Raw genomic sequence first — 72089 nt, 5'->3', positions numbered from 1 at the left:
TTTTTGGTAGACTGAGGAGAAGGGAGTTCAGACATTAGAACTGACGAGTTTGAGGTCATTCCAAAGAAAAGTGGAAGATTCATGCATTCAGTTGGGGCAACAGGAGTCACGGTTACTGAATATTATTCAGTGCTGTCAAAATGCCATTTGCAAGGCTTTGAGCCTTTCAAATTTTCCTTTCTAATGTCAGATCATTGTCCAGTGAATTTACTGGGGCGAGATCTGATGTGAAAAATTAGGTATTACCCTGATCAGTGAAACTGACAGGCTAAAAATCCAAATTACCCAACATAACTCCTTTCAGGGTGTAATGATGAACATTAAACCCTTACTTTATGTTTATTCCTGGCAACTCTGCAACCACAGCATGAATGGAGTGAATCTGAAGCTCACAGAACACGCTTACTTGCTTACTAACCAAGTGAAAAAATGAAGATTTGCATTGCACTGCACAGATCCAAGAGGGGGAGTCAGATGACCGGTGTGAAAAGGAGTGTTTTAGAAACTTAGATAAGACTAAGGTTGTTTTGGAGTAGAAGTAGGCACGAAGTTGAAGTTGACTTGTTTAGAATTGATGAAAGGGAAGGCTAACCACACCTGATTGACATAAAAGGCTGCACCCCAAACGTGTCACTGTATAATGTTCTGCAATTTCCTTCGGGATCAATAAAGTGTTATCTTATCTTATCTTATCTTATAAAGGTTGTAATGATCACTGGAGTGATTTGGGTCCTTGAGGGTTGGAACTGTTGTCATGTGATGGTTAAACAGACATTGTGGATACTTTGGTGATTGAGAATAAGCGAAATGTCTGATTTCTGTATTAAGTTGATCTATGTCTCTCATGAGGAGAGGACAGTTGAGTTGTGTACAAATGTGTACAAAGGACCTGATTGGTTGTGTCCAAAAGGTCAACAGTGAATGATTGTTTGTTGGCTGCTCCAATGAAGAAGCAATGTGAAAATGACACAGTGAAACTATTATGCCACCTAGCAAAGATAAAGACAGCCTTTCAAAATTACAATTAGTAAAACATGAAGTTAAATTCCTAGGTTAACTGATCTCTGTTGAAGGTAAAAGATTAGAAAATGGCAGAATAGAAGCCATTCGGGGACAAAAGAAAAGAAAATCCATGTCAATCACAAAAAAGCAACTAATGTCTTTCTAAGGTATGTGATTTTATTGCAGAACTTTCATCCCTAAGTATGAAGTCCTCGAGGCTCCCTTAAGCGAAATTGCTGATGGGAAGGGCCTACAGGCCCAAAGTGCACTTAGCTGGAACATCGAAGCAGACAAGGCCTTTGAAACATCGAAAAGAGCTCTGAAGACAACACCAACAATGGGGAATCCCGGATCCAAACAGACCATTTACTCAGACATTGAATGAAAAAGGAGGGTGTATGACGTCAGTATTACTCCAGAGTCATGGAGGTAAACTAAGATAAATACATTATAATTTTTTTTTTAGCTAAATTAGACCTTATAGAAGCAGGTCTCCAATGTGTTTGAAAGCTGTGCCAGCTGAATAAAAAAAGTGGTAAATTATTTAATAAACTTAGTAAGTTACTGAAATTTGACCTTGTTGGTTATAAATGTTGTTTCTCAACTGAAGAGTATATGATATGATATGATATGATGACAGCTAGATGGCTGAGGTATAACAATGTATTACTTGAAATGCCTAACATCACACTGAAATATATAATGTATTTAATCCTGATACTTTTCTTCCTACAGAAAATGAAGGTGAACCAAATGATTGTATTAATGTTGTTAATGAAGTTTGCTTTCCTAGACCAGATTTACAGGAAACTACAAAACTACAAAATCCAGATGTGGAGCTGTTTGTTGATGAATCTTCATACAGAACCACAGAAACAGGAAGAAGCTGTATGGGGTATGATGGAATGACAAAAAATGAAACCATTAAAGCAGAACATCTCATCTATCAGCTCAAGCTGATGAATTAGTAGCATTGTAAATTGGCTAAAGGAAAAAACTGTTAGCATTTTCACTGACTGTAGATATGAATCTGAAGTAGTACATGAGGCCTTTTGACCTATTTAGGTAAATCCATCACACATCACAACCTTATTTCTGCACTTCTGGATGGAATCCTATTTCCAAAAGCTATTGATGTATGTAAATGTGAAGCTCACACCTCACGTTCTGATCCCATTTCACAGGGCAACAACAGAGCAGGCATGGCCAGAAAAAGACAGCAGTGAAACGTAAAGTAGATAAATATTGTGTTGTGCAAAAATGATTTCTGTTACAGCCGACCTAACAGCCATCCAGTCCATTGCCATGGCAGAAGAGAAGGCTGTGTGGCAGCAAGCTGGGTGTAACAAAAGGACGAGGTTTGGTATGGTCCAACTGGTAAGCCACGTCTTCCCAAAAAATTGTTTGTAGATTACGATAATTTGACACATGGTCGAGACCATGTGTTCAAAAAGGAGGGATGCAGGTAGTATCTTAAGACATTGGTACTAAGGGCTTAAGGGCTTAACTAGCTTAACTAATTACTCCCAAACATTTTGTGAACGCTGCATGATTTGCAAAATAAATAAGGATAGTAGGGGTATTAAAACTCCTTAAAGTGCCCAACCAACAGCTGATTGACCATTTCAGCATCTCCAGATTGATTTCATTGATATGTTCTCCAAATGGATTGAAGCATTCCCAACTGAGGTTGGGACATTAAAAACAGGATGCAAGTGCAGTAGCAAAGGCACTTATAACTGACATAATCCAAAGGTGGAGGATCCCTGAAAGAATTGGCAATGACAATGGTAATGCATTTGTCAACAAAGCATTACAGCAGGTCGTGAGTATTTGATTTATGGATTTAAAACAACAAATTGATTTAAAACATCATTGTGCCCATCACCCAGCCTGTGGGGCTGTGGAGCGAGAAAATGGCACACTCAAAAACAAATTGGCCAAATGTCATGCAGATTGTGGTCTGACATGAGTTAAGGCTTAGCCAGTGATAATAATGCATATGTGAACCAGAATAAGGGAAAAACAAACCTAAGCCCTTTTAAGATCCTATTTGGCAGACCTCCAAAAAACAGGAATTGGGCCCAGAGAAACTCCAAGGCCACTCACGGATGAGTGTGAGTGAAATGTTAAGTTATTGCGAAACCTGTCCTGAGTTGTGTGAAGTTCACAGGCAGGTGAAAGACCAACGAGTACCTATCTACATGATCTGAAACCAGGTGACTGAGTGAGAGTTCAGGAGAAAAAGCTGGAAAGCCAAGAGGTGGCTAGATCCGTTCCAAGTGCTCCTAACGACACACACCATCGTCAAGGTTGCTGAAAGAGCCACGTGGATCAACGCTAGCCATTGCAGAAGTGTATCTGAATCAACGGAAACCAGCCCTGAGACACACACAGAGCAAGATTAAGGGGGCAATGTCAGCTTGACCTTTTGCTGATAATCACACAAAAACAAGAGTTTTTGCACAAAAGTCACCTAAATGTGTTGAGCCCAGGAGAGGGGTACCTGATAAAAGAAGAGGACATCATCGAGCCAGCTGACGTTGCAGCGTGTGAAATAGCTGATTGGTCGAACTGAAAAAACCCTTGAACACTGTGTAATAAAGTACATCTTGAATCAAAATCCAGAACATTTAATGAAACAGATTTTCACCTAAGTAGCTAGTGAAAGAGTCAACTGTGAGCTTGTGTGTGATTTTTATCTGATTAAACAGGATCACCGAAGTGACATTTGGAACATGTGGAAGATCCAGAGACTGAGAGTGACACCTGGGGATAACACCTGTGTTGCAGAAAATTGTTGTAGATTAGATAATCTATAGAGGAAGGGTGTTTCTAAGTCTCTGTGAGGTGGGACGAGTGCTGATTGGGCGTGCCCGCACTCCGAGCACCAACATACGTCAAAAATGGCAAAGGCTCACCTAACCTAGAAATTTTAAAGTCTGACAAAAATGAAAGGCCATTATTGACACATGGTGTATTGCATGTTAGCATGTCTAAGATTTGATGTGGCTTAGATAAGTTAAATTGGGTAAAAGTAAGCTCAATTCTTAAACAGGTGTTCGAGAATTAGGTATCAGTATTACTGTTTATGAAAAGAACTAAAGTGTTAAATAATTGATGTAAATAGTTTTTATTTACCTATTGAGTTTCTTTTGACTCAGAATTTTTGTTTTGATCATCTTATCACCCAAGCTGATACAATTTTTTGATGATTTAATGTTTTTTGAGTAGTTGGTTTTTATATTTACTTAAGTATTTGATAATCATTTACACAATTATTTACTCACATTTATCTTACTCGTATACTGATATTTACTGGTGATATTCAAATGTATTGTTTTGGTTTTTTTTCCTTTATGAAAAATTTTGAAGGTAAGGTCTGTAAAGTTCTAGTAAAGTCTAGTAGGGTCTGATAAGGTCTAGTAGGGTCTGTTAAGGTCTAATAATGGGGGCCTGTGGTAGCCTAGTGGGTAGGGCTTTGGGCTATCAACCGGAAGATTGGCGGTTTAAATCCTGGCTCTGCTATGTAGCCACTGTTGGGTCCTTGAGCAAGGCCCTTAACCCTGTCTGCTCCAGGGGCGCCGTAAGTTGGCTGACCCTGCGCTCTGACCCCAGCTTCCAACACCAGCTGGGATATGCGAAGAAAGAATTTCATTGTACTGTACATCTGTATATGTATATATGACAAATAAAGGATATCTCTATCTCTAATAAGGGTCTGTTAAGGTCTAATAGGGTCTGTTAAGGTCTAGTATGGTCTGTTAAGGTATTGTAGGGTCTGTTAAGATCTATTAATTTCTAGTAGTGTCTGTTAAGGTCTAGTAGGGTCTGTTAAGGTCTAGTAAGGTCTGTAAAGTTCTAGTAAAGTCTAGTCTAGTCTAGTCTAGTCTGTTAAGGTCTAGTAGGGTCTGTTAAGGTCTGGTATGGTCTGTTAAGGTATTGTAGGGTCTGTTAAGGTCTATTAATTTCTAGTAGGGTCTGTTAAGGTCTAGTAGGGTCTGTAAGGTCTAGTAAGGTCTGTAAAGTTCTAGTAAGGTCTAGTAGGGTCTGTTAAGGTCTAGTAGGGTCTGTTAAGGTCTGTTAAGGTCTAGTAGGGTCTGTTAAGGTCTAGTATGGTCTGTTAAGGTATTGTAGGGTCTGTTAAGGTCTATTAATTTTTAGTAGGGTCTGTTAAGGTCTAGTAGGGTCTGTTAAGGTCTATTAAGGTCTGTAAAGTTCTAGTAGGGTCTGTTAACGTCTAGTAGGGTCTGTTAAGGTCTAGTAAGGTCTGTAAAGTTCTATTAAGGTCTTGTAGGGTCTGTTAAGGTCTACTATGGTCTGTTAAGGTCTAGTAGGGTCTGTTAAGGTCTAATAAGGTCTATTAGGGTTTGTTTAGGTCTAGTAGGTTCTGTTAAGGTCTAGTAGGGTCTAGTAGGGTCTGTTAAGGTCTACTAAGGTCTTGTAGGGTCTGTTAAGGTGTAGTAAGGTCTAGTAGGGTCTGTTAAGGTCTAGTAGGGTCTGTTAAGGTCTAATAAGAGTCTGTTAAGGTCTAATAGGGTCTGTTAAGGTCTAGTAAGGTCTAGTATGGTCTGTTAAGGTATTGTAGGGTCTGTTAAGATCTATTAATTTCTAGTAGGGTCTGTTAAGGTCTAGTAGGGTCTGTTAAGGTCTAGTAAGGTCTGTAAAGTTCTAGTAAAGTCTAGTAGGGTCTGTTAAGGTCTAGTAGGGTCTGTTAAGGTCTAATAAGGGTCTGTTAAGGTCTAATAGGGTCTGTTAAGGTCTAGTAAGGTCTAGTGTGGTCTGTTAAGGTATTGTAGGGTCTGTTAAGATCTATTAATTTCTAGTAGTGTCTGTTAAGGTCTAGTAGGGTCTGTTAAGGTCTAGTAAGGTCTGTAAAGTTCTAGTAAAGTCTAGTAGGGTCTGTTAAAGTCTAGTAGGGTCTGTTAAGGTCTGGAATGGTCTGTTAAGGTATTGTAGGGTCTGTTAAGGTCTATTAATTTCTAGTAGGGTCTGTTAAGGTCTAGTAGGGTCTGTAAGGTCTAGTAAGGTCTGTAAAGTTCTAGTAAGGTCTAGTAGGGTCTGTTAAGGTCTAGTAGGTTCTGTTAAGGTCTGTTAAGGTCTAGTAGGGTCTGTTAAGGTCTAGTATGGTCTGTTAAGGTCTATTAATTTGTAGTTGGGTCTGTTAAGGTCTATTAAGGTCTGTAAAGTTCTAGTAGGGTCTGGTAACGTCTAGTAGGGTCTGTTAAGGTCTAGTAAGGTCTGTACAGTTCTAGTAAGGTCTTGTAGGGTCTGTTAAGGTCTACTATGGTCTGTTAAGGTCTAGTAGGGTCTGTTAAGGTCTAATAAGGTCTAGTAGGGTTTGTTTAGGTCTAGTAGGTTCTGTTAAGGTCTAGTAGGGTCTAGTAGGGTCTAGTAGGGTCTGTTAAGATCTACTAAGGTCTTGTAGGGTCTTTTAAGGTCTAGTAAGGTCTAGTATTGTCTGTTAAGGTCTACTAAGGTCTTGTAGGGTCTGTTAAGGTCTACTAGGGTCTGTTAAGGTCTAGTAAGTTCTATTAGGGTCTGTTAAAGTCTAGTAAGGTCTAGTGGGGTTTGTTAAGGTGTTGTAAGGTCTAGTCGGGTCTTAATGTCTAGTAAGGTCTAGTAGTGTCTGTTAAGGTCTAGTAGGGTCTGATAAGTTCTAGTTAGGTCTGGTATGGTCTAGTAGGGTCTGTTAAGGTCTTTTAGCTTCTTTTAAGGTCTGATAAGTTCTAGCAAGGTATGTTAAGGTCTAGTAGGGTCTGTTAAGGTCTCGTAAGGTCTAGTAGGGTCTGTTAAGGTCTGTTAAGGTCTTGTAAGGTCTATTAGAATCTGTTTAGGTCTAGTAGGGTCTGTTAAGGTCTAGTAAGGGCTAATAGGGTCTGTTAAGGTCTAATAATTTCTAGTAGGGTCTATTAAGGTCTAGTAGGGTCTAGTAGGGCCTGTTGAGATGTAGTAGGGTCTGTTAAGGTCTAGTAGGGTCTGTTAAGGTCTAGGATGGCGCCGCAGATGGCTGCCTCGGTGAGAGCTCTTTATGTTTTGTGTTGGATTTATTGTGCGTCAAACTTGGTCAGCTGGAGCAAAGAACAGTTACTGACCTTCAGAGACAATGTTTCACCAACTTTTATTTTGGAGTTTTCTCAAAATCCTTCAGAGTTTTTGGAAATTCTTACAACGGGTGCACTGGCTCTACTCAATCTGGCAAGACAGCGGCGGAGAGGTTGACGAGCCGTAACGCTCGTAAAGATGAGACGACGTGGAGTCTGAACACCTTTACCATCTTTTTTCCTCTCCAATCTGCGATCTCTGCACAACAAATTGGAAGAACTACTCCTGCTCAACCAAACTAACAGGGACTTTTCAAACACATCTGCACTGTGCTTTATGGCGACCTGGAGCTGACCCCGGATAGCTCGCTGCATCTTCCCAGCTTTCAGCTGCACTGAGCGGACAGAGACACGGAGCTTAACGGCAAAACAAGAGGAGGAGGACTGTGCTTTTACATCAATGAACGCTGGTGTAAAGACGCAACGGTACTGTTAAAATCATGCACTCCTAATCTAGAATCACTTTTTATTAACTGTAGACCGTACTACTCTCCCAGAGAGTTTTCTTCATTCATTCTGGTCGCTGTTTACATTCCGCCGGATGCGCGCACGAGAGATGCACAGAAACTGCTGGCCGATCAGATAATGAAAGTAGAAAGGGAGAACCCGGACTCACTGCTCATCATCCTGGGAGACTTTACAGCGCAAATCTTACGAAAGAAATGCCGAAATACAAACAACATGTCATCTGTGCCACGAGAGAAGGGAACATTTTGGATCATTGCTACACCTCTGTTAAAAATGCCTATCGCTCCGTCACGCGTGCGGCTCTCGGACATTCCGACCACAATCTTGTTCACCTCATTCCCACATACAGGCAGAGACTCAAAACTAATAAACCTGTCATTACAACAGTGAAGAAGTGGACCAGTGAAGACACTGAAAACTACAGGACTGCTTTGAATCCACAAACTGGTCTATCTTTGAGGAGGCGACGGACAGCTTGGATGAATATACAGACACGGTAGCATCATACATCACTTTCTGTGAGGACAGCTGTATTTCTACTACAACACTGGTAAAATACAGCCACAATAAAGCATGGTTCTCGGCTGAACTCAGACAGCTTCGGAGGGAAAAGGAGGCAGCATTCAGGAGTGAAGATAGAGTTCTCTACAAAGAGGCCAAATACAAGCTGGAGAAAGGTATCCGATCAGCAAAAAAGGAATACTCAGAAAAGCTGAAAAGCCAGATTGCTGCTAACAACCCAACTTCAGTCTGGAGGGGCCTCGAAGAGATCACTAACTACAAGGTGCGAATGGCTGGCACACAGAGGCTTGGTGTGAAAATCACCAAAGCAAATTCCTCTAATGTGTAACATACCTGGCGAAATAAAGTGAATCTGATTCTGATATATATATATATATATATATATATATATATATATATATATATATATATATATATATATATATATACATACATACATATACATATATATACATATACTGTATATATACTGCACATATACAGTGTATCACAAAAGTGAGTACACCCCTTACATTTCTGCAAATATTTGATTATATCTTTTCATGGGACAACACTATAGAAATAAAACTTGGATATAACTTAGAGTAGTCAGTGTACAACTTGTATAGCAGTGTAGATTTACTGTCTTCTGAAAATAACTCAACACACAGCCATTAATGTCTAAATGGCTGGCAACATAAGTGAGTACACCCCACAGTGAACATGTCCAAATTGTGCCCAAAGTGTCAATATTTTGTGTGACCACCATTATTATCCAGCACTGCCTTAACCCTCCTGGGCATGGAATTCACCAGAGCTGCACAGGTTGCTACTGGAATCCTCTTCCACTCCTCCATGATGACATCACGGAGCTGGTGGATGTTAGACAGCTTGTTCTTCTCCACCTTCCACTTGAGGATGCGCCACAGGTGCTCAATTGGGTTTAGTCCATCACCTTTACCTTCAGCTTCCTCAGCAAGGCAGTTGTCATCTTGGAGGTTGTGTTTGGGGTCGTTATCCTGTTGGAAAACTGCCATGAGGCCCAGTTTTCGAAGGGAGGGGATCATGCTCTGTTTCAGAATGTCACAGTACATGTTGGAATTCATGTTTCCCTCAATAAACTGCAGCTCCCCAGTGCCAGCAACACTCATGCAGCCCAAGACCATGATGCTACCACCACCATGCTTGACTGTAGGCAAGATACAGTTGTCTTGGTACTTCTCACCAGGGCGCCGCCACACATGCTGGACACCATCTGAGCCAAACAAGTTTATCTTGGTCTCGTCAGACCACAGGGAATTCCAGTAATCCATGTTCTTGGACTGCTTGTCTTCAGCAAACTGTTTGCGGGCTTTCTTGTGCGTCAGCTTCCTTCTGGGATGACGACCATGCAGACCGAGTTGATGCAGTGTGCGGCGTATGGTCTGAGCACTGACAGGCTGACCTCCCACGTCTTCAACCTCTGCAGCAATGCTGGCAGCACTCATGTGTCTGTTTTTTAAAGCCAACCTCTGGATATGACGCCGAACACGTGGACTCAACTTCTTTGGTCGACCCTGGCGAAGCCTGTTCCGAGTGGAACCTGTCCTGGAAAACCGCTGTATGACCTTGGCCACCATGCTGTAGCTCAGTTTCAGGATGTTAGCAATCTTCTTATAGCCCAGGCCATCTTTGTGGAGAGCAACAATTCTATTTCTCACATCCTCAGAGAGTTCTTTGCCATGAGGTGCCATGTTGAATATCCAGTGGCCAGTATGAGAGAATTGTACCCAAAACACCAAATTTAACAGCCCTGCTCCCCATTTACACCTGGGACCTTGACACATGACACCAGGGAGGGACAACGACACATTTGGGCACAATTTGGACATGTTCACTGTGGGGTGTACTCACTTATGTTGCCAGATATTTAGACATTAATGGCTGTGTGTTGAGTTATTTTCAGAAGACAGTAAATCTACACTGCTATACAAGTTGTACACTGACTACTCTAAGTTATATCCAAGTTTCATGTCTATAGTGTTGTCCCATGAAAAGATATAATGAAATATTTGCAGAAATGTGAGGGGTGTACTCACTTTTGTGATACACTGTATACATACATACACTGCCTGGAAAAAAAAAGGTCACCACCTGGATTTAACTAAGCAAATAGTTAAGAGCCTCCCATTGGATAATTACTGCATGGGTGATTATGTTTTAGCTGGCAACAAGTTATTTAACCCTAACCGATGCAGTGAGTAGCTTCTCATTTGTTAAACAACCATGTTGAAAGACACATCCTGTGGTCGTGGAAAATATGTTAATCTGTTTCAGAAGCAGAGAAAACATCTAAGGAGATAGCTGAAACTACTAAAATCGGGTTAAGAACTGTCCAACGCATTATTAAAAAGTGGAAGGACAGTGGGGAAACATCATCTTCAAGGAAGGAATGTGGTCGGAAAAAAATCCTGAATGATCGTGATCGGTGATCACTTAAACGTTTGGTTAAATCAAATGGTAGAAAAACTACAGTAGAACTCGGGGATATGTTTAATAATGAAAGTAAGAGCATTTATATACAGAGTGAGTCAAAAATCACAGGACACAAAAGAATCAGAATCAGAATCACTTTATTTCACCAGGTATGTTACACATTAGAGGAATTTGCTTTGGTGATACACACAATAATACATATAATAGTCCACATAGTAGTACACACAATACACATAATAGTACAGATAATTACACATGTAACATATAACATATTTAACAGACCCGACAGCACACGGACTGTTAACCAGTATTTACCAACATTTGCCCAAGAGAACAACTTTGGTTAAAAAGTGTTACAGCTCTGGGGAAAAAGCTGTTAGCGTGTCTGGATGTGTTTGTTTTTACTGTCCTGAGTCTTCTGCCAGATGGAAGAGTTTGAAAAAGGTGATGTCCAGGTTGAGAGGGGTCTGCTGTAATTTTGCCGACACGCTTCAGCACTCTGCTGTTGTAGATGTCCTGAAGCGTTGGCAGACTACATCCAATGATCCTCTCCGCTGTCTTGATTATACGCTGGAGTTTGGCTCGTTCATGAGATGTTGAGGAACCAAACCAAATGGTGATGGATGATGTAAGGATGGACTCTATTATTGCTGTGTAGAACTGGATCAGCAGACTCTGTGGCAGGTTGAATTTCCTCAGCTGTCTCAGAAAGAACATTCTCCGCTGAGCCCTCTAGGCGATGGAGAGTGTGTTCTTTTCCCACTTTAGGTCCCTGGATAAGGTGGTGCCCAGGAACTTAAGTGACTCCACCACTAAGACCATAGAGCCATTAATTGTGAGGGGAGGTAAGGAGGGTGCGTTGCGCCTGAAATCCACCACCATCTCTACAGTCTCTACATCTCTACAGTCTCTCAAAAGTCTCAGGACACTCTTTTATTTCAGAAACAAAAGGGAAAATGATATTATATGATATGAAATAAAAGAGTGTCCTGCAACTTTTTACTCATATATATATATATATATATATATATATATATATATATATATATATATATATATATACTGTATATATATATATATAATTGTCACACGTAAATTATGTTAACACATGCTGACTTTTGTTGTCCACAAGTCATTTTTTGCGAGTCACGAGTCGAGTCCGAGTCATTTGGAACGAGTCCGAGTCAAGTCTGAAGTCGCTGTGTGTGCTCGAGTCTGCGCCCATCTCTGCATTTTATCTATTGTTGGTTCACATACTCTACTACGGAAGCGTATTGCTGCCACACAGATAAAATAAAAAGCCGTCAGTATGTCGTTTTGACGAGAAAATATGTCGTTATAACGAGAAAGGATGTCGTTTTAACGAGAAAGGATGTCGTTTTAACGAGAAAAGATGTCGTTATAACGAGAAAAGGATGTCGTTAAAACGAGAAAAGGATGTCGTTAAAACGAGAAAAGTTCATTACCTCAGATGCTGCATAGCTGATGGAAGCGTATCTGCTGATGGAGAGACAGTTTGCACACATGCAAGATGCTGTAGTTTGTGTAACCCTGCAGCTTGTTGTACCGATCAAGATTCTCCTTTAGGAGCAACAATGTCTAAACTTAGTTTATTATTCAACATTTGTCTGACATTCGGCATTCCGATCTAAATAAGTGCTTTAAAAAACACATAAGACTTATTTTATAATTTCTTACACGAATAAAAATAGTCAACATACTACAAAAACAATTTTATGTTAATTTTAAGATTACGTCTATTTATCTAAAGAAAGGTTATAATGAAACCGTTTATCAAGCTCCCACTTCATCTAATGAGTTAGGGACCGTCATCAAACTAACTGAGAAACGTAGGAGACATTTGCTCTGCACTTATCCAGACTAATAAATCCATTTAAATCTTGTATATAATTTGTATATTTGAAATATAAATTTATTACAGATTTATTGATCTTTATTTAAATGTAATGTAAAAGAAATACTATGTTATTTAAAAAAAATAAGGTGTGTGTAGTAGGTGAGAAACATTGATGTGTTTGTGTAAAAATTGTTTGACATTAATTCATCAAATCATACAAGATTTAAATGGATTTATTAGTCTGGATAAGTGCAGAGTAAATGTCTCCTACGTTTCTCAGTTAGTTTGATGACGGTCCCTAACTCATTAGATGAAGTGGGAGCTTGATAAACGGTTTCATTATAACCTTTCTTTAGATAAATAGACGTAATCTTAAAATTAACATAAAATTGTTTTTGTAGTATGTTGACTATTTTTATTCGTGTAAGAAATTATAAAATAAGTCTTATGTGTTTTTTAAAGCACTTATTTAGATCGGAATGCCGAATGTCAGACAAATGTTGAATAATAAACTAAGTTTAGACATTGTTGCTCCTAAAGAAGAATCTTGATCGGTACAACAAGCTGCAGGGTTACACAAACTACAGCATCATGCATGTGTGCAAACTGTCTCTCCATCAGCAGATACGCTTCCATCAGCTATGCAGCATCTGAGGTAATGAACTTTTCTCGTTTTAACGACATCCTTTTCTCGTTTTAACGACATCCTTTCTCGTTATAACGACATACTGACGGTATTTTTTATTTTATCTGTGTGGCAGTAGTACGCTTCCGTACTCTACACATGTGGAAGATGGAGAGTTAATAAATTCATAAATACTTCTTTTCAAAACGTAAAGATGAGATGCAAGTTTGTGTTTAAAACAACGTGGAACCCAAACGGTGCGATTTGGTTCCACACACCTGAAAAGAACTTCCGGTAGTTGAACATCAGAGGGCGCCATACTCAATGTAATGCATTCTGGTTCACTGCAAACAAAAACTAAGTACATGGTGTCTTTATGAGCAGCAACCAAATGCTTCTGATAACTGGAATTCGGAGGTCATATTGGAGGACGTTCAAGTATGAAGTAGGACTTTTAGATCCTACCACCTGTTTGGAAGTCTGGATTTTGATTAAATCAGTGCAAAGAACATATAAAGATGGGCTTGCTTTTGTGCTGTATATTGTTGTCTTCTTCTTGTTGTTGAAGACACACCTTACTGAGGGGTTTCTACTGATGGAAGCAAGAAAAGTAAATTTAATCAAAGTTAGAAACACTCAGTACAAGTCAGCTGATGTGATTGCACAATACATCAAAGAAACTACATCAAAGAATCAAATACATTTTTATTTATAGATGACAAACACTGGGGCCTGTGTTCGATCCACAGGTGGGGCGGTCCGGGTCCTTTGTGTGTGGAGTTTGCATGTTCTCCCCGTGTCTGCGTGGGTTTCCTCCGGGTGCTCCGCTTTCCTCCCACAGTCCAAAGACATGCAGTGGAGAAACTAAATTGTCCATGACTTGTGAACTGATGAACCTTGTGTAATGAGTAACTACCGTTTCTGTCATGAATGTAATCAAAGTGTAAAACATGACGTTAAAATCCTAATAAACAAACAGAGACAAACACTGAATAGAGGGGAATAAGATTATCTGACCATAAAGGCATGGACAGTTTTGCTGAGGTTTAAAAGAAACCACAAACTGTTATAATGCTAAGAGAATACACCAATCAGCCATAACATTAAAACCATCTCCTTGTTTCTACACTCGCTGTCCATTTTATCAGCTCCTCTTACAGTACCATATAGAAGCACTTTGTAGTTTTACAATTACTGACTGTAGTCCATCTGTTTCTCTGCATGCTTTGTTAGCCCCCCTTCACCCTGTTCTTCAATATTCAGGACTCTCCCAGGACCACTACAGAGCAGGTATTATTTGGGTGGTGGGTCATTCTCAGCACTGCAGTGACACTGACATGGTGGTGGTGTGTTAGTGTGTGTTGTGCTAGTATGAGTGGATAAGACACAGCAATGCTGCTGGAGTTTTTAAACACCTCACTGTCACTGCTGGACTGAGAATAGTCCACCGATCAAAAATATCCAGCCAACAGCACCCCGTGGGCAGCGTCCTGTGACCACTGATAAAGGTCTAGAAGATGGCCAACTCAAACAGCAGCAATAGATGAGCGATCATCTCTGACTTTACATCTGCAAGGTGGACCAACTAGGAGTGTCTAATAGAGTGGACTCCAGCAGCGCTGCTGTGTCTGATCCACTCATACCAGCACAACACACACTAACACACCACCACCATGTCAGTGTCACTGCAGTGCTGAGAATAATCCACCACCCAAATAATACCTGCTCTGTGGTGGTCCTGTGGGGGTCCAGACCATTAAAGAACAGCATGAAAGCAGGCTAACAAAGCACGCAGAGAAACAGGTGGACTACAGTCAGTAATTGTAGAACTACAAAGTGCTTCTATATGGTAAGTGGAGCTGATAAAATGGACAGTGAGTGTAGAAACTAGGAGGTGGTTTTAATTCAAATGTAATCCATAAACCACCGAAAAAAAACTTATCTGCCATTTATTACAAACAGTGTTCAGTCAAGAAAACATGACTTATAGAGGTAAATAAAAACCGTATGTATATTTTTGCCCAGCAGAGTTTGTCATAATTATGTGGACAGATTTGTTTTCAGGTAGAAAGTATGTGTGTGTAAGCTTCTGACTTCAGCTGTAAAAAGAGTTCAGGTTTTTTTGTTCTTTAAGTAAGTGTCTGATTTAGAAACATTAACCAGGGACATTTGTGATAAACGGTCAGAGACCTTGTAAGGCAATAAAATACAACCCCAAATCATTAAAAAGTTGGGACAGTATGGAAAATGCAAATACAATAAAAACACAGAGTTTCTTACATTTACTTTGACTTTTATTTGATTGCAGACAATTTGAACCCAAGATATTTCATGTTTGATCTGCTTCATTTTATTTGTTAAAATACATCCATTCCTGCATTTTAGGCCTGCAACACATTCCAAAAAAGGTTGGGATGGGGGCAATTTAGGGCTAGTAATGAGATGAAAAAACTAAATAATGATGTGATTCCAAACAGGTGATGTCTACAGGTGATTGTAATCATGGTTTGGTACAAAAGCAGCATCCAGTAAAGGCTGAGTCTTTGATGAGTAAAGCTGATCAGAGGATCTCCAGTTTGTCAACAAATGTGTGAGAAAATGATTTAAATGTTTAAAAACAATGAACCTCAAAGAAAGATTGGAAGGGATTTGCATATTTCTCCCTCTACAGTGCATAATATCATTAAACCAAAAAAACAGAAGGTAATTTAGTGCATAAAGGCCAAGGGTGCAAGCTTAAGCTGAACGCCCGTGATCTTCGATCCCTCAGACGGCACTGCATCAAGAACCGCCACTCAACAATAGCTGATATAACCACATGGGTGAGGGATTACTATAGCAAACCTTTGTCAAGCACTACAATACGGAGTTACATGCACAAATGCCACTTAAAAATTTACTGTGCAAAAAAGAAACCTTATGTTAACCATGTCCAGAAGCGGCGGTGACTTCTCTGGGCTCTGAGGCATCTAGGACGGACCAACATACAGTGGAAACGTGTATTGTGGTCAGATAAATCAGCATTCCAGGTCTTTTTTGGAAAAAATGGACACCATGAGCTCTGGAACCAAAGACGTAAAGGACCATCCAGACTGTTATCAGCAACAAGTCCAAAAGCCAGGGTCTGTCATGGTATGGGTTTGTGTCAGTGCCCTTGGCTAAGGTCATTGACACTTCTGTGATGGCAGCATTAATGCAGAAAAGTACATTGAGATCTTAGAGCAACATGTGCTGCCTTCAAGACGTCATCTTTTCCAGGGACGTCCATGCATTTTTCAACAAGACAATGCAAAACCACATGCTGCACACATTAATGCTGCACATCTTAAGACGTGTTTGCAGGAAGAATGGGACAAAATAAAAGCTGAAACACTAAATCACTTGGTCTCCTCGGTGCCAAAACGTCTTTTAAGTGTGGTGAAAAGAAATGGCAGCATTACAAAGTGTTAAATGCTTTACCGTCCCAACTTTTTTTGGAATGTGTTGCAGGCCTGAAATGTAGGAATGGATGTTTATTAATAAATGAAATGAAGTTGACCAGACAAAACATAAAATATACAGTGGTGTTCAAAAAAATAGCAGTCCTACACCATTAACCTGATAAATCACTGTTTTTAGTAAAAGTGATATTTCTACATAGCAAAAAATTTACTTAAAAGTGTAGTAGAGTAAAAAAAAAAAAAAAAAACCCAGCAATTAGGACATGCATGCCACCCATTCTGAGTAATCGAAGCATTGATTGAAAGGGGGTTGATTAAAATAATAGCAGTGAGGAGTTCAATTGGTGAACTCATTCATTCTGCAGAAAAACGGGTGTCAATTTTGGCCCTTATTTAAGGTAGGAGGGTGGCAAATGTTGCACAGGTTGGTCATAGCACATTTCCTTCTGAAATACTGGGTAAAATGGGTTGTTCCAGACATTGTTCTGATGAACAGCGTACTTTGATTAAAAAGTTGATTGTAGAGGGAAAAACATACAGAGAAGTGCAGCAAATTATTGGCTGCTCATCTAAAATGATCTCAAATGCCTTGAAGTGAAAACCAAAACCTGAAAGATGCGGAAGGAAGCGTGGAACTACTGTTCGAATAGATAAAAAATAGCCAAAATGGCAAAGGTTCAGCCAGTGATCACCTCCAGAAAGATCAAGGAACATCTGAAGTTAGCAGTGAGTACAGAAGATGATTAAGTGAAGCCAATTTACCAGCAAGAACTCCTTGCAAAGTCCCGTTGTTAAGAAAAAGACGTGTCCTGAATGGGTTCTAATTTGCCAAGGAACACATTGACTGGTCCAATGAGAAATGGCTCAACATTTTGTGGACTGGTGGAAGCAAAATTTTTCTTTTTGGGTCTAGTGGCCGTAGACAGTATGTCAGACGACCCCCGAGCACTGAATTCAAGCCACAGTACACTGTGAAGACAGTAAAGCATGTTAGTACAAAATGATGATATGGGGATGTTTTTCATACCATGGTGTTACGTCTATTTATGGCATACGAGGGATCATGGATCAATTTAAATATATCAGAATACTTGAGGAGATCATGTTGCTCTGAGAAATGTCCTTAAAATGGGTGTTTCAACATGACAATGACCCAAAACATCTTGGTTACAGACAAACAAGATTGAGGTAATAGAGTGGCCAGCACAATCCCCTGACTTCAATCCCAGAGAGAACTTATGTTCTGATATGTGAAACACGTTTTTTTGAGGCAAAACCCAAAATTGCAGAAGAACTGTGGAATGTAGTCTAATCATCCTGGACTGGATACCTGTTCAGAGGTGCCAGAAGTTGGTCGACTACATGCAACACAGATCTCGGAAACAATTGTTATGCCACTAAATATTAGTTCAGTAATTTAAGGTAAAGAGAAACCTCAAAAAAAAATTTCAGTTTATAGATACATTTTTTGAGTTTTTAAGAGAAAAATACTGGCACTGCTATTTTTTTTAACAGCCTAATATTCATTTTTCTTAACTTTCTGTAAAGGATTAACACAAACTGGCTAAATGTTGTTAATGTTTTGATTTAGAATTGAAAGTGTAGTATTTTCAGTGCATTTGCATTTATGGAAATAAAAGTTATTATAATGATTTTGTGCTTTATTCACTTTTTTAAAATCACTGCTATTTTTTTAACACCACTGTATCAGGTTCATCCTGTCTGCAATTAAATAAAAGTCAAAGTAAATGTAAGAAACTTTGGGGTTGTATAATACAATAAAATATATGATTAGTATATATGATAAAGTATATGGACATTCCTTATAATTACTAAGTTCAGTTGTTTCAGCCACACCAATTTCAGCTCCAGCATGACTATATTTCTTGTGCTCAAAAGATGCGTCAAGCCATAGCTTGATTAGTTCAGTATAGAAGAACTCAAGTGGCCTGCACAGAGCCGAACCCTGACCTCAACCCCATTAAACACTTCTGGGATGCATTGGACTATCAACTGTGAGCTGAGCCTTCTCGTCTAACATCAGTGCCTGACCTCACAAATGGCCTTTTGACTACAGAGACACAAATCCCCACAGATAAACATTAAAACATGGTTGGAATCCTTTCTTGAAGGCTTAGCTTGTATAGGTGCAAAAAGGAGACCAACATTATATTAATGCCTGTTGTTTTTGGAATGGGATGTCCAACAATTAAATCAACCAGATGGCATCATCACAAACTGTATGTCCATTTATTTTAAATTAAAGAAAGAACAACATGTTCAACAACAACCAGTGATAGCTGTCATTTTGTAAAAACATGGAGTTAGATGGGGGTAGAGAGATAACTCAAACACCTCTGCTCTCTTTCCTTCTGTCTAACTATGTTCTAGTTTAAGCTGTACTGTAACCAAGACAGAACACACACACACACATACACACAGTGACAGTCTTGCACACACACAGTCTAGAAAGTTAGTCCACTTGTGGTGTGTGGTGAAGTTTAGCAGTCTGTTTCTAAGTCACAGGTTCTCAGCTGAAATGCAGATGGGGTCGCAGATTATTTTACTAATCATAATATTACAGTTTGAATACAATATTTAAAAAAAACTGTACATTCATTTGTTGTCGATTACGTGACAGTAAGTTTCATGAAACTAAATGTACTAACTTAATTTCCCAGACAAGTGGGACTGTTATAGTTACAAAAGGGGGTGGGGTTATGATTGTAACTCAATATTAATACCTATGGTTTTGGATTGGCATGTCAATAAAGTCAATGGTTGGGTGTTTATCCTTATTACCATATTGTGTACTCGCTCTTACTTTCTAAGCCGCTTATCCTAATCAGGGTTGCAGGGGTGCTGGAGGATATCCCAGCTCTCAATAGGCGCAAGGCACACAGAAACACCCTGGACAGGGTACCAGTCCATCACAGGGCAGACACAGAAACACATTCACACCTTAACAAACACACACACCCACACACACGTCTAAGGGCAATTTTTAGTACAGTTTCTCCAATTAACCTGAATGCAAGTCGTTGGACTGTGGATAGGAAACCCACAAGGACATTGAGAGGAGATGCAAAATCCACGCTGAAAGAACCCAAAACTACTCCACCTGGGAATCAAACCCAGGACATTCCTTCTGTGAGGCGACAGTGCTATCCACCACACCGCCCTATATTGTGAACTTTCAATGCATGTATTCATTATAAATAAATAAACATACACCAATCAGGCATACCATTATGACAACCTTCCTAATATTGTGTTGGTCCCCCTTTTTGCTGCCAAAACAGCCCTGAACCGTTGAGGCATGGACTCCACTAGACCCCTGAAGGTGTGCTATGGTATCTGGCACCAAGATGTTAGTAGCAGATCCTGTAAGTTGCAAGGTGGGGCCTCCATAGATTGGAGTTGTTTGTCCAGCACATCCCACATATGCTCGATTGGATTAATTTTGGAGACCAAGTCAACAACTCATTTACATTTACATTTTCGGCATTTAGCAGATGCTCTTATCCAGAGCGAGTTACAGAAGTGCTTTCATAGTAAACAATACCTTACTCCAGTTTAAGTAAACAGCAGTCCAAGAACATAAATCTTCTGAAACCCTGTTAGAACCAAAGGGGTTTTTTTGCAAGAAATGAATGAGCATTAGTAAGTAAGTAAGTACATGTCAGCTTAAGTGCTTAGTAAAGAAGTGGGTTTTTAATCGTCTTTTAAAGACAGCAAGAGACTCAGATGTTTGGACAGACAGGGGAAGCTCGTTCCACCACTTGAGTGCAAGTACAGAGAAGAGCATTGATGCTTGTCTTCCTCAAGTCCTGGGTGAAGGATCAAGTCGCGTGAGACTAGTGGCTCGGACGTTGCGTGGTACAGGGCGGGGTTTGATTAGACCTCGAAGGTAGCTTGGAGCTGGTCCATTTTTGGCTTTGTAGGCGAGCATCAGTGTTTGTAGGCGAGCATCACTGAATGTGTGCAGCTACAGGAAGCCAGTGAAGAGAACACAGCAGTGGGGTGATGTGGCAGTGTTTAGGTTGGTTAAAAAACAGACGGGCAGCTGCATTTTGAATGAGTTGCAAGGCTGTAGTAGTGGACATGGGAGCACCTGCCAGGAGGGAGTTTCAGTAGTCCAACCTTGAGATTACAAGTGACTGGACAAGAATCTGAGTAGCTTCCATGAAGAGAAATGGCCGAGTCTTCCTGATGTTGTAGAGGAGGAACCGGCACGATCTTGTCATGCTGGCTACATGAGGAGAGAAGGTGAGCTGGTTATCCAGGACAACACCAAGACTTTTTACATTATCAGATGGTCTGATCTGGGAGTCATCAAGAGAGATGACTAGGTCCTGGGTTGGAGATTGATCTTCAGGAATAAGTAACAGCTCTGTCTTGCTGGGATTGAGTTTTAGATGATGAGCTGACATCTATTGTGAGAAATCTTGCAGACATGCTGAGATGTGAGCTTAGACTTGTGTGTCTGAAGGAGGAAATGAGTTGAGTATCATCTGCATAAGAGTGGTAAGAGAAGTTATGGGAGGCTTTGACCTTACCCATAGAGCGGGTGTAGATAGAGAATAGAAGTGGGCCAAGTACAGGGCCCTGAGGAACACCAGTTGAGAGAGTGGTTTACAAATCATTGTTTTTCTTTTTATTTGCATTTTACCTATCGTCCTACACTCACTGTCCATTTTATCAGCTCCACTTACCATATAGAAGCACTTTGTAGATCTACAATTACTGACTGTAGTCCATCTGTTTCTCTGCATGCTTTGTTAGCCCCCTTTCATGCTGTTCTTCAATGGTCAGGACTCTCCCAGGACCACCACAGAGTAGGTATTACTTGGGTGGTGGATCATTCTCAGCACTGCAGTGACACTGACATGGTGGTGGTGTGTTAGTGTGTGTTGTGCTGGTATGCGTGAATCAGACACAGCAGCGCTGCTGGAGTTTTTAAACACCTCACTGTCACTGCTGGACTGAGAATAGTCCACCAACCAAAGATATCCAGCCATGAGCGCCTTGTGGGCAGCGTCCTGTGACCACTGATGAAGGTCTAGAAGATGACCAACTCAAACAGCAGCAATAGATGAGCGATCATCTCTGACTTTACATCTACAAGGTGGACCAACTAGGTATGAGTGGACACGGTACTTAAAACTCATACCAGCACAACACACACTAACACACCACCACCATGCCATTGTCACTGCAGTGCTGAGAATGATCCACCACCTAAATAATACCTGCCATGTGGTGGTCCTGTGGTCCTGACCATTGAAGAACAGGGTGAAAGCAGGCTAAAAAGGTATGTAGAGAAACAGATGGACTACAGTCAGTAATTGTAGAACTACAAAGTGCTTCTATATGGTAAGTGGAGCTGATAAAATGGACAGTGAGTGTAGAAACATTATGTTGTATGTTGTATTAACAGTATGTTGTTATTATTACCAGTATGTTACAGTACTATTAAAATAAATCTATAAACAGTAAAATGACCAAACTTTATTAAACTTCATCAGCAGTCCCTGCTGCTCATTTCTTTTTAGTAATGAACAATAGGAAGAAGCTTGGACCCGCAAAAACAAAGTGTCACCATGATAGATTAGTTGTTAAAATCAGTATGTCAAAACAAAATGTCATAAAAATCATCAACAAAAGTTAAACTTAGTCAAGTTTAGTTAGCCATCAAGGCTGAACTCTACAGTTACTACACAGTCAAGCCAGAAAGTCCTTTCACCTATTACATTACAGACTCATTCTATAATAGATTGAGTTCATTTTTTGTCAAAAAATTCTACACCAAATAGCCCACAATGTAAAAATGTAAAACATCAAAAGTGAGCTGAGGTGCATTTTGTTTTCACTGATACTGCTTGAGATGTTTCTACAATTTAATTAGAGTCCACCTGTGGTAAATTTAATTGATTGGACATTATTGGGGATTGCCAACACCTGCCTATATAAAGTCCCACAGTTGACAGTGCATATCAGAGCAAACTCCAAGCCATGGGGTCATAGGAATTATCTGCAGACCTCAGAAACAGGATTGTGTCGAGGCATAGATCTGGAGAAGGGTACAGAAAAATTGCTGCAGCTTAACAGGTCCCAAAGAGCACAGTGGCCTCCATCATTCATAAATGGAAGAAGTTTGGAACCACCAAAAATCTTCCTAGACCTGGCCGCCCGGCCAAACTGAGCTATCGGGGAAGACTGGTCTTGGCCAGGGAGGTGAGCAGGAACCCGAGGGTCACTCTGACAGAGCTCCAGCGTATCCTTGTGGAGATGGGAGAACCTATCAGAAGATCAACCATCCAGGCAGCACTCCGCAAATCACGCCTTTATGGTAGAGTAGCCAGACGGAAGCCACTCCTTAGTAAAAGGCACATGACAGCCCGCTTGGAGTTTGCCAAATGGCACCTAGAGGATTCTCAAACCATGAGAAACAAGATTCTCTGATGAAACCAAAATTGAACTTTTTGGCCTGAATATCAAGCATCACATCTGGAGGAAACCAGGCACCGCTTATCACCTGGCTAATTCCATCCCTACAGTGAAGCATGGCGGTGGCAGCATCATGATGTGGGGATGTTTTTCAGCAGCAGGACCGGGGTGACTAATCCTGATAGAGGGAAAGATAAATGCAGCTAAGTACACCGAGATCCTTGAAAAAAACCTGCTCCAGAGCGCTCTGGATCTCAGACTGGGATGAAGGTTTACCTTCCAACATGACAACGACCCAAAGCACACAGCCAAGAGAACAAAGGCGTGGCTTCGGAGAAAGTCTGTGAATGTCCTAGAGTGGCCGAGCCAGAGCCCAGACCTGAAACCAATCAAACATCTGTGGAAGGAGCTGAAAATGGTTGTGTACCGACGCTCTCCATCCAACCTGAGCTCGCAAGGATACGCCAAGAGGAATGGGCACAAATTTCCAGAGACAAGTGTGCCAAGCTCATAGCTTCTTTCCCAAGAGGGCTTGAAGCTGTAATAGCTGCCAAAGGTGCATCAACCAAGTATTAAGCTAAGGGTGTGTACAGATATGTAACCCCTAAATAAACCACTTATGTCAGTAAAATAAAAGTGCATATTTTCTAAATCCAGTTTTCACTTAATTATTCGTAATTATTGGTAATTGTGTGTAGATGTCTGAGGCAAAAAAAGAACTCAATCTATTACAGAATGAGTCTGTAACGTAATAAAACATGGAAAAGGTGAAAGGGGTGTGCAGACTTTCCAGCTTGCCTATGCAAAAAAAGAACTTGCAGCCTAGAAACCCGTGATGCCACAAATATTAAAATAGTCTTTTACAGTAATTTTCCCAATGTTGGCACAGTTGGTATTTTTCACTGAATAGTTTCCCACTGATTATTTTTAATCATCACTCTAATGTAGATTTAATACAACTAAAAAGCAAATCAAAGATCCCGGGGTGCAAATACAGCCTGTCAATGTGTCACAGCAGTAGAAAATGAGAACTCGTTCTTCATTACACCACTTTGCTATCGGACAGCCTTAGTTGCATCTCGTCCTCTCCTGAGTTTTTTTTGTTGGTCTTGCTGCCCAAAGCCTCGGCCTCCTCCAGCGTGGAGGTAAGCGGCTCCCCCAGTGTCTCCGGCAGGAAGAAGGTCAAAACTCCGATGATAAAAGACAGGATCCCGACAATGATCTACATCACACATGAGAGAAACCAAACAAGATGTTAATTTCATGGTCAGTTTAAAAATTGATTTCACCCTGTTCTTCAATGGTCAGGACCCCCACAGGACCACTACAGAGCAGGTATTATTTGGGTGGTGGATCATTCTCAGCACTGAAGTGACAATGACATGGTGGTGGTGTGTTAGTGTGTGTTGTGCTGGTATGAGTGGATCAGACACAGCAGCGCTGCTGCTAGACTCTCCTACCTAGTTGGTCCACCTTGTAGATGTAAAGTCAGAGACGATCGCTCAGCTATTGCTGCTGTTTGAGTTGGTCATCATCTAGACCTTCATCAGTGGTCACAGGACGCTGCCCATGGGGCACTGTTGGCTGGATACTTTTGGTTGGTGGACTATTCTCAGTCCAGCAGTGACAGTGAGGTGTTTAAAAACTCCAGCAGCGCTGCTGTGTCTTATCCACTCATACCAGCACAACACACACTAACACACCACCACCATGTCAGTGTCACTGCAGTGCTGAGAATGATCCACGACCTAAATAATACCTGCTCTGTGGTGGTCCTGTGGGGGTCCTGACCATTGAAGAACAGCATGAAAGAGGGCTAACAAAGCATGCAGAGAAACAGATGGACTACAGTCAGTAATTGTAGAACTACAAAGTGCTTCTACAGTGGGGTCAAAAAGTATTTAGTCAGCCACTGATTGTGCAGGTTCTCCTACTTAGAAAGATGAGAGAGGTCTGTAATTTTCATCATAGGTACACTTCAACTATGAGAGACAAAATGAGAAAAAAAAATCCAGGAAATCACATTGTAGGATTTTTAAAGAATTTATTTGTAAATTATGGTGGAAAATAAGTATTTGGTCAATAACAAAAGTTCAACTCAATACTTTGTAACATAACCTTTGTTGGCAATGACAGAGGTCAAACGTTTCCTGTAAGTCTTCACCAGGTTTGCACACACTGTAGCTGGTATTTTGGCCCATTCCTCCATGCAGATCTCCATGTAAGAAAATGGAAGACATACAAGACCATTGATAATCTCCCTTGGGGTCAAGATCTCATCCTGTGGGGTCAAAATGATCATGAGAACGGTGAGCAAAAATCCCAGAACTACACGGAGGGACGTGATGAATGACCTGCAGAGAGCTGGGACCAAAGTAACAAAGGCTACCATCAGTATACACACTACGCCGAGAGGGACTCAAATCCTGCAGTGCCAGGCGTGTCCCCCTGCTTAAGCCAGTACATGTCCAGGCCCGTCTGAAGTTTGCCAGAGAGCATATGGATGATCCAGAAGAGGATTGGGAGAATATCATGTGGTCAGATGAAACCAAAATGGAACTTTTTGGTAAAAACTCAACTCGTCGTGTTTGGAGGAAGAAGAAAAACCCAAGAACACCATACCTACTGTGAAGCATGGGGGTGGAAACATCATGCTTTGGGGCTGTTTTTCTGCAAAGGGGACAGGACGACTGATCCATGTTAAGGGAAGAATGAACGGGGCCATGTAGCGTAAGATTTTAAGCCAAAACCTCCTTCCCTTAGTAAGAGCATTGAAGATGGAACGTGGCTGGGTCTTCCAGCATGACAGTGATCCCAAACACACCGCTCGGGCAACGAAGGAGTGGCTCCGTAAAAAGCATTTCAAGGTCCTGGAGTGGCCTAGCCAGTCTCCAGACCTCAACCCCATAGAAAATTTGTGGAGTCCGTGTTGCCCAGCGACAGCCCCAAAACATCACTGCTCTAGAGGAGATCTGCATGGAGGAATGGGCCAAAATACCAGATACAGTGTGTGCAAACCTGGTGAAGACTTACAGGAAACGTTTGACCTCTGTCATTGCCAACAAAGGTTATGTTACAAAGTATTGAGTTGAACTTTTGTTATTGACCAAATACTTATTTTCCACCATAATTTACAAATAAATTCTTTAAAAATCCTACAATAAGATTTCCTGGATTTTTTTTTCCTCATTTTGTCTCTCATAGTTGGTGTACCTATGATGAAAATTACAGACCTCTCTCATCTTTCTAAGTAGGAGAACTTGCACAATCAGAGGCTGACTAAATACTTTTTGGCCCCACTGTATATGGAAAGTGAAGCCGATAAAATGGACATTGAGTGTAGAAACAAGGAGGTTTCTACACTCAATTCAATATACAGTGTATCACAAAAGTGAGTACACCCCTCACATTTCTGCAGATATTTAAGTATATCTTTTCATGGGACAACACTGACAAAATGACACTTTGACACAATGAAAAGTAGTCTGTGTGCAGCTTATATAACAGTGTAAATTTATTCTTCCCTCAAAATAACTCAATATACAGCCATTAATGTCTAAACCACCGGCAACAAAAGTGAGTACACCCCTTAGTGAAAGTTCCTGAAGTGTCAATATTTTGTGTGGCCACCATTATTTCCCAGAACTGCCTTAACTCTCTTGGGCATGGAGTTTACCAGAGCTTCACAGGTTGCCACTGGAATGCTTTTCCACTCCTCCATGACGACATCACGGAGCTGGCGGATATTCGAGACTTTGCGCTCCTCCACCTTCCGCTTGAGGATGCCCCAAAGATGTTCTATTGGGTTTAGGTCTGGAGACATGCTTGGCCAGTCCATCACCTTTACCCTCAGCCTCTTCAATAAAGCAGTGGTCGTCTTAGAGGTGTGTTTGGGGTCATTATCATGCTGGAACACTGCCCTGCGACCCAGTTTCCGGAGGGAGGGGATCATGCTCTGCTTCAGTATTTCACAGTACATATTGGAGTTCATGTGTCCCTCAATGAAATGTAACTCCCCAACACCTGCTGCACTCATGCAGCCCCAGACCATGGCATTCCCACCACCATGCTTGACTGTAGGCATGACACACTTATCTTTGTACTCCTCACCTGATTGCCGCCACACATGCTTGAGACCATCTGAACCAAACAAATTAATCTTGGTCCCATCAGACCATAGGACATGGTTCCAGTAATCCATGTCCTTTGTTGACATGTCTTCAGCAAACTGTTTGCGGGCTTTCTTGTGTAGAGACTTCAGAAGAGGCTTCCTTCTGGGGTGACAGCCATGCAGACCAATTTGATGTAGTGTGCGGCGTATGGTCTGAGCACTGACAGGCTGACCCCCCACCTTTTCAATCTCTGCAGCAATGCTGACAGCACTCCTGCACCTATCTTTCAAAGACAGCAGTTGGATGTGACGCTGAGGACGTGCACTCAGCTTTTTTGGACGACCAACGCGAGGTCTGTTCTGAGTGGACCCTGCTCTTTTAAAAGGCTGGATGATCTTGGCCACTGTGCTGCAGCTCAGTTTCAGGGTGTTGGCAGTCTTCTTGTAGCCTTGGCCATCTTCATGTAGCGCAACAATTCGTCTTTTAAGATCCTCAGAGAGTTCTTTGCCATGAGGTGCCATGTTGAAACTTTCAGTGACCAGTATGAGAGAGTGTGAGAGCTGTACTACTAAATTTAACACACCTGCTCCCTATGCACACCTGAGACCTAGTAACACTAACGAGTCACATGACATTTTGGAGGGAAAATGACAAGCAGTGCTCAATTTGGACATTTAGGGGTGTAGTCTCTTAGGGGTGTACTCACTTTTGTTGCCGGTGGTTTAGACATTAATGGCTGTATATTGAGTTATTTTGAGGGAAGAATAAATTTACACTGTTATATATAAGCTGCACACAGACTACTTTTCATTGTGTCAAAGTGTCATTTTGTCAGTGTTGTCCCATGAAAAGATATACTTAAATATCTGCAGAAATGTGAGGGGTGTACTCACTTTTGTGATACACTGTAAGTATATATACAATATACATTTTACTACACAAGATTGCAAGTGATTTAGATATTTCACCATCTACCATTCATAATATTGTTGAAAGATTTGTAGAGAATGGTTCACTGGGATCCCAGAGTTTTAGCAATGGCTTTTGCAGCCTTTCCAGAAGATTTTAATAACTTTGTTTTGCATCTGTATTTGAATTTGATTAAACTTGTGGCATCATGTGCTGCATTTTGAGATCTAGTCTGCTTCACATTTTAAGGTTCTATTTAAGTGATGTTTAGATCCGACAGGTCTGGCAGTAATCATGCCTGGATGCAGCTTGTGAAATGAAGCCTACTTGTTCAGTAAATTTGGTTTGCTGGTTCATTTAGGGGTCATTTACTCTTTCACAGGGTATTATATGTTTTGAATTCAGCTTTGTCTTAATTTAACTGAATGATCATTTTAAAGCTGCATTCTGTGTTTACTCGTGTTGTCTTAATCTTATATTAAAATTAGTTGGAAGATCTGAACATTTAAATGTGACACTAGCGTAAATAGAAGAAATTAGAAAGGATCGAAGCAAATACTTTTTCAGATATGATTCAGATATTTCACCATCTACCATTCATAATATTATGAAAGGATTAAAGGAATCCAGAGAAATCTCTGTCTGTCTAGGGCAAGGCCAGAAACTACTGTTGAATGTGTGTGGAATTTGAACTCTCAGACGGCAACACATGAAAAACTGAATAATGTGCTAATGTGATAATAATAGCCAAATAGACTCAAGACTACTTTGGAAAATGGTTGGCATTTAACGTAGTCTACCGCTGCATCATTAAATGTGGCCAGTTTCACTGTCCATTTTATCAGCTCCACTTATCATACAGAAGCACTTTGTAGTTCTACAATTACTGACTGTAGTCCATCTGTTTCTCTACATACTTTATTTAGCCTGCTTTCACCCTGTTCTTCAATGGTCAGGACCCCCACAGGACCACCACAGATCAGGTATTATGTAGGTGGTGGATCATTCTCAGCACTGCAGTGACAATGACATGGTGGTGGTGTGTTAGTGTGTGTTGTGTTGGTATGAGAGGATCAGACACAGCAGCGCTGCTGGAGTTTTTAAACACCTCACTGTCACTGCTAGACTGAGAATAGTCCACCAACCAAAAATATCCAGCCAACAGCACCCCATGGGCAGCATCCTGTGACCACTGATGAAGGTCTAGAAGATGACCAATTCAAACAGCAGCAATAGCTGAGTGATCGTCTCTGACTTTACATCTACAAGGTGGACCAACTAGGTATTAGGTCTAATAGAGTGGACAGTGAGTGGACACGGTATTTAAAAACTCCAGCAGCGCTGCTGTTTCTGATCAACTCATACCAGCACAACACACACTAACACACCACCACCATGTCAGTGTCACTGCAGTGCTGAGAACGATCCACCACCTAATAATAGATAATAATAGATAATAATGATAATAATAGCCAAATAGACTCAAGACTACTTTGGAAAATAGTTGGCATTTAACGTAGTCTACCGCTGCATCATTAAATGTGGCCAGAAACTCTATCATGCAAAGGGAGACCCACACACCACTGTGTGTGCAGTGGTCAGATAAGCTACAATTAAGCTTGTTTTTAATGGGTGTCTTGCATATATGTGAAGGTATCATTGATTTGAAAGCATATATTGGGATTTTAGAAAGACACTTGCTGCTATCAAGGTGACACCCTTTCCAGGCAGTTCATGATTATTTTAGCAAGACAGTGCCAGGCCTCATTCAGCATGATCTACAACAGCATGGCTTTATAGACAGAGTGCACATGCTTTACTGGCCTGGCTGCAGTACAGATTGGTCTGGAGCCAATTAGCCTGGTGCGTGATCTGGAATGTAATTGATTAAACTTGAGCAAGTTCATTATAGCATATGTAAACAATTAACAGAATTAAATATTATTACATTTTGTGACAACAGTTTGTGGAAGGCCCTTTCTGCTCTAGCATGACAATGTCTTTATGAACTAAGCAGGGTTTGTGATGAGTTTAACATGGAGGAACTACATTAGACTGCACAGAGACCTGACCTCAACCCTACTGAACACCTTTGTTACGTTGCTTTTAAATTCATGTTTAGATGTCCTCATACTATTGGCCATATAGAGCAGCTGTAGAATGATGTATTTACCTGAGGCAGGTAGATCCAGATGTCGGCAAGGTAAACACAGAAAGGAGCCACTACGCTTCCGACTCGACACGTCATACTACCACTGCCCACAGCAAGGGACCTGCAAAGTCATAGACAGTAAGTGAAGTAAATGAAAGATACACACTGATCAGCCATAACATTAAAACCACCTCCTTGTTTCTACACTCACTGTCCATTTTATCAGCTCCACTTACCATATAGAAGCACTTTGTAGTTCTACAATTACTAACTGTAGTACATCTGTTTCTCTACATACTTTATTTAGCCTGCTTTCACCCTGTTCTTCAATGGTCAGGACCCCCACAGGACCTCCACAGAGCAGGTATTATTTAGGTGGTGGATCATTCTCAGCACTGCAGTGACACTGACATGGTGGTGGTGTGTTAGTGTGTGTTGTGCTGGTATGAGTGGATCAGACACAGCAGCGCTGATGGAGTTTTTAAACACCTCACTGTCACTGCTAGACTGAGAATAGTCCATCAACCAAAAATAACCAGCCAACAGCGCCCCATGGGCAGTGTCCTGTGACCACTAATGAAGGTCTAGAAGATGACCAACTCAAACAGCAGCAATAGATGAGCGATCGTCTCTGACTTAACATCTACAAGGTGGACCAACTAGGTAGGACTGGCTAATAGAGTGGACAGTGAGTGGACACAGTATTTAACCCCCTGTGGGGGTCCTGTGGGGGTCCTGACTATTGAAGAACAGGGTGAAAGCAGGCTAAAAAAGTATATAGAGAAACAGATGGACTACAGTCAGTAATTGTAGAACTACAAAGTGCTTCTATATGGTAAGTGGAGCTGATAAAATGGACAGTGAGTGTAGAAACAAAGAGGTGGTTTTATGTTATGGCTGAGTGCAGTACACGTTTGTCCAAAAAGTGCTTTCCTTTTTAAGTGTATAGTGAGTTTTCCTATATTTGCCTGACCAAAATATACATATCTCTACATTTACTGGCCAAACATGCATACATTTTTTATATTTACTGGCCAAAAAGATGCATATTTTTACATTTACATTTCAGCACACCTAATACAGCACACCTAATATTTGATTATTAAGTTACTTTTCACCTCTGTGAGCTGTTTTTGATAGCCATAAATAAGGCTCTGGCACAACCAGCATAAACATTTGCCAAAACCAGTTGTCAAACTAGCATTATTTACACACAAAATTCACTATTGCGAAATTAGCAGTCCATGTCACACACTGGGGTGGTGCAGCAGTAAAATACCCTATCCCAATAAGGTGTTTTCACCTTAAAACCTTCCTGGGTAATTTTGTCATGTTAGGTTTTGTAGTTTGGCCACTCTGGGCTGAATTCTAGACTGGTTTAGCTTTCAGGTTTTCTCTATTTTGAGAATATGACTCTTACTGTGAGTTCAAGAGCCTTTGATTGATAAAATGTACACTACTATATTGCCATAAGTATTCACTCACCCAACCAAATCATTGAATTCAGGTGTTCCGATCACTTCCATGGCCACAGGTGTATAAAACCAAGCTCCTAGGCATGCAGACTTCTTCTACAAATATTAGTGAAAGAATGGGTTGCTCTCAGGAGCTCAGTGAATTCCAGCGTGGTACCGTGATAGGATGCCACCTGTGCAACAAGTCCAGTCGTGACATTTCTTCGTTACTAAATTATAACAAAGTGGAAGCGATTGGGAACAACAGCAAGTCAGCCACAAAGTGATAGGCCACGTAAAATTACAGAGCGGGGTCAGCAGATGCTGAGGCGCATAGTGCGCAGAGGTCGCCAACTTTCTGCAGAGTCAATCACTACAGACCTCCAAACTTCATGTGGCCTTCAGATTAGCTCAAGAACAGTGTGTAGAGAGCTTCATGGAATGGGTTTCCATGGTCGAGCAGCTGCATCCAAGCCTTACATCAGCAAGCACAATGCAAAGCGTCAAAGATGCAGTGGTGTAAAGCACGCCGCCACTGGACTCTAGAGCAGCACAGATGTGTTCTCTGGAGTGACGAATCACGCTTCTCCGTCTGGCAATCCGATGGACGAGTCTGGTGGTTTGGTTTGGTGATTGCCAGGAGAACGGTACTTGTCTGACTGAATGCTTCAGCATACCAAGAGATTTTGGACAATTTCATGCTCCCGACTTTGTGGGAACAGTTTGGGGATGGCCCCTTCCTGTTCCAACATGACTGCGCACCAGTGCACAAAGCAAGATCCATAAAGACGTGGATGAGCGAGTTTGGTGTGGAAGAACTTGACTGACTTCAACCTGATAGAACACCTTTGGGATGAATTAGAGCGGAGACTGTGAGCCAGGCCTTCTCGTCCAACATCAGTGTCTGACCTCACAAATGCGCTTATGGAAGTATGGTCATAAACACACTCTTAAACCTTGTGGAAAGCCTTCCCAGAAGAGATGAAGCTGTTATAGCTGCAAAGGGTGGGCCGACATCATATTAAACCCTATGGATTAAGGAATGGGAGGTCACTCAAGTTCATTTGCGTGTGAAGGCAGACGAGCGAATACTTTTGGCAATATAGTGTATCTCTTGCTTGTCATCTCAGTCACTCATGATTGATAATGAGTAATAAATATAAAGGCCATTTGTAACCTGTATGAAGATCTAAAACAATCAAGTGTCAACAATATGCCAAAATATTTTAGAATTCATTACCCCCACATTAGAATGATATGAAATGACTAAGCAGATTCACTACAGCAAATGCTTCTTCAGCTAAAAATACAGAGGAAAAAATGGCGGGAGGGGGTAGTTGTGGGAAAATATAACCAAGTGGTGTGGGTAAAAGTCCCAAATGGGTAAAATCTCCCAATCTAGCTGATTCTGTTATGCTTGCGTGCCTGCTTGGCCTTAAAAACAAAACAGATTGCAAAAATTGCAGCTTGAACTTGGTTGCAAGTGTCTGAACTGTGGCTTGTTTATTTTTAGATACTTCCCAGAGTTCATCTGGCCTACTTCTTGTTCCTGGATATTTTTACATTGCCACTTACAGTTGACTGGGGCAGCTGTAGCAGTACAGATATCTAAATAACAAAACCTGTTAGCATGTTGTGTTGAAAGTTACTCAGTTTGCAGTTCACAGAGTTCCTTTTTACCCCATGACATTTTCCTTTCGTGGCTCTGTAGCTCCGTGTGCAAATACATGCACCACTAACAGCAAAATATATTAATTAGGATTATATGTCTGGACGTATTACAAACCTGATGATTGTGGGGTACAGCTCACATGTATATAAGTAGATCAGGCCAAATGCGATGGCGATGGCAAACTTCCCAGTCATGCTGAGGACGACTGCCAAAATCTCACTGTCCTGAAATAATATAGTAAGAGGGACAGTGGAAGAGAAAGTGGTAGAGAGAATTATTATCAGTACACAGCTGTTGCACATAGTTGATCATAGCTTTGCTGATTGGGGAGCTTACAAGAAGGTCCCAAATGCTTTAGTTAAAAACATCAGAAGCAAAATACTTAATATTCATGTCCACAATAATAAAGGAAAATAATAAAGGGCTTAGACAAGATTGTTAGCTGGACTTTTGGACTGTTGTAACTTTGTAGTTCTACAATTACTGACTGTAGTCTGTTTCTCTACATGCTTTGTTAGCCTCCTTTCATGCTGTTTTGTGCTGTTCATGGATCGTCCAGCACATCCCACAGCTGCTCGATTGGATTGAGATCTGGGGAATTTGGAGGCCAAGTCGACGCCTCAAACTCATTGTTGTGCTCCTCAAACCATTCCTGAACCATTTTTGCTTTGTGGCAGGGAGCATTATGCTGCTGAAAGGGCCACAGTAATCATGAAATACGGTTTCCATGAAAGGGTGAACATGGTCTGTAACTATGCTTAGGTAGGTGGTACGTGTCAAAGTAACAGAGCATTGCCCAAAGCATCACACTTCCTCCGCCCGCTTGCCTTCTTCCCATGGTGCATCCTGGTGCCACGTGTTTCCCAGGTAAGCCACGCACACGCACCTGGCCATCCACGTGATGTAAAAGAAAACGTGATTCATCAGACCAGGCCACATTCTTCCATTGCTCCGTGGTCCAGTTCCGATGCTCATGTGCTTATTGTTGGCACTTTCGGTGGTGGACAGGGGTCAGCATGGGCACCCTGACTGGTCTGCGGCTATGCAGTCCCATACACAACAAACTGCGATGCACTGTGTATTCTGACACCTTTCTATCAGAACCAGCATTAACTTCTTCAGCAATTTGAGCTACAGTAGCTCGTCTGTTGGACCGGACCACATGAGCCAGCCTTCGTTCCCCACGTGCATCAGGGAGCCTTGGCCACCCATGACCCTGTCGCGGGTTTACCACTCTTCCTACCGGAAACACCCCACAAGAGCTGCAGTTTTGGGGATGCTCTGACCCAGTCGTCCAACCATCACAATTTGGCCCTTGTCAAACTCACTCAAATCATTACGCTTCCCCATTTTTCCTGCTTCTAACAAATCAACTTTGAGGATAAAATGTTCACTTGCTGCCTAATATATCCTACCCACTAACAGGTGCCGTGATGAAGAGATAATCAGTGTTATTCACTTCACCTGACAGTGTTCATAATGTTATGCCAGGTCACTGTATAGTGACTAACATAATAGGAAACTATGGGAATGCATTTTAGTAAGAGGGACTGCCAATTTAGTAGTTACTTATACAATACTACAAAACACTGTAACAATGATTGAAGTAAGGTATGGAATGAAAACCCTTATTTGCACTTCACTGATCTAAAATAGCAGTGACCCATAATGTTTACTGACCCCAGGTCAATACTGTTTGTACGCTGTGACACAATGTGTGTTAGGCACGATAAGCATGAGACAGAACGGGCACAGCAGTCCTGGTTACAAGTGTCAGCTTTCATCATGGAGCTCTAAATACAGTGCTTAGCCTAGATGGCGTGCTGCTCATCAACAAATGCATCACATACACTGATCAGCCATAACATTAAAACCACCTCCTGGTTTCTACACACACTGTCCATTTTATGGGCTCCAATTAACATATGGAAGCACTTTGTAGTTCTACAATTACTGACTGTAGTCCATCTGATTCTCTACATATCTTTTTAGCCTGCTTTCACCCTGTTCTTCAGTTGTCAGGACCCCCACAGGACCACTACAGAGTAGGTATTATTTAGGTGGTGGATCACTCTCAGCACTACAGTGACACTGACATAGTGGTGGTGTGTTAGTGTGTGTTGTGCTGGTATGAGTGGATCAGACCAACCAAAAATATCCAGCCAACAGCGCCCCGTCGGCAGCGTCCTGTGACCACTGATGAAGGTCTAGAAGATGACCAACTCAAACAGCAGCAATAGATGAGCGATCGTCTCCGACTTTACCTCTACAAGATGGACCAACTAGGTAGGAGTGTCTAATAGAGTGGACAGTGAGTGGACACGGAGTGGTTGCTGGAGTTTTTATATACCGTTTTTTTTTTTTATATGCCCCAGTACCCTTTTTATCAATCAAAAGATACCCCCCAAGAACCCCCAGTAAACAGATGTAACTTGAGTGATGGACTATTCTTAGCCCTGCAGTGACATCAACATTTGAATGACACGGTAGCACGTGTTGTACATCAAGCCGTGGCATTATGTCCTAGTTTACGGAGGTGAAACTGGAACAGAGATAGTGTAGGGGCAGAGATAGCCTAGTGGTTAAGGTACTGGTCAAGTAATCAGAATGTTGCATGGTCAAACCCCACCACTGCCAAGCTGCCACTGTTGGGCCCCTGAGCAGTCATACTTGTAAGTTGCTTTGGATAAAAGGGGTAAAGGTGTGCCAGCTAATGCCCTGATAAAGAGGATAGAAAGAAGTCCCAGAAAACCTCTAATCTACAACCCCAAGTCGGAAAAAGTTGGGACAGTATGGAAAATGCAGATAAAATAAAAATGCAGAGTTCCTTACATTTACTTTGACTTTTATTTGATTGCAGACAGGATGAACCTGAGATATTTAATGTTTTATCTGCTCAACTTCATTTCATTTGTTAATATCCCTCCATTCCTGCATTTTAGACCTGCAACACATTCCAAAAAAAGTTGGGACAGGGAAATTTTAGGGCTGGTAATGAGGTGCAAAAAACTAAATAATGATGTGATTCCCAACAGGTGATTGTAAACATGGTTTGGGACAAAAGCAGCATCCAGGAAAGGCTGAGTCTTTGATGAGCAAAGATGATCAGAGGATCTCCAGTTTGTCAACAAATGTGTGAGAAAATGATTGAAATGTTTAAAAACAATGAACCTCAAAGACAGATTGGAAGGGATTTGCATATTTCTCCCTCTACAGTGCATAATATCATTAAACCATTAAAGGAATCAGGAGGAATTTCAGTGCGTAAAGGCCAAGGGTGCAAGCTTAAGCTGAACGCCCGTGATCTTCGATCCCTTAGACGGCACTGCATCAAGAACCGCCACTCAACAATAGCTGATATAACCACATGGGTGAGGGATTACTTTGCCAAACCTTTGACAGGCACTACAATACAGAGTTACATGCACAAATGCTACTTAAAACTTTACTGTGCAAAAAAGAAGCCTTATGTTAACCATGTCCAGAAGCGGCATTGACTTCTCTGGGCTCGGAGGCATCTAGGATGGACCATCACACAGTGGAAACATGTATTGTGGTCAGATGAATCAGCATTCCAGGTCTTTTTTGGAAAAAAAATTGACGCTGTGTGCTCTGGACCAAACACAAAAAGGACCATCCAGACTGTCATCAGCAACAAGTCCAAAAGCCAGGGTCTGTCATGGTATGGGTTTGTGTCAGTGCCCTTGGCAAAGGTCATTTACACTTCTGTGATGGCAGCATTAATGCAGAAAAGTACATTGAGATCTTAGAGCAACATGTGCTGCCTTTAAGACGTCATCTTTTCCAGGGACGTCCATGTATTTTTCAACAAGACGATGCAAAACCACATGCTGCACACATTACAATGGCATGGCTGTGGAAGAAGAGGGTACAGGTACTGTACTGGCCTGCCTGCAGTCCTGACCTGTCCCCAATACAGAATGTGTGGAGAATTTTGAAATGCGACAACGACGACCCCGTACTGTTGCACATCTTAAGACGTGTTTGCAGGAAGAATGAGACAAAATAAAAGATGAAACACTAAATCACTTGGTCTCCTCGGTGAGAAAACGTCTTTTAAGTGTGGTGAAAAGGAATGGCAACATTACAAAGTGGTAAATGCTTTAATGTCCCAACTTTTTTTGGAATGTGTTGCAGACCTGAAATGTAGGAATGGATGTTTATTAATAAATGAAATGAAGTTGAGCAGATAAGACATGAAATATCTCAGGTTCATCCTATCTGCAATCAAATAAAAGCCAAAGTAAATGTAAGGGGTTGGGGTTGTACCTATCAGATAGGTGTATCTAATGAAAAGTTTTGTAGGAGTCATCTGGACTGCCTTCTAGAGGGGCTTTAAGTATCAGAAATCTAATCTAGATAATCAGAGATTACTTTCAATACCTTACTAGTCAGATTTAGTCTGATACTGAAACCACATACAAAGACACATACACACCCATACCTGAGGCACTGCAATTATAAGCATGCAAGCAACTCCACTCAGCAGCAGCGCTGGAGCACAGGTTAACTTTCTGCCCACCCGGTCCATCGCGTAGCAGCCAATCAAGTATGAGGGCAGTTCAACAGCACCTGCACCAAAGAATAATGTATGTTTAGTGCACAGGCAGGAAATCTTTTAATAATATTATGGATTGTAGATGGTAACAGTGAAAAAATATAAAACAACCCCAAATCACAAAGAGTTGGGCCAGCATGGAAAATGCAAATAAAATAAAAATGCAGTGTTCCTTACATTTACTTTGACTTTTATTTCATTGCAGACAGGATGAACCTGAGATATTTCATTTTTTATCTGATCAACTTCATTACATTTATTAATAAACATCTATTACTGCTTTTTAGGCCTGCACATTTCAAAAAAGTTGGGACAGTAAAGCATTTACCACTTTGTAATATCAAGCGGTTTAGTGTTTCAGCTTTTATTTTGTCTTATTCTTCCTGCAAACACGTCTTAAGATGTGCAACAGTACGGGGTCGTCGTTGTCGCATTTTTTCCTTTCAAAATTCTCCACACATTCTGTATTGGGGACAGGTCAGGACTGCAGGCAGGCCAGTCCAGTACCCGTACTCTCTTCTTCTGCAGCCATGCCTTTGTAATGTGTGCAGTATGTGGTTTTGCATTGTCTTGTTGAAAAATGCATGGACGTCTTGAAGGCAGCATATATTGCTCTAAGACCTCAATGTACGTTTCTGCATTAATGCACTAATTAGTGATGAAGCATCACTCCCTTCTCCCTACACAGTTTGAAGTTCACTTCATTTGAACATTTTCATTACCTTTGGATTGGAATCTCACTCACAGTGGTGGAATACCCTACGTAGTGCACTTCACAGGAACAGCTGGTGTGAATGAAACACTACTACAGAATTGGCGCTAATGATTGTAAGAACCGCTTTCTGAACCAATCAGTCCTTCTGATTGTAATTTTTAGTAAGAAATGCTGTTATTTGCATTTATTCAGTTTGCGTCACACAGATGATTGTCAATGAAACGCTTGATTGGCTTTCTAACGAGTTCGTGTTTTACTTCACAGCCGGGAAAAGTTTGGAGGTTTTTAATTATAAGCACAACTTTACAAAATAACGGATTATATTCCTAATGGGACACACGGTTATACATTTAATAGCATCTGGAAGAACATAAGCTAAGGTAAGCAGTGGTTATGATTTTTTTTTGCTGTGTTTTGGATTTTGGCTGCTGTGCCGTGATTTATTGCTTGCTTTTGTTTTGCAATGAAAACAAAACGTATCAGTTTAAGCTTTTAACTGGTACCTTCTTGTTAAAGAAATTACATTCATTTGCACAATAAGTAAAACGGCAAAATACAGTCGCTAATCTGTTGTTGTTTTTTATCTGAACTTACATATTATTTGTTTATTTCTACACTACATTTCCAATATGTTTTGTGTATATTATGTTGACTCGTGACTTGACTCGGACTCTAGTCTAAAGACTTGTGACTTGCCTCGGACTCTAGGCTAAAGACTCGTGACTTGACTCTGACTGAGACAGAGTATTTTGTGACTTGTGAACATCTCTGCAAGAAGGCGGGACCTAAAGAGAAAGGTGAAATCAATGCAAAAACACACAAAGAACAGCGTGTGCAGACTACAAAAGCCGAATCCCGGACATTTTTGGAGATTTATAAATCATGACCGGGTACAAAAAAGAGGAGATGTTCTGGTAAAAAGTATGGTCGCCCCATAATATCCTTACATTTCTTGCAGTTGTTCATAATTTTTAAGCTATTCACTCAAACTCATCTGAACCAATAAACCAACACTGACAAACACACAAACGTTTCTTACCAGCCAAAAAGAGGTTGATATACTGGTTTCCTCCCAGGTTGACAGAGCCCAGGCTGAACACATAGTACCCGAGTGATCCAATGAACCAGATTGCCCAACAGGTGGCACTACGACCAGCCATTTTCCAGCTACCAAACATATCCAGGATGCTCAGTTTCCTCTCTGGCGTCTCCAGCTTGGTTTCATCCAGATGTCCATTCTTCAGTGCCTTTTTATTTTCCTCTATCAGCTCCGACACCTATGGTGCAAAGAGGGCACGATAGCTTTAGAAAGTTTTTTAAATATGTGGACACCCTTCTTATTGTTGAGTTCTGGTGTTTTAGCCACAACTGTTGCTAACAGCGAAGCCTTCCTAGAAGAGTGGATGCTGTTTTTGATGAAAAGTAAGGGTCATCTATATTATGTATGTGTATGTTCAGTGACAGGCTGTTGTCACAGAGTTGCTCCACTAACAGACTAAGAAGGTCCTTCCTTAGCTAAGGACTGAGGCATATATATACACTGATTTCTACACTCACTGTCCATTTTATCAGCTTCACTTACCATGTAGAAGCACTTTGTAGTTCTACATTTACTGACTGTAGTCCATCTATTTTTCTGCATGCTTTGTTAGCCTTCTTTCATGCTGTTCTTCAATGGTCAGGACTTTCCCAGGACCACTACAGAGTAGGTATTATTTGGGTGGTGGGTCATTCTCAGCACTGCAGTGACACTGACATGGTGGTGGTGTGTTAGTGTGTGTTGTGCTGGTATGAGTGGATAAGACACAGCAATGCTGATGGAATTTTTAAACACCCCACTGTCACTGCTGGACTGAGAATAGTCCCCCATTCAAAAATATCCAGCCAACAGCGCCCTGTGGGCAGCGTCCTGTGACCACTGATGAAGGTCTAGAAGATGACCAACTCAAACAGCAGCAATAGATGAGCGATCATCTCTGACTTTACATCTACAAGGTGGACCAACTAGGTAGGAGTGTCTAATAGAGTGGATAGTGAGTGGACACGGTATTTAAAAACTCCAGCAGTGCTGCTGTGTCTGATCCACTCATACCAGCACAACACACACTAACAGACCACCACCATGTCAGTGTCATTGCAGTGCTGAGAATGATCCACCACCCAAATAATACCTGCTGTGTAGTGGTCCTGTGGGGGTCCTGACCATTGAAGAACATGGTGAAAGCAGGCTAAAAAGGTATGTAGAGAAACAGATGGACTGCAGTCAGTAATTGTAGAACTACAATGTGCTCCTTTATGGTAAGTGGAGCAGATCAAATTGACAGTGGGTGTAGAAACAAGGAGGTGGTTATAATGTTCTGGCTGATCGGTGTGTGTGTGTGTGTGTCTATAAATATATATATATATATATATATATATATATATATATATATATACACAGTATATATATATATATATATATATATATATATTTTTTTTTTTTTTTTTTTTTTTTTTTTTTTCTGATTTTTCCCCCCCCAATTTTCTCCCTTAATCTAGTTGTATCCAATTCCCTTCATTGCACTTCACCTCTACCGATACAACCATCCACTGCTGACTGAGGAGCTTCGCAACTGACACACACCCCCTCCGACACGTGTGCAGTACCAACTGCCTCTTTTCACCTGCACGAGGTGAGTTCATATGCGGATCAGCCTTGTGCACGGAGAGCCACACCCTGATCAACATTATTCCCCAACATCAATCAGCCAGCAGAGGTCGTAATTGCACCAGTTATGAGGAACCCTGGTCCGACTCATCCCAGCCTGAACAACGGCCAACAACAGCCAATATTTTGGTTGGAAACGGTGAGGGTGGGAGGAGTAGTAATTGGTCATGTCTGAGAGAGAGCTTCTAGTCCGGATTTATCTGATTTTCACCTTTTTGGACGCTCAAAGCAGCTTTATGGGGAAGAGGATTTTCATGCGATGATGATGTGAAAGCAGCGGTGCATCAGTGGCTACACACTCAACCAAAAACAATTTTTTGCTGATGATATTAAAAAGTTGGTACAGCACTGGGAAAAATCATTGGAAAAGGGGACTATGTAAAAAAGTCATGTGATTTGTTTTTAAAATACTTAATAAATAAAGATTATCTATCATTGACCTTTCTTTTGAAATTGGATGTCAAACAGGCTCATGTGTCATACACTATATTGCCAAAAGTATTCACTCGTCTAAATGAACTTGAAAATGAACTTGAGTGACCTCCCATTCTTAATCCATAGGTTTTAATATGATGTCGGCCCACCCTTTGCAGCTATAACAGCTTCAACTCTTCTGTGAAGGCTTTCCACAAGGTTTAGGAGTGTGTTTATGGGAGTTTTTGACCATTCTTCCATAAGTGCAATTGTCAGGTCAGACACTGGTGCGCAGTCATGTTGGAACAAAAAGGGGTCATCCCCAAACTGTTCCCACAAAGTTGGGAGCATGAAGTTGTCCATTATCCCCCCTCCACCAAACTTTACACTTGGCACAATGCAGTCAGACAAGTACCGTTCTCCTGGCAACCGCCAAACCCAGACTCGTCCATCAGATTGCCAGACGGAGAAGCGTGATTCGTCACTCCAGAGAACACGTCTCCACTGCTCTAGGGTCCAGTGGCGGCGTGCTTTACACCACTGCATCCGACGCTTTGCATTGCGCTTGCTGATGTAAGGCTTGGATGCAGCTGCTCGACCATGGAAACCCATTCCATGAAGCTCTCTACACACTGTTCTTGAGCTGATCTGAAGGCCACATGAAGTTTGGAGGACTGTAGTAATTGACTCTGCAGAAAGTTGGCGACCTGTGCGCACTATGCGCCTCAGCATCTGTCATTTTACGTGGCTACCACTTGGTGGCTGAGTTGCTGTCATTCCTAATCGCTTCCACTTTGTTATAATACCACTGACAGTTGACCGTGGAATATTTAGTAGCGAGGAAATTTCACGACTGGACTTGTTGCACAGGTGGCATCATATCACGGTACCACGCTGGAATTCACTGAGCTCCTGAGAGTGACCCATTCTTTCACTAATGTTTGTAGAAGCAGTCTGCATGCCTAGAATTCAATGATTTGGATGGGTGAGTGAATACTTTTGGCAATATAGTGTATCATAAAAATATATGAATATATCAATCTAAAAATTCAACTTTTACAATAGTTAGTTAAAGCAATTGATAACACAATGCTAGAGGGGAGTACCTTCATTCTTGGTTCTAGTCCATTAAATCGAGCCATGGTGTCCAGCAGCTCCTGAGTCTCCTGATGTCGTCCTTTAGCCATCAGATAGAAAGGGGTCTCTGGGAACTTCCAGCAGTAAAGTAGGAAAGGAGAGGTACTAAGGGTCAGGACGATCTGGTAGATCCACCAGACTCGGACCAGGTAACCTACAAGTGCCACGACCATGATGCCCACTGCGAAGGCTGCATGCACATGCATGGAGGTCCATGTCCGAACTTTACTGCCTGTGAATTCCGTAACGTAAACGAAAACCACGACTAGATAGCCGCTTGATACCTGCCAACAGAGAGTGAGAGACAAATATTGAATGGGTGTCGAAGTGTTTTTTTTTTTTTTTATTTATATACCATAGTAAATTTGTCTTCCACTGCTGGGGGATCCACGATTGCAGTCGAGGTGGGTATATTGCTGCTCACGCCTCCACCGACCCGTGCGCAGCCCTTAGCAGAACCCTTTTTCACCAATGCACTGTGCACAGGTGCCTCTCTATCTACCTCTCTATCTTAAGTAGGGTCCTTACACAACATTTGAAGACCCCACCCACATAGTCTGGTCATCCCACCCTAGCAGAGACGTGTCTGCTACAGGCACTTCCAGTTATGCCTGCTAGATGGTGCCCAGCCAACTGGTGGCCATGGCAAGTTTTGAACCGAGGAGTTTAGAATCTTCGCGCTGGTGTGGAATATCAGGCTGCGCCACCTGGTCGCCCGGAGTGTTTTTTTTTTTTTTTTTTTTTTTTTTTTTTCTTGTTTTTTTTTTTTTTTTCTTTTTTTTTTTTTTTTTTTTATTATAAGGAATTGTATATAATGGTCAATGCACTAGCCTACCACCACTGAGACCTGGGTTTAAATACTGGGCGTGCCAGCCACTCAGGTGGTGCAGCGGTAAAAACACACGCTGGAACCAGAGCTGGGATCTCTAATACATCGTATCGAATCTCTGCTCTGCCTGCTGGCTAGGATGAGCAGCCACATGAACAACGCTTGGCCTGTTGTTCAGACGTGGGCGGGACTAAGCCGGATGGGGTCTCTCTCTCATGACTGGTGCAATGTTGACCTCTGCTGGCTGATTGATGGCGCCTGCACAGAGATGAGAAAAGAGTGCTCTCAGGGTGTGTCTCTCTGTACACAACGCTGAGCTGCACTGCACTCGTCAAAGTGTAGGTGATAAGATGCATACGGCTGCTGCCCACGTGTCGGAGGGGACATGGGTTAGCTTCGTTCTCCTCAGGTAGAACAGGGATCGGCATTAGTGGAGAGGAAGCATGACGCAATCGGGCAATTGGAGGCGCTAAAACGGGAGAAAAAGAGGAGAAAATGCATAAACAAAATAAAAAAAAATACTGGGCGTGCCATCAGGCACTGGCATTGTCTAAGGCAAGGAAGACTTAATGGAAGTCACCCTTTTATGCCTTTGCAACAGTGATTTACCAAAAAATCACCCAATGATGATGGGGGTCCCTACTGAGTCTGGTACCTCTCAAGGTTTCTTCCTGTATTTTTAAGGGAGTTTTTCCTTGCCGCTACCGCCCTCGGCTTGCTTAACAGGGGTTTTTGGTCTGTTGGTCCTGGAGTCTGTAAAGTTGCTTTGAGGCAACGTCAATTGTAAACAGTGCTATACAAATAAAATTGACGACTTAATACGTTAGCTTACAACTGCATAGAGTTTGAGCTTGAGTCTAGTTTGAGTCTGGCCATTTATTAAACTGACCCAACTGACCGTGTCTAAGGAAGGGAAGGCCAGATAGGGTTTTTACTCATTGCTATACTAGTGACCTCTGCTCTCTGGTCAAGGTTTAAGCACAAGGGGTGGAGGATCACATAAAGCATAGCATGATCCCCCTTTCTATACAAGTACACTGCTGGCTGGTGCAAATAGAACTGGCAATTGCAAACATGTGGGTGCTAGTCTGTCGACCTCCTTGGCCAGCATAATTGGCGGTGTGAGTTTTGCACTAGAGATTTACAAATGACTAGATAAGAATAAAATTTTCTTCTATTGTTTTTGGCTGGGGGCGGCACGGTGGCTCGGTGGGTAGCACTGTCGCCTCACAGCAAGAAGGTCCTGGGTTCGATCACCAGACGGGGCGGTCCAGGTCCTTTCTGTGCGGAGTTTGCATGTTCTCCCCGTGTCTGTGTGGGTTTCCTCCCACAGTCCAAAGACATGCAGTCAGGTTAATTGGAGACACTGAATTGCCCTATAGGTGAATGGGTGTGTGTAAGTGTGTGTCTGCCCTGCGATGGACTGGTGCCCGTCCAGGGTGTTACTGTGTGCCTTGCGCCCATTGAAAAGCTGGGATAGGCTCCTGCAACCATGCCCCATGACCCTAATTGGATAAGCGGTTAATAAAGTGAGTGAGTGAGAGTAAAATTTTGAGTGTGTTGCTTTCCTGCCTTGTGCCAGTTTTTCTGGCTAGTCCTGGACCCCCCATGACCCAGATCAGGGCAAATCAGTTAGTAAAAATAATTGCACAAATGACTTTTCACTACATGGCCAAAAGTATGTGGACACCCTCCAAAACCATTGGTATTAATATTGAGTTGGTCCTACCTTTGTGACTATAACAGGCTCCACTCTACTGGGAAGTCATAACTTAAGAATTTGGAGTGTGTCTGTAGGAATATATGCCCAGTTAAGTTAAATTGTATTTGTCAGGTCAGGCACTGATGTTGGTGAAAGGCTTGGCTTGCAATTAAGGTTCCAAATCATTTCAAAGGTGTTTAATAGAGTTTGGGTTAGGGCTCTTTGTATGTCAATGACTGATTGTATGTACCTGTTAGCAGTGGGTGTGGCTAAAACACCTGAACACAGTAATAAAAAGGGGTGTCCACATACTAAGCCATACAGTGTATCGTATTCTCAGTACTGTTTTTTTAGAATAGCACCAGGCTCATGTTTTTACAGTATCAGTAAATGAACTGGGAATTGCTTGTATTTAATCATTAAGTTTATATAGACTTAATGGGTTAACTGGTATGTCTTATACTGGATAAGTTATCAGGGGAGGGAGAAAATATTCATTCATTGTCTGGTTTATTGTCTGGGTTGCGATGAGTACAATTCACAAAGCAAAATTCAGGAACCACCCCGGACAGATCAGCAGTCCATCACAGGGCAAAAACACACACACACACTTATAAACAATTTTGTATCTCCAATTAACATGACTGCATGTCTTTGGACTGTAGGTGGAAACCGGATCTCCCGGAGGAAACCCACACAGACACGGGGAGAACATGCAAACCCCACACAGAATGGACCTGGATTGCTCCACCTGGAAATCAAACCAAGGACCTTTTTGCTGTGAGGCAACAGTGCTACCCACCGAGCCACCATGCCACCATTCCACCCCATGGGAAGAAATACAGATGGAAAAAATACTAAGCACCATTTTTAAACCTGAAGTTTTTCAGGGTCACTCTGATAACAACATTCAATCTATAAGCTTTATTAGCACTAAACTCTAAATAATAGTTTTTTTTCCCCCAAAGCATCCAAGTCAACACTCGTTGTGCTCCTCAAAACATTCCTGAAGCATTTTTGCTTTGTGGCAGGGAGCATTATCCTGCTGAGAGAGGCCACAGCCATCAGGGAATACCGTTTCCATGAAAGAGTGTACATGGTCTGCAACAATGCTTAGGTAGGTGGTACGTGTCAAAGAAACATCCACATGGATGGCAGGACCCAAGGTTTACCAGCAAAACATTGTCCAAAATATCACATTGCTTCTGCCGGCTTGCCTTCCTCCCATAGTGCATCCTGGTACCATGTGTTCCCCAGGTAAGCAACTTACATGCACCCAGCCATCCACGTGGTGTAAAAGAAACCGTGATTCATCAGACCAGGCCACCTTCTTCCATTGCTCCGTGGTCCAGTTCCGATGCTCATGTGCCCATTGGTGGCGCTTTCTGCGGTGTATTCTGACACCTTTCTATCAGAACCAGCATTAACTTCTTCAGCAATTTGAGCTACAGTAGCTCGTCTGTTGCATCAAACCACACGGGCCAGCCTTCACTCCCCACGTGCATCAATGAGCCTTGGCCGCCCATGACCCTGTCACCGGTTTACCACTGTTCCTTCCTTGGACCACTTTTGATAGATACTGACCACTGCAGACCGGGAACACCCCACAAGAGCTACAGTTTTGGAGATGCTCTGACCCAGTCATCTAGCCATGACAATTTGGCCCTTGTCAAACTCACTCAAATCCTTAAGCTTGTTCATTTTTCCTGCTTCTAACAAATCAACTTTGAGAATAAAATGTTCACTTGCTGCCTAATATATCCCACCTACTAACAGGTGCCATGATCAAGAGATAATCAGTGTTATTCACTTCACCGTTAGTGGTCATAATGTTATGCCTTGTCGGTGTATACAGGGTGGGCCATTTATATGGATACACCTAAATAAAATGGGAATGGTTGGTGATATTAACTTCCTGTTTGTGGCACATTAGTATATGGGAGGGGGAAAACTTTTCAAGATGGGTGGTGACCATGGTGGCCATTGTGAAGTCGGCCATTTTGGATCCTACTTTAGTTTTTTCAATGGGAAGAGGGTCATGTGACACATCAAACTTATTGAGAATTTCACAAGAAAAACAATGGTGTGCTTGGTTTTAACGTAACTGTATTCTTTCATGAGTTATTTATAAGTTTATATATATATATATACAGTGTATCACAGAAGTGAGTACACCCCTCACATTTCTGCAGATATTTAAGTATATCTTTTCATGGGACAACACTGACAAAATGACACTTTGACACAATGAAAAGTAGTCTGTGTGCAGCTTATATAACAGTGTAAATTTATTCTTCCCTCAAAATAACTCAATATACAGCCATTAATGTCTAAACCACCGGCAACAAAAGTGAGTACACCCCTAAGAGACTACACCCCTAAATGTCCAAATTGAGCACTGCTTGTCATTTTCCCTCCAAAATGTCATGTGATTTGTTAGTGTTACTAGGTCTCAGGTGTGCATAGGGAGCAGGTGTGTTCAATTTAGTAGTACAGCTCTCACACTCTCTCATACTGGTCACTGAAAGTTCCAACATGGCACCTCATGGCAAAGAACTCTCTAAGCATCTTAAAAGACGAATTGTTGCGCTACATGAAGATGGCCAAGGCTACAAGAAGATTGCCAACACCCTGAAACTGAGCTGCAGCACAAGTGGCCAAAATCATCCAGCGTTTTAAAAGAGCAGGGTCCACTCAGAACAGACCTCGCGTTGGTCGTCCAAAGAAGCTGAGTGCACATGCTCAGCGTCACATCCAACTGCTGTCTTTGAAAGATAGGCGCAGGAGTGCTGTCAGCATTGCTGCAGAGATTGAAAAGGTGGGGGGTCAGCCTGTCAGTGCTCAGACCATACGCCGCACACTACATCAAATTGGTCTGCATGGCTGTCACCCCAGAAGGAAGCCTCTTCTGAAGTCTCTACACAAGAAAGCCCGCAAACAGTTTGCTGAAGACATGTCAACAAAGGACATGGATTACTGGAACCATGTCCTATGGTCTGATGAGACCAAGATTAATTTGTTTGGTTCAGATGGTCTCAAGCATGTGTGACGGCAATCAGGTGAGGAGTACAAAGATAAGTGTGTCATGCCTACAGTCAAGCATGGTGGTGGGAATGCCATGGTCTGGGGCTGCATGAGTGCAGCAGGTGTTGGGGAGTTACATTTCATTGAGGGACACATGAACTCCAATATGTACTGTGAAATACTGAAGCAGAGCATGAACCCCCCCCTCCGGAAACTGGGTCGCAGGGCAGTGTTCCAGCATGATAATGACCCCAAACACACCTCTAAGACGACCACGGCTTTATTGAAGAGGCTGAGGGTAAAGGTGATGGACTGGCCAAGCATGTCTCCAGACCTAAACCCAATAGAACATCTTTGGGGCATCCTCAAGCGGAAGGTGGAGGAGCGCAAAGTCTCAAATATCCGCCAGCTCCGTGATGTCGTCATGGAGGAGTGGAAAAGCATTCCAGTGGCAACCTGTGAAGCTCTGGTAAACTCCATGCCCAGGAGAGTTAAGGCAGTTCTGGCAAATAATGGTGGCCACACAAAATATTGACACTTCACAAACTTTCACTAAGGGATGTACTCACTTTTGTTGCCGGTGGTTTAGACATTAATGGCTGTATATTGAGTTATTTTGAGGGAAGAATAAATTTACACTGTTATATAAGCTGCACACAGACTACTTTTCATTGTGTCAAAGTGTCATTTTGTCAGTGTTGTCCCATGAAAAGATATACTTAAATATCTGCAGAAATGTGAGGGGTGTACTCACTTTTGTGAAAAGTGAGTACACCCCTCACATTTCTGCAGATATTTAAGTATATCTTTTCATGGGACAGCACTGACAAAATGACACTTTGACACAATGAAAAGTAGTCTGTGTGCAGCTTATATAACAGTGTAAATTTATTCTTCCCTCAAAATAACTCAATATACAGCCATTAATGTCTAAACCACCGGCAACAAAAGTGAGTACACCCCTTAGTGAAAGTTCCTGAAGTGTCAATATTTTGTGTGGCCACCATTATTTCCCAGAACTGCCTTAACTCTCCTGGGCATGGAGTTTACCAGAGCTTCACAGATTGCCACTGGAATGCTTTTCCACTCCTCCATGACGACATCACGGAGCTGGTGGATATTCGAGACTTTGCGCTCCTGCACCTTCCGCTTGAGGATGCCCCAAAGATGTTCTATTGGGTTTAGGTCTGGAGACATGCTTGGCCAGTCCATCACCTTTACCCTCAGCCTCTTCAATAAAGCAGTGGTCGTCTTAGAGGTGTGTTTGGGGTCATTATCATGCTGGAACACTGCCCGAGACCCAGTTTCCGGAGGGAGGGGATCATGCTCTTCTTCAGTATTTCACAGTACATATTGGAGTTCATGTGTCCCTCAATGAAATGTAACTCCCCAACACCTGCTGCACTCATGCAGCCCCAGACCATGGCATTCCCACCACCAGGCTTGACTGTAGGCATGACACACTTATCTTTGTACTCCTCACCTGATTGCCGCCACACATGCTTGAGACCATCTGAACCAAACAAATTAATCTTGGTTTCATCAGACCATAGGACATGGTTCCAGTAATCCATGTCCTTTGTTGACATGTCTTCAGCAAACTGTTTGCGGGCTTTCTTGTGTAGAGACTTCAGAAGAGGCTTCCTTCTGGGGTGACAGCCATGCAGACCAATTTGATGTAGTGTGCGGCGTATGGTCTGAGCACTGACAGGCTGACCCCTTACCTTTTCAATCTCTGCAGCAATGCTGACAGCACTCCTGCGCCTATCTTTCAAAGACAGCAGTTGGATGTGACGCTGAGCACGTGCACTCAGCTTCTTTGGACGACCAACGCGAGGTCTGTTCTGAGTGGACCCTGCTCTTTTAAAACGCTGGATGATCTTGGCCACTGTGCTGCAGCTCAGTTTCAGGGTGTTGGCAATCTTCTTGTAGCCTTGGCCATCTTCATGTAGCGCAACAATTCGTCTTTTAAGATCCTCAGAGAGTTCTTTGCCATGAGGTGCCATGTTGAAACTTTCAGTGACCAGTATGAGAGAGTGTGAGAGCTGTACTACTAAATTGAACACACCTGCTCCCTATGCACACCTGAGACCTAGTAACACTAACAAATCACATGACATTTTGGAGGGAAAATGACAAGCAGTGCTCAATTTGGACATTTAGGGGTGTAGTCTCTTAGGGGTGTACTCACTTTTGTTGCCGGTGGTTTAGACATTAATGGCTGTATATTGAGTTATTTTGAGGGAAGAATAAATTTACACTGTTATATAAGCTGCACACAGACTACTTTTCATCGTGTCAAAGTGTCATTTTGTCAGTGTTGTCCCATGAAAAGATATACTTAAATATCTGCAGAAATGTGAGGGGTGTACTCACTTTTGTGATACACTGTATATATATATACAGTGTATCACAAAAGTGAGTACACCCCTCACATTTTTGCAAATATTTCATTATATCTTTTCATGGGACAACACTATAGACATGAAACTTGGATATAACTTAGAGTAGTCAGTGTACAACTTGTATAGCATTGTAGATTTACTGTCTTCTGAAAATAACTCAACACACAGCCATTAATGTCTAAATAGCTGGCAACATAAGTGAGTACACCCCACAGTGAACATGTCCAAATTGTGCCCAAATGTGTCGTTGTCCCTCCCTGGTGTCATGTGTCAAGGTCCCAGGTGTAAATGGGGAGCAGGGCTGTTAAATTTGGTGTTTTGGGTACAATTCTCTCATACTGGCCATTGGATATTCAACATGGCACCTCATGGCAAAGAACTCTCTGAGGATGTGAGAAATAGAATTGTTGCTCTCCACAAAGATGGCCTGGGCTATAAGAAGATTGCTAACACCCTGAAACTGAGCTACAGCATGGTGGCCAAGGTCATACAGCGGTTTTCCAGGACAGGTTCCACTCGGAACAGAAAGAAGTTGAGTCCACGTGTTCGGCGTCATATCCAGAGGTTGGCTTTAAAAAGTAGACACATGAGTGCTGCCAGCATTGCTGCAGAGGTTGAAGACGTGGGAGGTCAGCCTGTCAGTGCTCAGACCATACGCCGCACACTGCATCAACTCGGTCTGCATGGTCGTCATCCCAGAAGGAAGCTGACGCACAAGAAAGCCCGCAAACAGTTTGCTGAAGACAAGCAGTCCAAGAACATGGATTACTGGAATGCCCTGTGGTCTGACGAGACCAAGATAAACTTGTTTGGCTCAGATGGTGTCCAGCATGTGTGGCGGCGCCCTGGTGAGAAGTACCAAGACAACTGTATCTTGCCTACAGTCAAGCATGGTGGTGGTAGCATCATGGTCTTGGGCTGCATGAGTGTTGCTGGCACTGGGGAGCTGCAGTTCATTGAGGGAAACATGAATTCCAACATGTACTGTGACATTCTGAAACAGAGCATGATCCCCTCCCTTCGAAAACTGGGCCTCATGGCAGTTTTCCAACAGGATAACGACCCCAAACACAACCTCCAAGATGACAACTGCCTTGCTGAGGAAGCTGAAGGTAAAGGTGATGGACTAAACCCAATTGAGCACCTGTGGCGCATCCTCAAGTGGAAGGTGGAGGAGTTTAAGGTGTCTAACATCCACCAGCTCTGTGATGTCATCATGGAGGAGTGGAAGAGGATTCCAGTAGCAACCTGTGCAGCTCTGGTGAATTCCATGCCCAGGAGGGTTAAGGCAGTGCTGGATAATAATGGTGGTCACACAAAATATTGACACTTTGGGCACAATTTGGACATGTTCACTGTGGGGTGTACTCACTTATGTTGCCAGCCATTTAGACATTAATGGCTGTGTGTTGAGTTATTTTCAGAAGACAGTAAATCTACACTGCTATACAAGTTGTACACTGACTACTCTAAGTTATATCCAAGTTTTATTTCTATAGTGTTGTCCCATGAAAAGATATAATAAAATATTTGCAGAAATGTGAGGGGTGTACTCACTTTTGTGATACACTGTATATACATGTACAGTACAATGAAATTCTTTTTTTGTGTAACCCAGCTTGTTTGGAAGCCGGGGTCAGAGCGCAGGGTCAGCCATTGTAAGGCGCCCCGGAGCAGACGGGGTAATGGCCTTGCTTAAGGGCCCAAAAGTGGCACAGCTAGGATTCAAACACACAATCTTCAGATTAATAGCCCAGAGCTCTACCCACTAGGATGTCAATAATAATGAAAGAATATGAATAACAGTAGCGGCCGCACTAAATGCTGGGATTGCCTTCACCACTACGGCAGCATCGGATGCTCACTCGTTCTTGAGTCAAAATACCATTTAAATTTTAAGATATCTTACTAGTGAGCATATTAAAGCATCTAGGATTTCGAACAGCCTACTTCTCGGGAGCGCGTGTAGGATGACGTAAAATACCCAATATGCCAACCAAATTTGGATGGGGGGTGGAATTTTTTGAGGAAACCTATGCAGCACAGAGACCTGAAATAAGGATCAAACCAAGGACCTTAGACACCATGTTGCTGTGCAGCACCCACTCTTCCAGCTGCACAGATGTAATTCCCACACGAATATATAAATATTAAAATTAATACAGTTGGGGGAAAGAGCATGACAGTCTTACCATAGCAAGCAGGAAGCGCATAACCACGAAAAAGTAGTAATTCCCGGTAAATGCCACTGTTATGCCAAATGCAAACTGGCACAAGCTGGTGGCTATCAGAATGGGTCGTCTGCCAACCCTGGAGAAACACAGGGACAAAAATAGTTAATTTTTTATATTTCATATTCATGTTGTACCACAGTGGGTCTGGCTTTCATTGAATCACTGGGTGATGCCAATCCATCAAGGGGCCTCAGCCAAACCTCTGATTTAGCTCATTGTGTCTGTATGTAGATGCCCGATCAGTCAGAACCACAGATAGAGATTCGAACCCTGAATTCCAGTGGAAGAGGGCTAGCTTTTAATTAGACAGTTCAATTTCAACTTGCCCTGCTTATATGGGTACAGTGAAGTTTCTAGACACTTCCACATTACAACACAAAACTGATAAACTGCTTGCTGCAAAGGTGGCATCCTATTACAAACCTGTCAGCAGCCTGGAGTGTCCAAGGAGGGTACATTCGCCTGCCCCATGCTCCCTCCGATGTGTGCGCAGCCCCTCAAACCCTTCTTATTCGCCCATACTTCAGTAAATTCTCCAGATATTGCACTTATTCCACCCAATTATTAGCCCAGTCGTTCTCACCCAGCAGACTGGTGGCCAATTTTGTCTGCTCCAGACACTGCCAATTGTGCCTGCTACGGGATGCCCAGCTGACCGGTAGCAGAGCAGAGATTCAAACGTAGGGAGTTTAGAATCCCAGCACTGGTGTGCTAGCGGAATATCCATACTTTAAAACCACCTTCTTGTTTGTTTCTACACACACTGTCTATTTTATCAGCTCCACTTACCATATAGGAGCAATTTGTAGTTCTACAATTACTGACTGTAGTCCATCTGTTTCTCTGCATGCTTTGTTAGCCCCCATTCATGCTGTTCTTCAATCAGGACCGTCAGGACCCCCACAGGACCACCACAGAGCAGGTATTATTTAGGTGGTGGATCATTCTCAGCACTGCAGTGACACACATGGTGGTGGTGTGTTAGTGTGTGTTGTGCTGGTATGAGTGGATAAGACACAGCAGTGTCCACTTACAGTCCACTTTATTAGACACTCCTACCTAGTTGGTCCACCTTGTGGATGTAAAGTCAGAGACGATCGCTCATCTATTGCTGCTGTTTCAGTTGGTCATCTTCTAGACCTTCTTCAGTGGCTGTTGGCTGGATATATTTTTGGTGTGTGGACTACTCTCAGTCCAGCAGGGACAGTGCTGTGTCTTATCCACTCATACCAGAACAACACACACCACCACCATGTCAGTGTCAGTGCTGAGAATGACCCACCACCCAAATAATACCTACTCTGTAGTGGTCCTGTGGGGGTCCTGACCATTGAAGAACAGCATGAAAGCATGCAGAGAAACAGATGAACTACAGTCTGTAATTGTAGAACTACAAAGTGCTCATATATGGTAAGTGGAGCTGATAAAATGGACAGTGAGTGTAGAAACAAGAAGGTGGTTTATGTATGACTATGTGTATGTGACAAATAAACTTTGATTGATTAATAGAACAAGCTGATGTTTAGGTGTCCACATACTTTTGGTCGTAAAGTCCTAAGACTAACAACATATTAAATGTGTGGTTTAGGTTAAAAATTGTATGTAAGCCATTTCAAAGTCATATTTTGTCATTGCATTTTGACCCTTGTCCCTATTGTTGTCCATTGTACATGCAGTTTGTCTTATGGACCCATTGACCTAAATGTTGCAAATACATTTACATTCATCTACACAATACCTTTGATTTGGACATGCAGACACAAAGACTCCAAGCATACCTGTCAGCGATGTCTCCAAACACCAGTGCGCCGATGAGAACCCCCAGCATAAAGGTAGGCTGTGAAAGCTTGCCAAGCCATTCCTTCTCGCACACCAGGTCCCATTCGGTCACGATGCTCTGCTCCACCTGACTATGGTCGAACACATAGCCACTGCACGACTCCACAGACTTATTGCCAATAAACTCATACTGGAAGTCCATGGGGTTGTGACGCAGCATCTTGCGACACGGACCCAGCTCCCATTGTTCTCCTATAATTGTTCGCACCACCACCGGCCCACTACCGGGTTTGTAGAATGGCCAGATGTCTTCCAGCGAGGTAGCTGAATGGTTGCCATACAGCACTCCGGTCACGTTCCACTGTGTGTTGCAAAGGAACTTTGGCGTCTCCACTAAGAACACCGAGGCCAGGTAGTGAATCCCACATGACACGGCTTGGAAGACCGCAGCAAAGTAGAGGCAGGCTTGGAACCTTGTGGGAAAAAAAGGAATTGTTTATTTGTTCTTATTATAAACAGACTCAGTAAATCAGGACCTTAAGGTTCCTATTGTTGGTCAAATAAGGGCATCGTAGGGTTTTGTCCCAGGAAGTGCCTGACAGGAACTTTCCCTATAAACCATGTGGCTGCTTTCAACTAGGTCATTTTCTACTGGTTGGGTATTCTGGAAGCATAATGTTGTCCACCGGTTGGGTTGCCTTCCTTGGCTCAGTGCTTCTTGGTTCCTATGTGCTAATTGAATCACATCTCTTGACATTGTGATCCAGGCTTGAACCCGGAGGTTGTATAAAACACGAGACAAGAGAACAAGAAGGAAAAAAAGAGCGGCTGGCCTGGCCATTCGGAAACCTGAAACCGCTCTGCTTTTTTGGCTTTGACCATTTGGCAAAACCCCAGTTTCCAGGCACAGGAAGGACCAACTTGGACCAGGCAGCTTGGATTAATTTCACCCATGTGGCATGGACCAGTGGTCAGCAAAATAAGAGCCAAATGGACATATGTCTTCTGATTTGTGTGGCTGTGCAGATTAACAGTCTAGACCTTACACTGTTTCCAGGTGGTGCTGGTCCCATTCCAACCATTCATTCATTCATTGTTTTACCGGTTTATCCAATTCAGGGCCACGGTAAGTACAATTCACTGGGCGTAATTCAGGAACCACCCTGGACAGTCGCCAGTCAATCACAGGGCACCATTCCAACTAGTTTATGTAAAATATACTTATACAAATCATTCATTATAAAGAAGACTAAAATTTACCATATAGAAGCACTTTGTAGTTCTACAATTACTGACTGTAGTCCATCTGTTTCTCTGCATGCTTTGTTAGCCCCCTTTTATTCTGTTCTTTAATACTCAGGACCCCCCAGGACCACCACAGAGCAGGTATTATTTAGGTGGTGAATCATTCTCAGCACAGCAGTGACACTGACATGGTGGTGGTGTGTTAGTGTGTGTTGTGCTAATATGAGCGGATCAGACACAGCAGCGCTGCTGGAGTTTTTAAATACCGTTTCCACTCACTGTCCACACCCCTACCTAGTTGGTCCACCTTTTAGATGTAAAGTCAGAGACGATCGCTCATCTATTGCTGCTGTTTGAGTTTGTCATCTTTGAGATCTTCATCAGTGGTCACAGGACGCTGCCCACGGGGCACTGTTAGCTGGATATTTTTGGGGTTGGTGGACTATTCTCAGTCCAGCAGTGACAGTGATGTGTTTAAATACTCCAGCAGTGCTGCTGTGTGTGATCCACTCATACCAGCACAACACACACTAACACACCACCACCATGTCAGTGTCACTGCAGTGCTGAGAATGATCCACCACCCAAATAATACCTACTCTGTGGTGGTCCTGGGGGGTCCTGAGTATTAAAGAACAGAATAAAAGGGGGCTAACAAAGCATGCAGAGAAACAGATGGACTACAGTCAGTAATTGTAGAACTACAAAGTGCTTCTATATGGTAAATTTTAGTCTTCTTTATAATGAATGATTAAGGCAACATGAACTAAAAGGTTAGTAGTTTGTGAGCAAGTATGGGTTTGCCATTTCGTGAAAACTGTAGTGAATAGTTTAAGATCAACACTGCCAAATTTCCTGGGCTTAAACTGGGGTGGACAAATGCAAACTGGAAAATTTACCCTGTGTTCTGAAGACTTCACTTTTGCCTATAACAGTAAGGTTGTGTTAGTGCCAATGACATGGGTAACTTACATATCTGTAAAAGGGTAAAGACACCGTTAATGCAGAGGGGCACACATGCATTTTGCAGCTTGATTCAGTAAAATGAATCAAACATAAAACTGTAAGAGCGTACAGGTGCTAGACTGACCTGCCTGCAGCCCAGACCTGCATCTCAATAATATGTCTGGTCTCTTAAGAAACCCAGTGTATGATGACAGAGTTCCCAGACAGACAAGAATAGCCTACAATTGGTGTCCTCAGTTCCCCATCAATTAAAGAATGTTTTAAATAGCACCCAGAGGAAACCCATTCGGACACAGGGAGAACATGCAAACTCCACACAGAAAGGACCAGGACTGTTCCAGCTGGGATTCAAACTAAAGACCTTCTTACTGTGAGGCAACAGTGCTACCCACCAAACAACAACTGTTGTTAAAACATAATCATTAATTCATTCACTGTCTGTTTTACCACCACTTTATTAAATTTAGGGTCAAGGTGGGTCCAATTTTCTGGGTGAAAGGTAGGAAACACCCAGGACAGGGCACCAGTCAATCACAGGGTACACACACACACACACACACTCATACTCATACCTAGGGTAATTTTATACTGCATGTCTATGAACTGGTGAAAACCCACACAGACATGGGGAGAACATGCAATCTCCACACAGAAAGGACCCAGACCGCTCCACCTGAAATTTAACCTAGGACATTTTTACTGTGAGGCAACAGTGCCACAGGGCCACACAGTCCATAATGTCATGGACTGTACATGGTGACACACTAGTACCTAGGGCAACTTTGTACTACTGTCGTTGGGCTGTGTGAGGAAACCAGAGCTCCTGGAGGGAAACCCACACAGACACAGGGAGAACATGCAAGATCCACACAGAAAGAACAGAGCTACCCACCGAGCCACAGTGGCACCTGCTCTTAAGGTACAGAGATTTATTTTATGATTTTATGATTTGTTATGGACTGTTCATGGTGACACACTAGTACCTAGGGCAATTTTACTGCATGTCTATGAACTGTGGGAGGAAACTGGAGCTCCCGGTGGAAACCTACACAGACATGGGGAGAACATGCAAACTCCACACCGAAAAAACCCAGACCATTCCAACTGGTGATTCGAACCCAGGACCTTTTTACTGTGTAGCACCCACCGAGCCACAGTGCCACCTCCTCTTTAGGTACAAAGATTTATTTGGATTCTATGAAACTGTTAATAATGTTATGGACTGTACATGGTGACACACTCATACCTAGAACCCAGGACCTTTTTACTGTAAGGAAACAGTGCTACATATTTAGGATTTATCTATTTATTTAGGATATACATGCATATATTTAGGATATATTTATATATTTAGGATATGCATGCATATATTTAGGATTTAGCTATATATTTAGGATATGCATACATATATTTAGGATATATTTATATATTTAGGATATGCGTACATATATTTAGGATATACATACATATATTTAAGATATATTTATATATTTAGGATATTCATGCATGTATTTAGGATATATCTATATATTTAGAATATACATACATATATTAAGTATTTATCTATATATTTAGGATATATCTATATATTTAGGATATGCATGCATATATTTAGTATTTATCTATATGTTTAGGATTTACATGCATATAGGATTTGTCTAAATATTTAGAATATACATACATGTATTTAGGATATATCTATATATTTAGGATATACATGCATATATTTAGGATTGTTCTATATGTTTAGGATATACAGTACCACCTGCCTGTATAGGGCAGTGATAGCTCAGTGGTTAAGGTACTGGCCTAGTAAACAGAAGGTTGCCGGTTCAAGCCCCGCCACCACCAAGTTGCGACTGTTGGGTCCCTGAGCAAGGCCCTTAATTGCTCATCGTGTAAGTCACTTTGGATAAAAGCGTCTGCTAAATGCTGAGAATGAATGAATGTATAGGTACAGAGATTTATTTGGATTCTATGAAACTGTTAATAATGTTATGGACTGTTCATGGTGACACACTCATACCTAAGGCAATTTTGCACTGCATGTCTTTGGACTGTGGGAGGAAACCTGGGGAAACATGCAAAGTCCACACAGAAAGAACCTGGACCATTACTCCTGGGATTCGAACTCAGGACCTTCTTACTGTTAATAATGTTATGGACTGTACATGGTGAAACAATTGTTGGTAAAATGTGTAAATCATTTCAATTCTCATTAATACCAGTTATCAGGAATCTAAAGTTCACTGTGTTCGTTTTACATACTGTCCCAATTTTTTGGGAAACGAGGCGTGTATGGGTGTACTTATCTCATCCAAAATACACGCATGTTCCTGTTACTGACTGAATATATGTAAGGGATCAGATTACTTAAATGTAATAACAAGTCCTAATGCAGTGTTTAAGCTGGTGATGCAACTTTTCCACACGATTCCAGCCGCATGTCCATGACGCGCATTGTTGCTCTGTTCAGTACGTTCCGTTACTGTCGATCCAGATGTTTTATTAATAAAAAAAAAAAAGATTAAATCAGCTTAGATAAACACATCTGTTAAACTGCACGTTTACTCCCTGTCCTGTAGCAGAAACTGATACTTTTCTATCTGCGTTTAGTCTCTTTGGTCACTGGAACCACCGCACTTACCTTCCGAAGTGTCCCAGCTGGTCGAACAGGCGCTCCACACTGGTGCTCATGGTGAGAGAGTGTGTGTGGATTTAGTTCCTGGAGCTTGGTGGTGGTGGTGGTGCACTGTGACTGCAGCTAACTGTGTTCTCTGTTTGTAAATAGTTCCACTCAGAGCTGAGCTTACATCCTCACTGAGAGGGGCAGATACTGAGGGCAACTTTATACCCCAAGCACACCCTAAGAAACAGGGTACAGCCCTAAGTAAAATACCAGAGGGTAAAACTTACAGGTTATTATTATTATTATTATTATTATTATTATTATTATTATTATTAATCATGTTCACTTGGCTGCAAGGCAAAATAGTGTGGACAGTGCAGCACTTTATTGCAAGGCACCCTACACTATCACATTTACATATGTTTGGAGTAGCTAATATTTAATTATATTATGTGAAATAACTATTTATATTTATAAAGGGGTTTTTAATATAACAATTATAATGCATAATCTTATAGGTATATGTTATACATAAATACGTTATATAAATCAAAATCTATGTTTCAGCCACAACAACTGCTAACAGGTGTAATAAATCAATTATAATGCTTCCTACTTTGCAGTGAAAGGCCATTTCTAGTTCCAGCATAGTATCCAGAATCTTTGCCCAGCCATACAAATGACTGAATGGGCACAAATTCCTACATTTGTTGTTATAGCTAAAAAGATCACAAGATATACATACATATATTTAGGATTTAACTATTTCTTTAGGATATGCATGCATATATTTAGGATTCATCTACAGTGTATCACAAAAGTGAGTACACCCCTCACATTTCTGCAAATATTTTATTATATCTTTTCATGGGACAACACTATAGACATGAAACTTGGATATAACTTAGAGTAGTCAGTGTACAACTTGTATAGCAGTGTAGATTTACTGTCTTCTGAAAATAACTCAACACACAGCCATTAATGTCTAAATGGCTGGCAACATAAGTGAGTACACCCCACAGTGAACATGTCCAAATTGTGCCCAAAGTGTCAATATTTTGTGTGACCACCATTATTATCCAGCACTGCCTTAACCCTCCTGGGCATGGAATTCACCAGAGCTGCACAGGTTGCTACTGGAATCCTCTCCCACTCCTCCATGATGACATCACGGAGCTGGTGGATGTTAGACACCTTGAACTCCTCCACCTTCCACTTGAGGATGCGCCACAGGTGCTCAATTGGGTTTAGTCCATCACCTTTACCTTCAGCTTCCTCAGCAAGGCAGTTGTCATCTTGGAGGTTGTGTTTGGGGTCGTTATCCTGTTGGAAAACTGCCATGAGGCCCAGTTTTCGAAGGGAAGGGATCATGCTCTGTTTCAGAATGTCACAGTACATGTTGGAATTCATGTTTCCCTCAATGAACTGCAGCTCCCCAGTGCCAGCAACACTCATGCAGCCCAAGACCATGATGCTACCACCACCATGCTTGACTGTAGGCAAGATACAGTTGTCTTGGTACTTCTCACCAGGGCGCCGCCACACATGCTGGACACCATCTGAGCCAAACAAGTTTATCTTGGTCTCGTCAGACCACAGGGCATTCCAGTAATCCATGTTCTTGGACTGCTTGTCTTCAGCAAACTGTTTGCTGGCTTTCTTGTGCGTCAGCTTCCTTCTGGGATGACGACCATGCAGACCGAGTTGATGCAGTGTGCGGCGTATGGTCTGAGCACTGACAGGCTGACCTCCCACGTCTTCAACCTCTGCAGCAATGCTGGCAGCACTCATGTGTCTATTTTTTAAAGCCAACCTCTGGATATGACGCCGAACACGTGGACTCAACTTCTTTGGTCGACCCTGGCGAAGCCTGTTCCGAGTGGAACCTGTCCTGGAAAACCGCTGTATGACCTTGGACACCATGCTTTAGCTCAGTTTCAGGGTGTTAGCAATCTTCTTATAGCCCAGGCCATCTTTGTGGAGAGCAACAATTCTATTTCTCACATCCTCAGAGAGTTCTTTGCCATGAGGTGCCATGTTGAATATCCAGTGGCCAGTATGAGAGAATTGTACCCAAAACACCAAATTTAACAGCCCTGCTCCCCATTTACACCTGGGACTTTGACACATGACACCAGGGAGGGACAACGACACATTTGGGCACAATTTGGACATGTTCACTGTGGGGTGTACTCACTTATGTTGCCAGCTATTTAGACATTAATGGCTGTGTGTTGAGTTATTTTCAGAAGACAGTAAATCTACACTGCTATACAAGTTGTACACTGACTACTCTAAATTATATCCAAGTTTCATGTCTATAGTGTTGTCCCATGAAAAGATATAATGAAATATTTGCAGAAATGTGAGGGGTGTACTCACTTTTGTGATACACTGTATATGGTTAGGATAGACATGCATATATTTGGGATATAGCTATATATTTAGGATATACATGCATATATTTAGAATATAGCTATATATTTAGGATATACATGCATATATTTAGAATATAGCTATATATTTAGGATATACATGCATATATTTAGGATATATCTATATATTTAGGATATGCATGGATATATTTGGGATATAGCTATATATTTAGGATATACATGCATATATTTAAGATATAGCTATTTAGGATATACATGCATATATTTAGGATTTATCTATTTATTTAGGATATGCATGCATATATTTAGAATTTACCTATATATTTTTAGCATATACATACATATATTTAGGATATACATACGTATATTTAGGATATATCTATATATTTAGCATATACATATATTTAGCATATACATACATGTATTTAGAATATACATACATATGTTTAGGATTTATCTATATGTTTAGGATATACATACATATATTTAGGATATATATATATATATATATATATATATATATATATATAGTATATACTTAGGATATATCTACATATTTAGGATATACATATATTTAGAATATACATGCATATGTTTAGGATATATCTATATATTTAGGATATATTTATATATTTAGGATATACATACATATATTTAGGATATACCAATATTTACCATACACATACATATGTTTAAAATATAAATATGTGTATTTAAGATATACTACAGTGTGATTAAATATTTTACCTCCTTTTTATTTAACAAATTACTGAACTAAATGTATGTAATACAGTTAATAATATTAATGTTAGCCTAGCGGTTAAGGTACTGGACTAGTAATCAAACGGTCGCTGGTTCAAGCCCCACCACTGCCAGATTGCTTCTGTTGGGTCCTTGAGCAAGGCCCTTAACCCTCAATTGCTCAGACTGTATACTGTCACAGTACTGTAAGTCGCTTTGGATAAAGGCGTCTGCTAGATGCAGAAAATGTAAATGTAATAAAACCTTGTGATTACTCCCAACAATGAATAGGATGTAAGTATTCATACCCTTGTTTTTTTATTCTAGATCCTATTTGATCTTATTTGATTGGATCAGCTGCTGATAACCTTTGTTATTCTGCAACAAATTTACATACCATTAATAGTGTGAATAAGTCTAAATGTCTGTAATTTATATACAGTGTAGTATAAACTTTGAAAGATTTTTAAAACTACAACATTGTTCTATGATTTTTTCATTGTTGTTTTTTGAGACTTATTTTGCTACAATAATAAATGTCAATCAACAGCACAGTAAATAGAAAGCCACATATAGAATTAGGCATCAAAATCTAATCAACATGATTAATGGAACACTTTTGAGCTGTCTCATCCTCTTGTTCGTTCTTCCTTGATGAAATCACTGATTAAATTACTGACTGGCTTTTTTATTGTATAGTGCAGATTGGTACATACATAGAGGAAAAGGTTTCGGTTTTGTAGTCACACTGGTACTTTACATCAATGATTGTCATGATTACAGAGCCTATGCCAATCACAGAGACTGTTTTCACCTCCAAACTGTCAAAAAAAAAGCCATGATTGTGTTGTTAAACATGCTATCATAAAACAATATGTATTTCTTTGGAGTTTGGTCCTTCCTGTGTGGGTGTAACATCCATTTCTCCACTTTTCTGGAAAGGCTTTTGTAATGTGTCTGTGGGAAGACGGTTTGGAATTAGAAAATAATGAGGTCAAATGCTAATTATTTATTATTTATCTACATAACTTAATTTAGGGCAGCACGGTGGCCTGGTAGGTAGCACTGTTGCCTCACAGCAAGAAAATCCTGGATCCTTTCTGTGTGGAGTTTGCATGTTTTCCCCTTGTCTGTGTGGGGTTCCTCCTGGTGCTCTGGTTTACTCCCACAGTCCAAAGACATGCAGTCAGGTTAAATTGGATATACTAGATTACTTGTGTGTGTGTGTGTGTGTTACATTTACTTTGACTTTTATTTGATTGCAGACAGGATGAACCTGAGATATTTCATGTTTTATCTGCTCAACTTCATTTCATTTATTAATAAACATCCATTCCTGCATTTCAGGTCTGCAAAAAAAAAGTTGGGACAGTAAAGCATTTACCACTTTGTAATGTTGACATTCCTTTTCACCACACTTAAAAGACGTTTTGCAACCGAGGAGACCAAGTGATTTAGTGTTTCATCTTTTATTTTGTCCCATTCTTCCTGCAAACACGTCTTAGGATGTGCAACAGTACGAGGTCGTCGTTGTCGCAATTTTAGTTTCAAAATTCTCCACACATTCTCTATTGGGGACAGGTCAGGACTGCAGGCAGGCCAGTCCAGTACCTGTACCCTCTTCCTCCACAGCCATCTCTTTGTAATGTGTGCAGCATGTGGTTTTGCATTGTCTTGTTGAAAAATGCATGGACGTCCCTGGAAAAGATGACGTCTTGAAGGCAGCACATGTTGCTCTAAGATCTCAATGTACTTTTTCTGCATTAATGCTGCCATCACAGAAGTGTAAATGACCTTTTCCAACGGCACTGACACAGCCCCATACCATGACATACTCTGGCTTTTAGAAAGTCCTCCCGATTTCTTGAATGGTTTAATGATATTATGCACTGTAGAGGGAGAAATATGCAAATCCCTTCCAATCTTTCTTTGAGGCTTTTTTAAACATGTATAATCCCATTTAGAGTAAATGCTTTATCCAGATCATGTAAGTGGTGTGTTAAGAGCCATCTGGATACACCCTGGATAAGTGTAATCCTTGTAAAAAGGGTGTGAAAATCCTTTGTCTGGCAACACACACTTTCCTGTTACATATTTTTGTAAGGAGGGGGAAACCTGAGCACCTGCAGGAATCCACCATTGACATGTTGAGACCCTACAAAACTACTTATAGACAGGGATGGAATGAAAGATTTAACCCCAGGTCTCCAGGAACCTAGTGCTGTCCGGTACCCATGCTTCCAAAGCTACATTTGGCAAATTAATACACTATATGGCCAAAAATATCTGGACACCTGACCATGAGCTTGTTGGACATCCCATTTTAAAACTAAATGATATTACAATAGAATGACCTTTGTGTGATCTTTTTAGCTATCACAACAGCCAGTCGTCTTCGGCTCGTGCCTGCGACTATTGCTTAAATAGAACACGAGAGGGAGTGTGTTATCGCGAATAACATCACGGCTGTGATTTGGTCGCAGAGATCATCACAGCTGTGATGTTATTCGCAATAACACACAACCTCAAGTGTTCTATTGCTTTTATACAACAGTTTTTACAAAAGGAAGAAAGAAAATAAATCAAAGAAGCTCTGAATTTCATATTGAATATGCTTTAATATTGACAATACCTTCCGCCAAAAAGTAGTTCCACAACGAATGAGTTGCTGCTATGCAACGGTAAAAATTCCCTACCCTGCCTTAACATAGTAGGTTAAAAAAGGCATATACAGTAGTTTAACACTACAAAGTAACGCTAGTTTGGAATAAAAATAATAAGCGAATATGAATAAGTGAAGATGAAAGGAAAAGGACAAAAAGCTAAAAATAAAATTAATTAAGAATTAAAAGATATAATTTAGTTATTTATTAGAGTTATTGCGTTATTTGTATATGTTAATCTGCACACTTCCGTTCATTGTGCAGTTAGAAAAAAAAAGGCTGCTCTGTAGGATGTGCATCGGCATCAAACAGTCCGGCTCGCTTCGCTGGTGGCCTCTGTACTGTGTCTTCTGGGTCATGTTCCGCACTGAGGACTGCACTTCACCTTTTTCTGTCAGCTAGTGTGGGTCTCCAATAGCTTTTTAACGAGCCCTCAGACCTGAAACAACCAGCGGCTTGTGTGCATGAAGCTTGTCGTTAATGGCAACGCGTCAGCGGAGTAATACAGTTGTGGTGTGAAAAGGCCGTGCTGTTATCACAAATATCAGCACGGTTAGAACGCTTCTCAACCAATCAGATTGTAAAGTCAGAACTAACTGTTGTATAACCATGTATATATCTTATGTGTGTTTTGGAACCTTGCTGTTCTTTGGAACCATGTATATATACAGTATGTTATGAGTGTTTTTGGAACCTTGCTGTTCTTTGGAACCATGTATATATATGTTATGAGTGTTTTGGAACCTTGCTGTCCTTTGGAACCATGTATATATGCTATGAGTGTTTTGGAACCTTGCTGTTCTTTGGAACCATGTATGTTATGAGTGTTTTGGAACCTTGCTGTCCTTTGGAACCATGTATATATGTTATGAGTGTTATGAGTGTTTTGGAACCTTGCTGTTCTTTGGAACCATGTATATATGCTATGAGTGTTTTGGAACCTTGCCGTCCTTTGGAACCATGTATATATGCTATGAGTGTTTTGGAACCTTGCTGTTCTTTGGAACCATGTATGTTATGAGTGTTTTGGAACCTTGCTGTTCTTTGGAACCATGTATATATGTTATGAGTGTATTGGATCCTTGCCGTCCTTTGGAACCATGTATATATGTTATGAGTGTTATGAGTGTTTTGGAACCTTGCTGTTCTTTGGAACCATGTATATGTGTTATGAGTGTATTGGAACCTTGCTGTCTTTTGGAACCATGTATATATGTTATGAGTGTTTTGGAACCTTGCCGTCCTTTGGAACCATGTATATATGTTATGAGTGTTATGAGTGTTTTGGAACCTTGCTGTTCTTTGGAACCATGTATATATGCTATGAGTGTTTTGGAACCTTGCTGTCCTTTGGAACCATGTATGTTATGAGTGTTTTGGAACCTTGCTGTTCTTTGGAACCATGTATATATGTTATGAGTGTTTTTGATCCTTGCCAGCCTTTGGAACCATGTTTATATGTTATGAGTGTTATGAGTGTTTTGGAACCTTGCTGTTCTTTGGAACCATTTATATATGTTATGAGTGTTTTGGAACCTTGCTTTCCTTTGGAACCATGTATATATGTTATGAGTGTATTTGAACCTTGCTGTCTTTTGGAACCATGTATATATGTTATGAGTGTTTTGGATCCTTGCCGTCCTTTGGAACCATGTTTATATGTTATGAGTGTTATGAGTGTTTTGGAACCTTGCTGTTCTTTGGAACCATGTATATATGCTATGAGTGTTTTGGAACCTTGCTGTTCTTTGGAACCATGTATATATGTTATGAGTGTTTTGGAATCTTGCTGTCCTTTGGAACCATGTATGTTATGAGTGTTTTGGAACCTTGCTGTCCTTTGGAACCATGTTTATATGTTATGAGTGTTATGAGTGTTTTGGAACCTTGCTGTTCTTTGGAACCATGTATATGTGTTATGAGTGTATTGGAACCTTGCTGTCTTTTGGAACCATGTATATATGTTATGAGTGTTTTGGAACCTTGCCGTCCTTTGGAACCATGTTTATATGTTATGAGTGTTATGAGTGTTTTGGAACCTTGCTGTTCTTTGGAACCATGTATATATGCTATGAGTGTTTTGGAACCTTGCTGTCCTTTGGAACCATGTATGTTATGAGTGTTTTGGAACCTTGCTGTTCTTTGGAACCATGTATATATGCTATGAGTGTTTTGGAACCTTGCTGTTCTTTGGAACCATGTATGTTATGAGTGTTTTGGAACTTTGCTGTTCTTTGGAACCATGTATGTTATGAGTGTTTTGGAACCTTGCTGTCATTTGGAACCATGTATATATGTTATGAGTGTATTGGAACCTTGCTGTCTTTTGGAACCATGTATATATGTTATGAGTGTTTTGGAACCTTGCCGTCCTTTGGAACCATGTATATGTATAGTCCTAAAAGTAGATAAAGAGAACCCAGTTAAACAAATGAGACAAAAATATTATACTTGGTCATTTATTTATTAAGAAAAATTATCCAATATTACATATTTGTGAGTGGCAAAAGTATGTGAACCTCTAGGATTCGCAGTTAATTTGAAGGTGAAATTAGAGTCAGGTGACATTTCAATCAGTGGGATGACAATCAGGTGTGAGTGGGCACCCTGTTTTATTTAAAGAACAGGGATCTAGCAAAGTCTGCTCTTTACAACACATGTTTGTGGAAGTGTATCATGGCATGAACAAAGGAGATTTCTGAGGACCTCAGAAAAAGAGTTGTTGATGCTTATCAGGCTGGAAAAGGTTACAAAATCATCCCTAAAGAGTTTGGACTCCACCAATCCACAGTCAGACAGATTGTGTACAAATGGAGGAAATTCAAGACCATTGTTACCCTCCCCAGGAGTGGTCGACCAACAAAGATCACTGCAAGAACAAGGCGTTTAATAGTCGACGAGGTCACAAAGGACCCCAGGGTAACTTCTAAGCAACTGAAGGCCTCTCTCACATTGGCTAATGTTAATGTTCATGAGTCCACCATCAGGAGAACACTGAACAACAATGGTGTGCATGGCAGGGTTGCAAGGAGAAAACCACTGCTCTCCAAAAAGAACATTGCTGCTCGTCTGCAGTTTGCTACAGATCACGTGGACAAGCCAGAAGGCTATTGGAAGAATGTTTTGTGGACGGATGAGACCAAAATAGAACTTTTTGGTGTAAATGAAAGGCGTTATGTTTGGAGAAAAGAAAACACTGCATTCCAGCATAAGAACCTTATCCCGTCTGTGAAACATGGTGGTGGTAGTATTATGGTTTGGGCCTGTTTTGCTGCATCTGGGCCAGGACAGCTTACCATCATTGATGGAACAATGAATTCTGAATTATATCAGAGAATTCTTAAGGAAAATGTCAGGACATCTGTCCATGAACTAAATCTCAAGAGAAGGTGGGTCATGCAGCAAGACAACGAGCCTAAGCACACAAGTCGTTCTACAAAGAATGGTTAAAGAAGAATGAAGTTAATGTTTTGGAATGGCCAAGTCAAAGTCCTGACCTTAATCCAATCGAAATGTTGTGGAAGGACCTGAAGCGAGCACTTAATGTGAGGAAACCCACCAACATCCCAGAGTTGAAGACAACCTTGCTGTCTTTTGGAACCATATATATATGTTATGAGTGTTTTGGAACCTTGCCGTCCTTTGGAACCATGTATATATGTTATGAGTGTTATGAGTGTTTTGGAACCTTGCTGTTCTTTGGAACCATGTATATATGCTATGAGTGTTTTGGAACCTTGCTGTCCTTTGGAACCATGTATGCTATGAGTGTTTTGGAACCTTGCTGTTCTTTGGAACCATGTATGTTATGAGTGTTTTGGAACCTTGCTGTCTTTTGGAACCATGTATGTTATGAGTGTTTTGGAACCTTGCTGTCATTTGGAACCATGTATATATGTTATGAGTGTTTTGGAACCTTGCTGTCTTTTGGAACCATGTATATATGTTATGAGTGTTTTGGAACCTTGCTTTCCTTTGGAACCATGTATATATGTTATAAGTGTTTTGGATCCTTGCTGTCATTTGGAACCATGTATGTTATGAGTGTATTGGAACCTTGCTGTCATTTGGAACCATGTATATATGTTATGAGTGTATTGGAACCTTGCTGTTCTTTGGAACCATGTACATATGTTATGAGTGTATTGGAACCTTGCTGCCTTTTTGAACCATGTATATACAGGGTTGGACAATGAAACTGAAACACCTGTCATTTTAGTGTGGGAGGTTTCATGGCTAAATTGGACCAGTCTGGTGGCCAATCTTCATTAATTGCACATTGCACCAGTAAGAGCAGAGTGTGAAGGTTCAATTAGCAGGGTAAGAGCACAGTTTTGCTCAAAATATTGCAATGCACACAACATTATGGGTGACATACCAGAGTTCAAAAGAGGACAAATTGTTGGTGCACGTCTTGCTGGCGCATCTGTGACCAAGACAGCAAGTCTTTGTGATGTATCAAGAGCCACGGTATCCAGGGTAATGTCAGCATACCACCAAGAAGGACAAACCACATCCAACAGGATTAACTGTGGACGCAAGAGGAAGCTGTCTGAAAGGGATGTTCGGGTGCTAACCCGGATTGTATCCAAAAAACATAAAACCACGGCTGCCCAAATCACAGCAGAATTAAATGTGCACCTCAACTCTCCTGTTTCCACCAGAACTGTCCGTCGGGAGCTCCACAGGGTCAATATACACGGCCGGGCTGCTATAGCCAAACCTTTGGTCACTCGTGCCAATGCCAAACGTCGGTTTCAATGGTGCAAGGAGTGCAAATCTTGGGCTGTGGACAATGTGAAACATGTATTGTTCTCTGATGAGTCCACCTTTACTGTGTTCCCCACATCCGGGAGAGTTACGGTGTGGAGAAACCCCAAAGAAGCATACCACCCAGACTGTTGCATGCCCAGAGTGAAGCATGGGGGTGGATCAGTGATGGTTTGGGCTGCCATATCATGGCATTCCCTTGGCCCAATACTTGTGCTAGATGGGCGCGTCACTGCCAAGGACTACCGAACCATTCTGCAGGACCATGTGCATCCAATGGTTTAAACATTGTATCCTGAAGGCGGTGCCGTGTATCAGGATGACAATGCACCAATACACACAGCAAGACTGGTGAAAGATTGGTTTGATGAACATGAAAGTGAAGTTGAACATCTCCCATGGCCTGCACAGTCACCAGATCTAAATATTATTGAGCCACTTTGGGGTGTTTTGGAGAAGCGAGTCAGGAAACGTTTTCCTCCACCAGCATCACGTAGTGACCTGGCCACTATCCTGCAAGAAGAATGGCTTAAAATCCCTCTGACCACAGTGCAGGACTTGTATATGTCATTTCCAAGACGAATTGACGCTGTATTGGCCGCAAAAGGAGGCCCTACACCATACTAATACATTATTGTGGTCTAAAACCAGGTGTTTCAGTTTCATTGTCCAACCCCTGTATGTTATGAGTGTATTGGAACCTTGCCGTCCTTTGGAACCATGTATATATGTTATGAGTGTTTTGAAACCTTGCTGTCCTTTGGAACCATGTATATATGCTATGAGTGTTTTGAAACCTTGCTGTCCTTTGGAACCATGTATATATGCTATGAGTGTTTTGAAACCTTGCTGTCCTTTGGAACCATGTATATATGCTATGAGTGTATTGGAACCTTGCTGTCCTTTGGAACCATGTATACATGCTATGAGTGTTTTGGAACCTTGCTGTCCTTTGGAACCATGGATGTTATGCGTGTTTTGGAACCTTGCTGTTCTTTGGAACCATGTATGTTATGAGTGTTTTGGAACCTTGCTGTCCTTTGGAACCATGTATATATGTTATGAGTGTTTTGGAACCTTGCTGTCTTTTGGAACCATGTATATATGTTATGAGTGTTTTGGAACCTTGCTTTCCTTTGGAACCATGTATATATGTTATGAGTGTTTTGGAACCTTGCCGTCTTTTGGAACCATGTATATATGTTATGAGTGTTTTGGAACCTTGCCGTCTTTTGGAACCATGTATATATGTTATGTGTGTTTTGGAACCATGTATATACACTGATCAGCCATAACATTAAAACCACCTCCCTATTTCTACACTCACTGTCCATTTTATCAGCTCCAATTACCATATAGATGCACTTTGTATGTCTACAATTACTGACTGTAGTCCATCTATCTATTTCTTTGCATTCTTTGTTATCCCCCTTTCATGCTGTTCTTCAATGGTCAGGACTTTCCCAGGACCACCAAAGAGCAGGTATTATTTAGGTGGTGGATCATTCTCAGCACGGCAGTGACACTGACATGGTGGTGGTGTGTTAGTGTTTGTTGTGCTGGTATGAGTGGATTAGACACAGCAGCGCTGCTTGAGTTTTTAATTACCTCACTGTTCCTGCTGGACTGAGAATAGTCCATTGACCCAAAAAATATCCAGCCAACAGCGCCCTGTGGGCAGCATCCTGTGACCACTGATGAAGGTCTAGAAGATGACCAACTCAAACAGCAGCAATAGATGAGCAACCGTCTCAGACTTTACATCTACAAGGTGGACCAACTAGGTAGGAGTGTCTAATAGAGTGGACAGTCAGTGGACACGGTATTTAAAAACTCCAGCAGCGCTGCTGTGTCTGATCCACTCATACCAGCACAATACACACTAACACACCACCACCATGTCATTGTCACTACAGTGCTGAACTACAAAGT

The 72089-nt window shown here is 41.6% G+C and overlaps 1 protein-coding gene across 1 annotated transcript; it reads right to left on the bottom strand.

Annotated features, from left to right (window-relative positions):
- Nucleotides 1–21964: 21964 nt before the first annotated feature.
- slc22a16 (solute carrier family 22 member 16) lies at nucleotides 21965–59655 on the bottom strand. The gene is made up of 9 exons (XM_063002466.1): nucleotides 59606–59655; nucleotides 54747–55220; nucleotides 52927–53044; nucleotides 42744–43058; nucleotides 39556–39793; nucleotides 37688–37815; nucleotides 33337–33446; nucleotides 30118–30217; nucleotides 21965–24145 (listed from the first exon to the last, which is right to left on the bottom strand). Exons 1-9 carry the CDS (start codon nucleotides 59653–59655, stop codon nucleotides 23966–23968), a joined length of 1713 nt encoding a protein of 570 aa, XP_062858536.1. The 3' UTR covers nucleotides 21965–23965.
- Between the last annotated feature and the right edge of the window lie 12434 nt (nucleotides 59656–72089).

Source organism: Trichomycterus rosablanca, chromosome 9 (assembly GCF_030014385.1).
Source record: "Trichomycterus rosablanca isolate fTriRos1 chromosome 9, fTriRos1.hap1, whole genome shotgun sequence".
Lineage (NCBI taxonomy): Eukaryota > Metazoa > Chordata > Actinopteri > Siluriformes > Trichomycteridae > Trichomycterus > Trichomycterus rosablanca.
Note: the sequence above shows the minus strand (reverse complement) of the source record. Positions and strands in the feature narration are given on the sequence as shown.

Coding starts and splice junctions, on each gene's coding strand:
- slc22a16 (XM_063002466.1), bottom strand. CDS start 59,655: ATGAGCACCAGTGTGGAGCGCCTGTTCGACCAGCTGGGACACTTCGGA. Junction 39,794..42,743: donor GACTAGAACCAAGAATGAAG/GTACTCCCCTCT, acceptor TTTGCACCATAG/GTGTCGGAGCTGATAGAGGA. Junction 37,816..39,555: donor TATCAACCTCTTTTTGGCTG/GTAAGAAACGTT, acceptor TCTTTGGTGCAG/GTGCTGTTGAACTGCCCTCA.